Below are 72,089 nucleotides of genomic sequence, written 5' to 3'. Positions count from 1 at the left end.
GAGGTCTTTGAGAGGGAGCGGAGAGAGAGGCGGGTCCGGGAACAACAAGCCCAAATAAGGAGCGCGGAGCAGAAGAGCCGGACCAGGAGAAACCCCCGTGCAGCGCATGGTCCCCGTACCATCGGGACTGTGATAAAGTTCAATCTGCAGCATGGGTGGGGTTTCATCAGGGATCACCGCACCCCAGGCGACGTCTTCGTGACCAGGAGAGACGTTGAGTCCCACCTACCGGAGGGACACAGAGGTCGTGACCTGTATTTAGGGGACGAGGTCACCTTCACCCGGCACAAGTGTGCCAAAGGACCCTACGCCCTCCATGTGCATCGCCTGACGGAGGAGGAGCTGCGGTGTGAGGAGGAGCAAGAGGACCCGGACGGGTCTGAAACTGAAACTGTCCACAAAGAAAGAGCAGGAGGACGCCGTCGTTGAGTACGGTAGTGAAGAGACTGTATATAGTTACCCGTAAGGGTACCAAAAACTGTTGCTGCTATTATAGTCCCCGTTGGGACCAGCGAATTGAACTGTTAACCCGTGTGTCCCCTATCCATAACCTGGCCGAGGACTGAGAGCGGCCACCTTCCCTTTTGTATATAGTTGCGCTTCCTAAAGCGCCCCCTACTGGTTTTATAGGAAAACCATTTTCTTAAAGAAACTGTTGCACTATACCCGGTCACAAGTTGCACCGTGACCGGAGGTACCAGAAGACAAGAATGTTTATATGAAAAGTTTATTGCTGCTGATGATGTTTTATATGTTTTATATGTTTATGTTTTATGAAAAAAAAAATGTATGTTTGTGGATGTTTATATCTTGCAGCCCGAGGACGTGCTGTGATTTACCAGGGGGGAATGTAGCACCCTGAGGATTCGGCTGCTACAGGGGTATTGCACCTCAACCCAGAGGTGTGATATTCCACTCCCGGGTAAGGATGGAGTGTGGAACTGAGCTCAGTTAGCTGCATGCACTACACACATCCCATTTCCGAGGAACAGACCGATGGTACTCCCACTAGAGAAATGTGCAGGTACGACAGTGTCTGTTCCTGGCTGGAGTGGGAGGGGGGTGGAACATCCCAGTAGTGTAGGGGCAGATAGGGGGAGCAGTCTGGGTAGTGCTAGGAGCTCATTGGGTGCTGGTCACCTGAGCTCACACATAGAGGGAGTATATAAGGTGGGCACCATCTTAGATCAGGGTCTTTTGCAGAGTGAGGTCAGTCTGTCAGTCTTTTGTCAGAGCAGAGCAGAGGAAGAGAGCAGAGGAGAAGAGCAGCTCCAAGGCCCAGAGAGAGAGAGGAGAAAGAAAGACCCAGAGGGGGAGAAAGAAGGAACTCCAAGAGCCCAAATTAGACCAGAGGGTGAAGAGTTGGCAACAGGGTACCGGATCCCAAGCTGGCAGAGGCTACAGCACACCTTAGCCAGGAACCGGAGGTCGTGGGCAGGATCTGCCACGACCACCCACTAAATCCACCCGGAAGGCAGACCAGGAATAGGGTCAGGGAACCCAGAGACAAGGGTTTACCACCAAGAGGCCCGAGGGAGCCGGACATAGGTGGATCCCTGGTGGGGAAGGCCAGAGAAGAGGACAGGACAGAAAGGGAGCTCAGGACCACGCTCCAGAATCACCTGGGGGTTGGCCGAGTCCAGGACCTGGTGGACGCAGCACGGCTCGGGTGGTCACTTAAGGCCGGAGTGACCAGAACAACTGCAGTAAGTAAACAAACCCTGAACTGCACAGCCCGACTCTGAGTCTCATTTCCATCCCCGCTGCACCACCACAACCCCCATCCTCTGCAACTGACCCCCTGAGGCTATACCCCTCCCGTTGGGGGTTATACTACCTAAGCTGCACACACATCACCAGCCTCAGTGGACCCTGCTGCAGCGGCGGCCGTACTGACCGCAATTCAACGGGTGGCGTAGTCGACACAAAAGAACATCTAGTAACATCATAAGGACTGCCACACACTGAGCTTGACACCCTGGGCACGGACCGGGTCACAGCCACTCGGAGACTACAACCCCCATCTGATCCGGCTCCGGGTATCCCCAACAACACTGGCCCAGGGGGCGCGTCACAAGGGTTTTACCAACAAGAGGCCCGAGGGAGCCAGACATAAGTGGATCCCTGGTGGGGAAGGCCAGAGAAAAGGAACGTCAGAAAGGGAGCTCAGGATCACGCTCCAGAATTACCTGGGGGTTGGCCGAATCCAGGACCTGGTGGACGCAGCACGGCTCGGGCGGTCACTCAAGGCCGGAGTGACCAGCACAACAGCAGTAAGTAAAAACCCTGAACTGCACAGCCCGACTCTGAGTCTGATTACCATCCTCACTGCACCACCACAACCACCATCCTCTACAACTGACCCCCTGAGGCTATACCCCTCCCGTTGGGGGTTATACTACCAGAAGCTGCACACACCCCACCAGCCTCAGCGGACCCTGCTGCAGCGGCGGCCGTATTGACCGCAAATCAACGGGTGGCGTAGTCGACACTAAAGAACATCCAGCAACATCTGTAGGACTGCCACACACTGAGTTTGACACCCTGGGCACGGACCGGGTCACCGCCACTCGGAGACTACAACCCCCATCTGATCCGGCTCCGGGTATCCCCCAAACAACACTGGCCCAGGGGGCGCGTCATGTTGGTTGAAGAGTCTTTCTTGCCTTTCTCTCACCTGGGCCAGGCTCCTCTCCACACTCTCCTGTACCTTCTTGTACTGCAGTTGCCTTTCCGTATCCCAGTCTGCATCCAGGGAGGTGTCCTCAGCTGTTAGGACTCCCATCTCCAGGTCTACGGGCAGCTTACCTGGTCTGGCTCGCATCAGGTAGGCCGGGGTGCAGTTGGTAGCATTCACCGGGATATGATTGTATAAGTCTATCAGGTCCGGCAGTTTTTCTGGCCACAGGCTTCGTTCCTCCAGGGGCAACGTCTTCAGGAGATCAATAACTATATTGTTCATCTTCTCACATATCCCGTTGGTTTGTGGGTGGTAAGGCGTTGTCCGAATCTTCTTACAGCCATAGAGGTTGCAGAACTCCTGGAAGATTTCAGCCTCGAACGCTGGACCCTGGTCTGTCAGGACCTGTTCCGGATACCCGTGTGGATGGCAGAAGTATTGCTGGAAGGCTCTGGCTGCTGTTTGGGCTGTCAAGTCCTTTACCGGGACCACCACTAGAAAACGGGAATAGTGGTCCACGATTGTCAGGGCATAGATGTATCCTGACCGGCTGGGAGCCAATTTGACATGGTCCAGAGCTACCAGCTCAAGAGGCTGCGTGGTGACGATGGGCCTCAAGGGTGTCTTCTGGCTGGCACGGTCCTTCCTCCTTAGGTGACAAGGGCCACAGTCTCTGCACCATTTTTCTACAGCTCCTCTCATGCCGACCCAAAACAACCTTCCTCTTAGCAGGAACTCCAGTTTCTTCCAACCGAAGTATCCCGCTCTGTCATGGTAAGCCCCCAGGACCATAGCTGCATCCCGCCTTGGGACCACGACTTACCAGGTCAGCTCGTGCGTCCGGTGGTTGACAATCCTTCTGCACAACTTGCCTTCGTAGAGGAACAGCTTGCTCTTCTCTTTCCATAGCTGCTTGGCTTCCTCTGGGGCATCTGGATCCAAGCGGGCATCTTCCCGGGTCAGCAGATCTTTCACCAGGTGGATTGCAGGGTCACTATCTTGGGTCTCGGCCCAGCTGTGGTGAGGTAGGGGATTGATCATCACGGTTGTTAGATCCTCCTCCTTCACGCGGTGGGAGTATTGAGCGGCTCCATACCGGTGAAACGCGGGGAGTTCTACCTCCTCCAGCTCTTCTGGGTCTTCATCACCTTCAGGTAAGTGAGGCATTCTTGATAGGGCGTCCGCGTTGGCATTGGTTTTGCCTGCCCGGTACTTGATCACGAAGTCATAGTTGGAGAGACGGGCCATCCACCGCTGTTCCAGGGCACCCAGTCTTGCATTGTCCAGTTGTGTCAACGGGTTGTTGTCCGTGTACACGGTGAACTTTGCGGAGGCCAGGTAATGCTTGAAGCGTTCCGTCACGGCCCACACCACCGCCAAGAATTCTAGCTTGAAGGAGCTGTAATTCTCCGGGTTCCTCTCGGTGGGCCTCAGCTTCCGGCTGGCGTATGCGATCACCCGTTCTCTGCCCTGTTGGTTTTGGGACAGTACGGCTCCCAGTCCCACATTACTGGCGTCTGTGTGGAGAATGAAAGGCTGGCCATAATCAGGGTAGGCCAGGATCTCATCCCCCGTGAGGGCCATCTTTAGCTGGCGGAAGGACTCCTCTTCCGGTTTATCCCACTTGAAGGGTGGCTTTTGACTTCTGGACTTAGACTGTCCCATCAGGAGGTCCTGCATAGGAGCTGCCATCTTAGTGAACCCGGGGATGAACCTTCGGTAGTAGCCTACCAACCCGAGAAACTGTCTCACCTCTTTGATGTTCGAGGGACTTGGCCAGCTCTTGATTTCCGTGACCTTGTCAGGGTCGGGGGCTGCTCCTTCCGCACTTACCACGTGCCCTAGGTACTGGACCTTTGGTTTCAGCAGGTGACACTTCGATGGTTTCACCTTCAGGCCATAGCCTGCCAGGGCTTCGAACACCTTGGCCAGGTGCTTGAGATGGTCCTCGTAGGTCTTCGAATAGACGATCACGTCGTCCAGGTTAAGGAGGACCGTCTCGAAGTTTCGGTGCCCTAGACAGCATTCCATCAGCCGCTGGAAGGTCCCTGGTGTGTTGCAGAGCCCGAAAGGCATACAGTTGAATTCGCTCAGTCCCATCGGGGTGGTGAAGGAGGTCTTCTCCTTGTCAGCCTCTGCCACAGGAACCTGCCAGTACCCGCTAGTAAGGTCCAAAGTAGAAAAGAAGTTAGCTGATTTTAGTGCGGCTAAAGACTCCTCTATTCTAGGCAGCGGATATGCGTCTTTGTGGGTGATACGGTTGATTTGTCTATAGTCCACGCACATTCTCATGGTGCCGTCTTTCTTTTTCACCAGAACTAAGGGGGCTGCCCAGGGGCTACAGCTATCTCTAATGACCCCAGCTTCCTTCATCTCTCTTAGCATGCCCTTTGCGTTCTGATAATGTGCAGGGGGTACAGGTCGGTGTCTTTCTTTTATCGGTGGGTGGCTCCCTGTGAGGATGTGGTGTTCTATCCCTTTTACTCTGCCGAAGTCTAGTGGGTGCTTACTAAAGACTCTCTCGTACTCCTGTACCACCCGGTAGACTCCTTGTTTTTGGTGCAGGGGAGTGGAGTCAGCACCCACGTGGAGTTTCTGGCACCAGTCCTCCTTTTGTTTCTGGGAACCATTACCCTCCGCCTGAGGAGATGGAGGCAAGGGTTCCACGGCCCTGATAGCTTTGTGTTCGACAACAAACAGTTTGGCGAGTGTAGCGTACCTGGGTAAGTGTACTTCCCTCTCCCCAATGTTGAGGATGTGGACGGGCACCCTCCCATGACGGACATCAACCACCCCCCGGGCTGTCAAAATGGTGGGCCTGCTGTCTGAGTACACGGGTTCTACCATGGCTTGGTAGTCTCTACCTCTCAACCCGATTGCAGTCCGACACCAGATCATCATTTCACTTTTGGGAGGCATGGAAATGGGGAATGGGTCACTCAGTCTTACGCTACCGATCTCACCACCAGACAGTTCTACCTGCTGCCGTCTCATCAGGGCTTTTATCTCCTTGTTGAGGACTCTCTGTTGGCTGGAACTAGCATTCACCGCCACCTGTTGTAGAATTACAATTACCTCTGAAAGACAATTTTCAATTACGTTAGTACCCACAGTTATTTTAGGGTGACTTTCACGTCGGTCAATGTCCACAATAATCACTCCCTGTGCCGGTAGTTCAACTTTACCAATCTTAATGGTCATCTCCTTGAACCCCATCTGCGGCACGGGTAAGCCATTACTGGCGATGATGCTCAAGTTACTGTCTGGATACCGTGTGATATCAGCATCAGTCCAATACTGCTTAAAAAGTACATAAGGGATAGTGGTTACTTGTGACCCAGTATCCAGCAAGGCGCTCATGGGGATACCGTCCAGCACCACGGGTAAAACCGGGCGCCCCCCAACGTACTTATCACGCCAATTATAAGGGCCTGGTGATCTTATGCCTGGGGGTCGGCCCTCTGCCCCAGGTTGGACCCGTTTAAATTACAGTACCTGGAAATGTGTCCGGGTTGGTTGCATCGGCGGCAAATGGACTGTCCATCCTCTGCGTAGCGGTCTGTGGGCCTCCCTCGGAACGACGGGATCCTCCTCTGTCGACGCCACGGGACATCCTCCGGACTTGAAGCCAGCTCGATGGGTCTTGACGGGTCCCTTGCAACGCCTGGACGGTCCTGGTCAACACCGAGACGCTCTTGGTCAGCTCCTGGACTTGGTGGTGCAGGTCTTTCGACGGGGCTTGGTTCAGGGCCTGCGCATCAGCCCCCACGGGGTCCATAGAGGAGGGCGCCGCCTCCTGGTGGTAGGTGAGAGCAGGGCGCCGGGGGTTTATAGCGCCACTGGTTGCAGATTCACGGAGCACCCTTATGGCCCTGTCCTTAAATTGGGCAAAGGTCAGGTCGGGTTTCTGAAAGAACATGAGGCGCAGTTGGGCCCTGTGGGCGCTAGACAGCAGACCTTCTATGAATTGTTCTGTTAGCAGCTTATCCGTTTCCTGCACACTGCCAGGGTCAGTTTGTTGGATAGCCCTCAAGGCTTCCTGCAGATTTAGGGCATAGTCTCTGATGCTGTCCTGTGCCCGCTGCTTACATCCATAGAACCTCATTTTAATTTCAGCGGAGGTACGTGTGTCAAAGGTACCCCGCAGCCGGGCCAGAATACCCTTCACAGTCCTTTTCTCCTCAGTGGGCCATGATTTTACCTCCCGCTGGGCTGCGCCAGTTAACTGCCCTGTTAATATGCTGACCTTCTGTTCCTCTGTCAGGGGGTAAACCTGGAACAAACTGTATAGCCTTTCCTTAAAGTCAGTTAGGGCATGGGGCTCCCCTGAGTACTTGGGCAGCCAGGCCGCTCCAGGGATGTAGGGCAGGGAAAAGGGCATCACCGCTGCTGCAGCTGCATTGGTGGTAGTGGGCGCCTCTGTATCCGACATCTTCCTCCCCCCTAGTTAAGCGTGGCCTACCTTCCGACGATCCTCTTCTGTAGGCCGCGGCTCCGCTGCTGCTGCTCTGGACGAGGACCTGGCGTCGCGTCCTGATGACGTCAGCGTCGCTCTCTCTCCCTTCTAGGACCTTGCGCAGCGTCGGTGCGTGGGGCGGAGCTTCGAATCTCGCGCGGTTTTGACGTCCACGCCCCTCTTCTTCCCGCGCGGCGTCCTGAAGATGGCGTCCGATGGCGGGAAGCAGCTGCGAATGGCGGGAAGACGGCAGAAGACGGCGGGAAACGGTCCAAGATGGCGTCTGATGGCGGGAATCGGCTCCGGATGGCGGGAAACGACTCCGGACGGCGGGAAACTTCGCCACAGGTAAGTTACAAAAGTCTTTTTCAGGCACGCAGCTCCCGGTGGTTGCGGGCACGAAATCCTGCCGACTACGCCAAAGCTGACTCGCCCCCCTGGGCCGTGGGGCACTCGGATCCGGGCAGTGGGGGAACGATGGGAGTAGTAGTGGCAACCCGGTTCCGTGGCTCAGGGTGGTCAGGCCAGTGGTAGTCCGTTATGTGCTGATGTTTATGTCCGACTACGCCACCCGTGGATTGCAGTTATTAGGAACCGCCGCTGCATGCAGACCGCTGGGGCTGATGAGGTGTGCAGCTAGGGTAGTGTGACTCCCCACGGGAAGAGTGCGGCCCCAGGGCAGTGTAGTGGATGTTGGGAGTGATGGTAGTGAGAGTCCCAGTGCTGATAGTGCTGGAGGAGCAAGGAGCACGCAGACAACAGGTTGCAGTCCAGGGTCTTTACTAGAACAGGTAAATTGACCCACAAACAGTCCCAGCTAGGAGGGGACCTGGATGTCTGAGAGCAATGGGGAAATTGGCCCTGGTCAGGGTGAGGGTGTAGGCTTACCGTGCTTTCTGTGCTCCTTCTGGCTATCTCCTCGTTATAGGGTAACAGCCCACGTTTCCGAGCTTTCCGTGTATTCTCGCCTGTATGGCCTGCGACGTGGGTTCCTTTCTGCTCCCAGTCTGGTAAAGTAAGTCTTTTATCTGCCAAGACAGGCTCTCTTCGCCTCTTGTCTCTGGCTTGTGGCTCTCCTCCTGCCACTCTTCCTCTTAGGTGCAATACAAAACTGTCTGTCCCTGCTCTGCTCTGGGACAAGTCTCAGTCCTGAGACAGGCCTTCAAGTTCTCCCTAACCCTGCCCCCAGTACCAGCTTTTATAGGGGCAGCCAGCTCCCCCTACTGGCCTGAGACAGGAGGCATTGCATGCTAATGTTCCCCTGAGTAGAGAACCTCCCCCTTGCTCTCAGACACAGCTTTAATATATTTTGTGGCATCCAGGCCAGGGTGACACATATACAGTGCGTGTGGTGGTGCGTACGGCGTATACAGCGTGTGTGTGGTGCGTACGGCGTATGCAGAGTGTGTGTGTGATGCGTACGGCGTATACAGTGTGTGTGTGTGTGTGGTGCGTACAGCGTATACAGTGTGTGTGTGTGATGCGTACGGCGTATACAGTGTGTGTGTCGTGCGTACAGCGTATACAGTGTGAGTGTGTGTGGTGCGTACGGCGTATACAGTGTGTGTGTGTGTTGTGCGTATGGTGTATACAGTGTGTGTGTGTGTGGGGCGTACGGCGTATACAGTGTGTGTGTGTGTGGTGCGTACGGCGTATACAGTGTGTGTGTTGTACGTACGGTGTATACAGTGTGTGTGTGTGTGTGTGGTGCGTACGGCGTATACAGTGTGTGTGTATGTGGTGTGTACGGCGTATACAGTGTGTGTTTGTGTGTGGTGAATAAAGCGTATACAGTGTGTGTGTATGTGTGGTGTGACGGTGTTATGCTGGTGGTACCGCGCAAGAGGCTGGTACCACCAGCGGTTTCCATATTGAGACACCCATCACTTGGGTGTCCCAATATGGCGGTCAGCGAACTACCGCCACTTGGAATTCTGAGATCCGGACACACCTGGACGGAACAGGATGTGAAGACATTACAAGGTAAGTATATATTAGATGGTGGGTGCACATCTGTATTCAGCTGCGTAGTGTAGAAGTTGGGGAATGTGCTCTAGATAACTGTGTGTTATTTTATGCAGAGACGAGTCCTGGCTGGAAGAAGTGATGGCGGTCTGCGCTGGATGAAGAGGAAAAGCGAAGATGAAGGACTTCAACTAGTAACGTCACCAGTGAGTCAGTGTGTTATCTGTACACTTACACTATACATCGTATACTATGTAGACAGCTCCTGTGCATAACGGCACTTATGGTAACATTAGTATTCTGTTTTTTTTTATTAATGATCAGTATGGTAGTATTCGGTCACTATGTGGTGGTAATATGTGGTCTGGTCACGGTGTGGCACTATTTGTTCCTTGTATGTGGTATTATTCGGTCACTTTGTGCTGGTAATATGTAATCTGGTCACAGTGTGACGGTATTTATCTCTTGTATGTGACATTATTGGTCATTTTAAAACATTTATGTGACTCATTCCCTTAAAGAAAAATAAATAAAAAATATACCTAAAAAGAGTACTGGATATTTTAAGAAATGTTCAATAGGTTAGAGTAGAGTAGGGGCCGGCCAGAAGAGTTTACCTTGTCCTGGTGGCGGCTTAAAAAATCTTTTGGCCAAAATAAAAGCTGCCGGCTATATATGTGATATGGTGTTCAGTGGGAACTGTTAATGTGTGATTGGTGAGGATGTGGTGCAGAAGTGGAGTTTTTCCAAGAGTGGGCAGTGAGACTGTGGAAGGTTCGAGGGGTGGAGGCGGAGCTGGGGTGGAGGCGGAGTCTCATGGGGGCCCAAAAATTTTGCCAGTATGGGGCCCTGAAATTCTTGGTGGCAGCCCTGTGCAGTAGATAACACAGGATCCACCATTCACAATAGGTGATGTGCTTGTTTCCTCTCCATACTCTTTCTCTGATCCTTGGGCTAATTCCACACTCATTGTTTGCAAATTCATTTCAGTCTTTTCCATCAAGAAATTGGAACCAGAATTTTGCCTCCTGTTTCCAAAGGCTACATAGCAGCCCCAGGATCTACCTCTAGGGTAGGTACCCCATTAGTGTACCCAAGTTTTCAACATCACAGTCTTATGCAACAATAAGACTGTCATTAGTCAACAAGGAAAGACTGTAACATTTCCCAGCTCCAAGAATAAAGGCTGATTCATATTTTTTGGCAGATCAGCAATACTGGTCTTAACCCAACCCCTCCCGCACCATAATAAACCCCACAAATCTCATTACTTCAGCTCTTCAGAGGCCATTACCCATTCATTGATGACAGTGATGTCTCCAGGGTTGGATGAACACTTGTGGGTGCTACTTGTTAGCGCAATAACTGCTCTATAATAGGAGAGCTCTCAGTCTATTGCAGATTTGCTGGCAGATCGCCTCGTTTCAGCGGCTGGGAACTGTAATGTGAAACAGTTTATGAGGAAAATCACTTTGCATTAACGGGATCGTTTTTATAACCAGTAGTCTTGTGGATTAATCGATGCAAATCCTCCGCAGAGTACCCAACGCAGCATCTCTCCCAGTAACTAACCCATAATGTATCCACATGACGGTATTGATGTCCCGTACACGATGCTCTCCGATTGACGAGAGCAGTAAAGATGCTGCCGAGAAGGAGGGGGCAGTCATCACGGTCCTTTGCTATGAGCCCATGGATATGACATGGCTTTTGTATTCCTTCATATAAGATTCCAGAAGGGGTCAAACATGGATCAATGGATTCTCTTATTCTGTTAGTGTATGCTCAGACAAACATATTTTTTTGTCCATGTGGAAAAGGGACAGCACCAAGACCCAATTTTAGTCTATGTGCTAGTTCAGGTGGCTATTTTTCACAAGGACCTCGGATCCATGTGCAAAAAATTGCGTCAGGCACAAGTCAGGACCAGATTAGAGCAGGTAAATTGCAGGCTATGTGTTAGTTCAGGTAGCTATTTTTCACAAGGACCTTGAATCCATGTGCAAAAAATTTGCAGCATGCACAAGTCAGGACCAGATTAGAGCAGGTAAATTGCAGGCGGCTCCTGCACCTATCTGCTATGCGGATGGGCACATGGAGCTACATAGGGAGACAATTACATCAGCAATTTGTGGACCATGACAACATTTTGTTACAAAGATGGTAAAATTTTTGGTAACGTTACATCTGACTGATGCAACTTTATTATCCAGCAGTGCTATGCTGTTAAGATGGCTGTACTGTGACAGATGTGCAACTGATCAATTCTAAGTCTTATGGGAGTGAGTGATGACTTGATAATTGGAGTAAGCAGGGGAGATACGCGCACAGACCCCCAAAAAATAGAAAAGTATCGCTGGTTGGTGGATGGAAAATCTGAAGTGCTGCTAGTACTGGGCTAGGATTTTTTTTACTGTACTATGACCCCAAACATATGTCGAGATGCGTGCACAATCAGCAGGTATCATGTTCATTAGAATAGGACACATGCATGATCCCTAATGATTGTGCAGCCTTCTCAGCAGCTGTGAGGTGTCGCAACGTTATAGACACTGCTCATTTCCGATGTAGAAGTGAGGGGCATCATATGGCATCATTAAAGTTTACTATGCACTGGTTTGCCAGTGAGATGCTTTCGCTATTACGGTGCACCACCATAGGGCTTGGGCTGGTGGAGAAGCAAGAGAAAAATCTCTAGCCTGAGCTGTAGTCGTGTAAGCTTTATCCATGATGGAGGAGCCTAGCCAACAAGCACGAAAGATAGCTGCCATTAGAGGGGCAAGGACTGGAACAGCAGAGGTGGAGAAGTGAGAGTTAATCCAGTTTGTGAAGGGTGTATCTGCCTGTAAGGGGTGAAGAGGTAACCGGTTGCGAGGAGTAGTCACACCAAAGAAGTCTAAATGATGATAGCTTAATGTGAAGAGGTGTGCCATTCCAGATACAGCCAGGGACTGTGACTTAAAAACTGTAAGATTGTGCAAAGTGCCAGAGAAGTTACTGGAGGACATTATTGCAGGTGACTGGGAGAACAGTTGTGACATAAAATGTAGGTGTGTGCTAATGAGACACACAGACTACAGTCATGGCCAAAAGTATTGAGAATGAGACAAATAGTAATTTTTTCAAAGTTTACTGCTTCATTTTTTGTAATGGCAATTTGCATATACTCCTGAATGTCAAAGAGTGATCAGCTTAACAGCAATTACTGTACTTGCAAAGTCAATATTTGCCCAGAAAATGAACTTTAACCCCCAAAACACATTTCAACATCATTGCAGTCCTGCCTTAAAAGGAGCAGCTAACATCGTTTTAGTGATTGATCTATTAACACAGGTGTGGGTGTTGATGAGGACAGGGCTGGCGATCAATCAGTCATGATTAAGTAAGAATGACATCACTGGACACTTTAAAAGGAGGCTGGTTCTTGGTATCATTGTTTCTCTTCAGTTAACCATGGTTATCTCTAAAGAAACACGTGCAGCCATCATTGCACTGCACAAAAATGGCCTAACAGGGAAGAGTATCGCAGCTACAAAGATTGCACCTCAGTCAACAATCTATCGCATCATCAAGAACTTCAAGGAGAGAGCTTCCATTGTTGTCAAAAAGGGTCCAGGGCGCCCAAGAAAGACCAGCAAGCACCTGGACTGTATCTTAAAACTGTTTCAGCTGCGGGATCGGACTACCAGCAGTGCCGAGCTTGCTCAGGAATGGCAGCAGGCTGGTGTGAGTGCTTCTGCACACACTGTGAGGCGGAGACTCTTTGAGCAAGGGCTGGTTTCAAGGAGGGCAGCAAAGAAGCCACTTCTCTCCAGAAAAAACATCAGGGACCGACTGATATTCTGCAAAAGGTACAGGGAGTGGACTGCTGAGGACTGGGGCAAAGTCATTTTCTCTGATGAATCCCCTTTTCGATTGTTTGGGACATCTGGAAAACAGCTTATTCGGAGAAGAAGAGGTGAGCGCTACCACCAGTCTTGTCTCATGCCAACTGTAAAGCATCCTGAAACCATTCATGTGTGGGGTTGCTTCTCAGCCAAGGGAATTGGCTCACTCACAGTCTTGCCTAAAAACACAGCCATGAATAAAGAATTGTACCAGAATGTCCTCCAAGAGCAACTTCTCCCAACCGTCCAAGAGCAGTTTGGCGCCCAACAATGCCTTTTCCAGCATGATGGAGCACCTTGCCATAAAGCAAAGGTGATAACTAAATGGCTCATGGAACAAAACATAGAGATTTTGGGTCCATGGCCTGGAAACTCCCCAGATCTTAATCCCATTGAGAACTTGTGGTCAATCATCAAGAGACGGGTGGACAAACAAAAACCAACAAATTCTGGCAAAATGCAAGCATTGATTATGCAAGAATGGACTGCTATCAGTCGGGATTTGGTCCAAAAGTTGATTGAGAGCATGCCAGGGAGAATTACAGAGGTCTTGAAGAAGAAGGGGCAACACTGCAAATATTGACTTGCTGCATTAACTCATTCTAACTGTCAATATAACCTATTGGCACTCATAATATGATTACAATTATATTTCTGTATGTGATATAAACATCAGACAAACACTAATAAAAACCAGAGGCCAGCAGATCATGTGAAAATATAATTTTGGCGTCATTCTCAAAACTTTTGGCCATGACTGTACTGCAATGTGGAGGTGCTGCTGAAAAAAGTGCAAGCAGTTGTCAACGAATTGTGTCAGCGAAGTATCGCAAATGTAAACCGTCTACTAGGGATGAACGTACCCGTGGAAGTTTGAGTTCTGGTACCCAACCCAAACTTTAGTCCAAAGTTCGGTTTGGGTACCAGAACTGTACTAGAACTTTAACCAGAACCTGAAACCCTTTGAAAATAATGGGGACCCGAACTTTGGAACTGGAAAATGTTCTCTCTCTCTATCTCTCTCTCGACCGGTCTTCCCCCCTCTGCACATAAAACGGACTTCAGGGAGAAGTTCGTGTTCTGATTTTTGCACCAGATTTGTTTATCTCCACTGTCTACTTCTGTGCAAGTCTACCTACTGCCTCATGTGAGCCACAAAGCTTATTGAATCATTCTGTAAAATGTAGGATGGATTCCTGTCTGTAATCGAGCAGCAGGAGTTGAAGAAGTCTAGAAACAGCAGCTGTTGTAAATCCTGTTACAGCCTTCTGTGGCTGTCTGTCTGTGTACAGTAGGTAGAGAGAGAGAGAGACAGAGACTCAGCTTCACTCTTTACAGGAAGCAGATTCCTTCTTTGGCAGATCAAGCCTTTAGAAGCATTTATGTCCTCCTCCTGCAGAATAACCTTTTAGAAGCAGCTGTATCCTCTTCCTTTTGCTGGTTTGCATAATATACAGGGAGTTCTCTTTACATGTCTGATAAATAACAATATTGTGTATGTAGTAAAGTTCAGGCTCCCGGCGGGAAGTGAGTGAAATTTATATTTTATTTGCATACAAAGAGCATTTAGACGGATTGATGAATTAATTCACCATGTTTGTGATTTTCATTTGGTGCATTTATGAGAAAAAAAGATAAATCGATTCTCTCATTGCAATTTATGGACCAGCGAGTTGATAAAACCGCAAAACAGGCCAAATCCATTTATCTCTGTGCTGATTAATTTCAGAATATATCCTCCTAGCAGTCAGAGATGTGTGTTTTTTAATACAGAGCTCAAAATCCCCTAGCATAGATATAACATATATTATACTGGTTATCTGCAGCATTCACTAAGAGAGGAAGCCTGGAAACTAATGGTGCATTTAGAGGTGCCAATGAAATATCATCAATGCACCTTAACAAGCGCCAGTTGATTACACAACAATAATACAATTGTAATATCCTCATACTGTATCAGATTGTTGGCATCATATCGCCTCTTGTAAGTAATGATTTGACTATATGTGACTATATGAACTGTTACGCTCGTAGGTGGCGCACGTGGTTCAACAATCCATTGTGCCACAGACTGTACTTACCCTGGAGGGGAGTAATTAAGCAGCTACCTTGATGGTCGTTGGAGTCTCTAGTGGTGAGGTCAGGCTTGTGCGGCAAGTAGCTGCCAGGTGTCAATTCAGGGCGGCGTAGGGCAGTAGCAGCTGACCCCAAAGGTCAACAATATTTAGACAGGGCAGGACAGCCACTTGGGACAAGTTCAGACTGTGCAGACATGCTGGTCACTGGGACAGGTTCAGACTGAGCAGACTGGGCGGCCACTGGGACAGGTTCAGACTGTGCAGACAGGATGGCCACTGGGACAGGTTCAGACTGTGCAGACATGCTGGCCACTGGGACAGGTTCAGACTGTGCAGACATGCTGGCCACTGGGACAGGTTCAGACTGTGCAGACAGGACGACCACTGGGACAGGTTCAGACTGTGCAGACAGGATGGCCGCCAGGACAGGTTCAGAATGTGCAGACAGGATGGCCACCGGGACAGGTTCAGACTGTGCAGACAGGACGGGCACTGGGACAGGTTCAGACTGTGCAGACAGGACGGGCACTGGGACAGGTTCAGACAGGTACCGCCGATGCGGTTTCAGGGTTCGGACACCGCCGAAGCGGTCACAGGAACACAAACATACTATACTGGACTAACAGGACACGGGATACGGGAATGAGTTTAACAGACTAGGGACGGGGGACCTGGCAACATACAGTTGCACATCAAACCACTTAACTATAACTATAGGGTTGGCTCAGGCACATCCCTATTGGGGAGGGTGCCTTTTATACAAGATGTCAGCTGGGAGCATTTTGCCATTTGAACACGCAACCCCTTTAAGAGCAGGGGAGTGCGTGCACTAGGCATGCCACCAAGACACAGGGCAGTGCGCATAGAGGAAGAGAAGACCGCTTCTGAGGATGCTGCTGTGGCCGGTGCGGTGAGTAAGCCGGCGTCCCCGCATGGTGGGATAAGGGGAACCATGCAGAGGTGCCGGCAGACGCTACATGATCACACAACAAGCGAGTGTATTGAACGAATGATCGCCAGCATGTTTCCTTCAACGGATTATCTGGGACGAGCTCCTCAAACACTTATTATTTGCTTTTCTAACAGTGCCATTACTGGATACACTGTTATCATTGAGGTCAGTATACACCAGTCTGCAGTACATTCCACAGCTCTTTCCAGTGGCAGTTTGCAGAGATGTCCGCCTAATAGATTTTCCATTTAATCCACTGGTTGACCTTAAGGACCACAAGGAGTTAACTATAGGAATAAGGACAGGTGCACACAACCGTTTTCTCTCCATTCTAGAAAATCGGCCCGATTATGCTGATCTGAGTCAGATCGGAGTGGGATCCAATTTTCTCTCAGGTGCAGAGAAAATATTTTTTTTTCCACCTTCCCCATTCAGTCAGACCCATAGACTTGAATGGGCGAGTGCCATCTGATTCTCTGAGGCAAATTGTGCATGCCGAGATTTTTTTTTCCTTGGACCACTCAGTCCAAGGAAAAAAAATCAGACATGTGTAAGGCCCCATGCAATAACACGGATACGAGTGCTATCCGTGAGAATCTCGGCGAGCACTCGTCCGATTAAAATGGTCATCTGAACAAGACTTAAAGGGGTTGTCTGGGCATATGGACAGGATACGTCATCAATAGCAGATCTTGGGGGACTGACACCTGGTGCAACCATCGTAAACACTTTGAACAGAGCTGCTGAGCGCAACACCGATCGAAGTGTAGCAGCTGCTGCTGGCTACTCCGCTACAACTCTTATTCTTTTTCCATATAGGCTGTGCCGCAGTAGCTGGCAACTGCTGGCCGAGGCCACTACACTTTGCTCGGAGCTCTGCTCAGCGGCTCTGTGGAAAGTGTTTACATCCATCCGGCACCGGGGTTGTCAGTTGATCGGTGGGGACCGCAGATGTTGGTCCCCAACGATCTGCTATTGACGACCTATCATGTGGATAGGTCAGAGGTTCAAATTGTTTACATCCGTCCGGCATCGGGGTAAGCAGCTTATCAGTGGGCATGCCGGATGTTGGCCCCTCACCGGTCTGGTATTGACAACCTATCATGTGGATAGGTCATAGGTTCAAAGTGTTTACATCCGTCCGGCATTGGGATAAGCAGCTGATCAGTGGGCATGCTGGATGTTGGCCCCCCACATATCTGCTATTGATGACCTATCATGTGGATAGGTCAGAGGTTCAAAGTGTTTATCATCCGCCTGGCACCAGAGTAAAGAAGTGATAGATGCGCATGCCGGATTTTGGCCCCCACCAATCTGCTATTGACGACCTATCATAGGTCAGAGGTTCAAAGTGTTTATATCCATCCAAAACCAGAGCAAAGAAGTGATCGGTCGGCATGCCGGATGTTAGTCCCCCACTGATCTACTACTGACAACCTATCATAGGTCAGAGGTTCAAAGTGTTTATATCCGGCCAACACCAGAGCAAAGAAGTGATCGGTGGGCATGCCGGATGTTGGCCCCCACCTATCTGCTATTGATGATCTATCATGTGGATAGATCAGAGGTTCAAAGTGTTTACATCCAGCCGGCACCAGAGCAAAGAGGTGATCGGTGGGCATGCCGGATGTTGGCCCCCCACCAATCTGGTATTGACAACCTATCATAGGTCAGAGGTTCAAAGTGTTTACATCCGGCCGGCACCAGAGTAAAGAGGTGATCGGTCGGCATGCTGGATGTTGCCCCCCACCGATCTACTATTGATGAACTATCATGTGGATAGGTCAAAGGTTCAAAGTGTTTACATCCGGCCAGCACCAGAGCAAAGAGGTGATCGGTGGGCATACCATATGTTGGCCCCCGCCAATCTGCTATTGACGACCTATCATAGGTCAGAGGTTCAAAGTGTTTACATCCGGCCGGCACCAGAGTAAAGAGGTGATCGGTGGGCATGCAGGGTGTTGACCCCCCACTGATCTACTATTGATGACCTATCATCTGGATAGCTCATTATTACTGTACAACCGGATAACTCCTTTCTGTTACATTTGTCTACAAAGTCAAGTTTACTTCTCCAGCTGCATCACTGTTACGCAATACGATTTCCAAGAATTAGGTGCCATATCTGGACTCTACATCCTGAAAATAAACATCGGAAACAGACAATCCTGGTTTGTTGGAAACCAGCTGGGTTTTTTTTTTATGGGGGAATTCTCCTTAGCAATGATCCACTCAGGATGGAAGAGGACAAGTCGGAGCTGTGTGCTGTCACATCTGCTCAGCGCTCATCTGATACTGTCTGCCACAGCGCCACAGCCTTATACCAAAGGTAGGAAATGAGGCCATAGATGTAGGGATGAGTGCCAGCATTCATTCCATGGGCTGAGATAGGAGCAAAGGTTATGTCGTGTACATGGGAGAAGTCGTAGTTACTTATCTGTATATATTACCAGCGGTCAGTATAGGAGCTGCTACATAAACCTGAATAATTAAGTTATAAAACTTTCTTATATACTTTGCAAATGTGACAGCACTTAAGCCCTAACCCCCAGGATCCTTCAATAAACACCCTTAAAACGGACACTTTTGGGCATGGTTTTGCTGAAACCTGCTCCTTTTAGGATCCAAGTCATAGAATTTTCGGGATTGTTTTAAAGTACGACTTTATAAATCCATTTATCTGAATCTTCTGCTTTATATTTTGTCCTTTTTTCTGTTTAGTCTATTTTGTATATTAGTTTGTTTTGCATCTTTTTTGTTGCTCTTGCATGTAACATACCGGTTTATTTTTATTTTTGTTAGAATTATTATTTGCAACTTCTTTCTTGTAGAGCATTATACTTTAGTTTACTTTTATGATATATTTTTTGCAAAACAAAACTAATTTATGATATATTTCTATTTAATAAAATTGTATTCATATTCATTGGTAGTGGCTATACTTTATGGATAGGTACTATTGCTTTGTTATCCAATAACTACATATGCTTATATAGTGGATAACAAAGCAATAGAACCTATAAATAAAGTATAGCCACTACCAATGAATATGAATACATTTTATTACATAGAAATATATCAGCATTTTTCTTTTTACAAAAAATATAACATAAAAAAATGGGGAAATACATGTAAAGTCATTGAGTGTAATGTCAGATCTGGGGTCACAGCTATAAGCAGGTCAACAGCATATGATATTGTGATAAAAAGTGGTCAGCATGTAATAAAATGTAACCAATAAAATGTTTACTTAATGTGAATAGTGTATAAAAATACATCCCAAACGTAACAGGTAAATTAAACCAATGTTTACACCAAAAAAGGATAATATTAGTGAAGAAATAACACAAACATGGATGGACCGACCAAATAGATGAGCCCTCATTCCGCTGGGCGTTTCGCCTAAGCTTCCTCAAGCAGTTAGAATTATTATTTGCAACTTCTTTCTTTTAGAACTTTATACTTTGTTACATTTGTGACATGGAATTTTCCAGGGATGCCAGAAATGTTGCAATACTGAGAGCTTGCTGCATTTTGAAAAAAAAAACCCTCCAGATGCCCCCCAAAAAAGCTACAAAAATTACCAAAAGACACCGTGTATATAGTTTTTTTTGTAGGGAATTAAATGTATGGCCATTTATTGGAAAAATATGTCTTCAGAAAACAGTTCCACACTTGTCCACATTCAGTTCAATGAGGCTTAGCTGCAATACCAGACACGACCTCTGGAAAGGTGTGGCGCTATTTTTCCAATTCAGGAAAACTCTTAAAGCTGTAACATATCAACGTCTTACAGTGTAGCTCTAATTTCTGGTGGCTTTTCAGAATAATCTGTCACATCTTCGTACAAGAAGAATAACATTTCTGGTCATTACATGACCTGCATCAAGAATTTTCCATCAATTTTCCCCTCCGTAGCCTCTGTCTCTAAAGTTCAGTTCTCTCTGAGCTGGTAGGTAGAGACCAGCTGCTAAGATGTCTCCTAGAAACAGGACACAGAAATGAGGGATTCCAGCTCTCCTGTCTTTATGTAGCACATGTTAGCATGTTTAGAAGCAGCAGCCACATGGAGAACATTATGCAGCAGTATTAAAGTGGTGTAGTGATGCATCGAGCACTGGGGTGGGATAAAACACTGACTAGAAAGCAGCAGCATCAACTGTCTTTATGCCTGTTTTCTCACGTAGCTCCTCCTCCTCTCTCCCCTCTCCATAGACTTCAATAGGCAGCTGTAATCTGATCCCTCAGTGAGATGGCAGTTCCTCTTATTTTCAGCCAGGCAGATTTTAGCATTTTTTCAGAGTGAATGATGAGGAGTTATGGAGGCAGAGGGGTGGGGGGTGGGGAGTGGCTCATAAGTGGAGAAAGAACCATATTTCTTTGATAAGATATATTACAAAGTTTCTAAAAGTCACTTGTGCTATTGATTTATGCAAAGTTTGTTGGAACAACATTGTCCATGTAGCAAAAATGTTCACTTCTTATATTTCAGATTTTGATGATGTTACAGTTTGCAGTCAGACCTGTTATATGGGGGTTGATGGTGGCGGTGATGGTTGGGGGTAACTCTCCAACTACCCCAATGAATGAGAAGAATGGTGGAATTAATTCTGACACAGGGAATATAATTTCCGCTGACAGTAAGTGACAAGTGGCACTTTGTTAGATTCTTGCTAACCATAAGCTACCAATATTAAAGGGGTTGTCCACTACTCGGACAACCCCTTCTCAATCTGCATGTTACCCCCAGTAAAATAATAACACATACTCACCTTCGATGCGGGTACCATTCCAGTGGGGTTGGCACTTCTCTCTGGGGCACTCTTCCACCCAGGTCATCTTGATGTCTGATTCATTCGAAGGTGGGAAGAGTGAACCAGCCTCTGATTGGCTGCAGGGATCACATGACATAACAATGTTATGCAAGTCCCAGGAGAGCCAGTGCCAAAACCGCTGGAACGGTGCCTGCACAGGAGGAGAGTATAAGTGTTATTATTTAACATGGGGGAAACCTGCTGATTGATAGGGGTTGTCCTGATGGGAGACATACAGTATATGTATAATATGTGAAATGTTGGGTGCAGATGTATGAAGCGGGCTAATGTTGTGATATGTATCCTGTGTGTTTTTTAGCTCGCCTTTGTGTGGACTGTCACAGCTTTGAATTTTTGGAACAAGCCGTGCAAGATATGTACAAAGCTGCTGATAATCTGGACTCTCAGGTAACTGCGTCGATTACAGTCCTGTGTGCACACAAGCATGACGTTTTCAGTAGAACAGATGATTAGCAGTTTCAGAGCAGCAACTTGGGACAGTGTGACGGTTGGCAGAAAAAAGTTTTTTGCCATCACGGTTGGCAGAAACAAAAATGTCGCCAGATTTCCTTTGGTGATTTCCGCCGTCCAGTAACTGAGCCCACCCTTTACAGCATAAATGCAGATTACCAAGATGGCACCCAAGTCTAACTGTGGCATTTAACAAATAAAGTAGCACACTGCAACGCTAAGTATGTAAGCATGAAATATGATTAGCATTACTGTTGTAGAAAATATAAATAAATGAGAAATCTTAGTGCATAAATTGACCAATTCATGTGTACCTGGCAGCCGCGGTAAGGCGTTTCTCAGTGCCAGGACCCTATCAATGTGAATACCCCTCTAAGGGACATCCGTCTGCTTATGTGTGAGAAAGTAAGATCCTACTGCAATTAAAACCATCTGCGGCATAGAGGTGGAGTGCTCAGTCAAAGCTTAAACAGAGACAGAAAAAACTGACGGCACTTCCAATACAAGAAATAGGTGTGAACAGGTGCTTGCTAGGAGAAGCTTCATATTTCATGTTTACATACTTAGCATTGCAGTGTGCTACTTTATTTGTTAATTGTATATGGAGGTAGCTTCTCCCAGTAAGCACCTGTTCACACCTATTTCTTGTATTGGAAGTGCCGTCAGTTTTTTTTGTCTAATTGTGGCATTTGGTGCTAGCTCCAATTGTAGTTTAATCCCTTAGAGGCCACTGTCAATCAAGACCGCTGCATTTAAGAGGTTGCAAATAGGTTGTTTCCCTTCCAACTCCCATCATCCTTCCCCCCACAATGTGATTGTGGGGTGCAGATGGTATTGTCATGGAAGCCTTGGGTCTACTGAACCTCCCCGTATTTGCCGTGTCTGTATATCCATAAAGGCTCTGTAATTTTACAATGCACTGCAATATTACAGTATTCAAGCAATGTGAACTGAGGTCTAAGATGGTACACATGCAAGAAATAGGAGCATGTTCACACTAGCAAAAAGAAGCAAAACCTACAAAAGACAAAAAATATATCTCATACCCTACCATCATTATATATAAATGTAAAGCAAAGTTGCATATTAAATATAGGGTACTTAGTGAACTATTTTTGATCAAAAAAAGTATACAAGCCGTCCGACCAGCGACAAGGTGACCCTAAATTGGTACGGTACCTACACTGTCTATATTAAAAACCTTACTGTATATAAAAGTTGAAGTAATGCATATAAAAGGGTAGACAAATAGGACCGGGTCCCAACTCCAGACCACCTAGGCCCGTGGTAAGCTACATATATACTAATCAGCTCAACAAAGGGGATGTCACACCCTTAATTTGCACAGAATGCAAACAAGACAAAAAACCAAGCAATGTGAACTGAGGTCTAAGATGGTACACATGCAAGAAATAGGAGCATGTTCACACTAGCAAAAAGAAGCAAAACCTACAAAAGACAAAAAATATATCTCATACCCTACCATCATTATATATAAATGTAAAGCAAAGTTGCACATTAAATATAGGGTACTTAGTGAACTATTTTTGATCAAAAAAAGAGTATAGAAGCCGTCCCACCAGCGACAAGGTGACCCTAAATTGGGACGGTACCTACACTGTCTATATTAAAAACCTTACTGTATATCAAAGTTGAAGTAATGCATATAAAAGGGTAGACAAATAGGACCGGGTCCCAACTCCAGACCACCTAGGCCCATGGTAAGCTACATATATACTAATCAGCTCAACAAAGGGGATGCCACACCCTTAATTTGCACAGAATGCAAACAAGACAAAAAACCAAGCAATGTGAACTGAGGTCTAAGATGGTACACATGCAAGAAATAGGAGCATGTTCACACTAGCAAAAAGAAGCAAAACCTACAAAAGACAAAAAATATATCTCATACCCTACCATCATTATATATAAATGTAAAGCAAAGTTGCATATTAAATAAAGGGTGCTTAGTTGAAGTAATGCATATAAAAGGGAAGACAAATAGGTCCTATTTGTCTACCCTTTTATATGCATTACTTCAACTTTGATATACAGTAAGGTTTTTAATATAGACAGTGTAGGTACCGTCCCAATTTAGGGTCACCTTGTCGCTGGTGGGACGGCTTGTATACTTTTTTTTGATCAAAAATAGTTCACTAAGTACCCTATATTTAATATACAACTTTGCTTTACATTTATATATAATGATGGTAGGGTATGAGAAATATTTTTTGTCTTTTGTAGGTTTTAACATTACAGTATTGCAGTGTATTGAGCAAGTGACTGCAGGTTCAAGCCCCTCAAGGGGACTAATAACGAAATGTAAGAAAAAAAATATATTGTTGTAAAGCGACTTGCTTAGCTCTCCAGAGGCAGACACAGGACACACGGTTAGTTTGGGTTAACTTACTGCTGGTTTATTCAATGGCATAAACTTCAGCAGTGTCCCATAAAAATAAATAGACCCTCTCAGGGTTAACGGGAGAAACAAAAAGATAAGGTATGACAGAGTCCAATATTAAGCGAGGCTCTGCCCACTGCAGGTAGCACAGTGAAGTCTTCAGCAACACCAGTCCTCCGGTGTTGCTCTCTGGTTTCACCCAAACACAGCCTGGAGACATTCCCATAAAACCACACCCTTTAAAAGAGTTAACCCCCAGCATATAACATGCTGGCAGAAAGTTTATTGGTTTTAGTTCACACAGGCTAGCAACCTGCATGACACATACCTCCCCTCATATATTATACCAGTGACCCTGTCACATATTCCCCCCCTCTGCCCAAAGCCGGGGGTTTGGGCACCTTCCGATACCAGACAGAGAATTCTAGATAGGGCATCAGCGTTCCCGTGTAACCTCCCGGACCTATGCTCTATGTGAAAGTTGAAGTCCTGAAGAGCAAGGAACCATCTAGTTACTCTGGCATTTTTACCACTCTTTTCCCTCAACCATCTCAACGGGGCATGGTCTGATACCAACTTAAACTTCTGACCCAGTAGGTAGTATCTTAGTGTATCTACGGCCAACTTTATGGCTAGACACTCCTTCTCTACTATTGAGTAGTTCTTCTCGCATGACAAAAGTTTCCGGCTCAGATAGAGAATGGGATTTTCTTCCCAATTTTTCTCTTGAGAGAGTACGGCTTCTAGACCAACTTCTGAAGCGTCCGTCTGGACCACAAACTCTTTCTTAAAGTCTGGTGCGATCAGGACCGGCTGCTTACACAGTGCTAGCTTCATCTGTTGGAACGCGGTCTCAGTTTCCTCCTTTCACGGCCTTATTTCGCCTCTTCCGACGACATAGCCCAAGTACCTGGCCTCCTATTTTCCGACGTCACATTTTCTCCGATTTATGGTAAATTCCACCTTCCTTAGAGCATCCAGAACGGCCTGTAGTTTATATAGGTGACTAGCCCAGTCTGGGCTAACGACTACGATGTTGTCAAGGTAGGCTGCAGTATACATCTTATGTGGGTCTAGGATCCGATCCATACCCCTCTCAAAGGTGGCTGGGGCCCCCTGTAGTCCGAACGGCATCCGAGTGTATTGGAAGCACCCATCAGGTGTCGAGAAAACCGTCTTCTTGACCATCTGGGACATGGGAAGGTCTAATATCCTCTTCACCTCGGCCGAGGTCACCTCCTGGCGTGCTTCCGGAATCCGGTACGGCTTCAGATTCACTCCTACGTGTGGCTCTGTTAGCATGTCATGCTCTACCACCTGTGAATGTCCCGGCAACCCTGAGAACAGCTCCCGATTCTGCTGCAGCAGTTCTCGACACTGTTGCTTCTGGGCCGGCGATAGAGTCTCTGCAATAGTGACCTCCTCCACCTTGCCTTCAGGAACGGCTCACAGGCAAGAAGTTTCCACCGCTTCCAGGTCCCGCCACTGCTTGACCAAGTTCACATGGTATATTTCATGTGGCTTTCTTCAGCCAGGCTGGTGGACTTTATAATTAACCTCGCTGACTTTCTCCACCACCTCGTACGGACCTTGCCATTTGGTGTGGCGTAACCTTGACTTCCCAGGCAGGTTTCCTTAGCGATGTCCAGGAGCCCTAACGGATGTCGTCCATATAGAAGCTCAAACGGAGAAAAGCCGGTAGAAGCTTGCGGAACCTCCCTTACCGAGAAGAGCAGGAATGGCAGCAGGTAGTCTCAGTCATGTCCATCCTTCTCTACGACTTTCTTGAGCATCGCTTTCAGGGTCTTATTAAAGCGCTCTACTAAGCCGTCTGTCTGCAGGTCGTAAACAGATGTTCGCAGCTGGGTAATCTGGAGGACCTTGCACAGTGTAACATCCCTGGCGGCGTGCTTGCATAGTGCACCACCTCCCACTATGCAAGACCGCAATCTTACCTGTTAGTCCAGCCTGCAAACCGTGCTCCAGTTCATGCTGTGTGCATGTCTCTTGACTGACTGCTTAGGGCGGCGGCCCGGTTACTTCCTGATTCTTATAGCTGCTGTGGGCACACCCCTAATGCGTCTCCAGCCTATTGCTGTGAGTCACTGGATATTTAAACCCCCTCCACCCAGTAGGAGGTGCCTGAGCAACACTAACATTCAGTGTGCTCCTTGACTCTGAAGTTGCCAGGTCCAGTTCTGCTTCTTGTCTGTTTCCGCCATCTCTGGGGGCTGCATACCCAGGCCTGTTATCTGTGACTTCTTGTCCGTTTCCGCCATCTCTGGTGCCTGTATTCAAAGGCTCGTTCTTGTATCTCTTTGCAGTAGCAGTTCCTGTCTGAACTGTATCCTAGCCTGTTACCTGTTTGTCTCTATATCCATACCTTCCCTTTTCCTGCAGTATCTGAACCTGCACTTAACTCCAACTCGTTGTCTCTGTACTTCTGTGTGTGAGTTTTGTGTCCACTTGCTACTTCATAGGAAGTACCTTGTGTGTATCTGGTTCTGCTTGCCCCTTTTCCCTTCCTCCGTATCTTCCTGTATTTTCAAGTCTGTTCCATGTGAACAGAGCCCTGTCCTCTCTGCCTTGTCCACCGCACCTGCGGTTTCGCTCTGCTCTGTCTTGCCCACCGCTCTGGCGGTTTCTCTCTGCTCTGACTTGCCCACCGCTCCAGCAGTTTCCCTCTGCTCTGCCTTACCCACCGCTCCGGCGGTTTCTCTCTGCTCTGACTTCCCACCGCTCCGGCAGCTTCTCTCTGCTCTGACTTACCCACCGCTCTGGCGGCTTCTCTCTGCTCTGACTTGCCCACTGCTCCGGCGGCTTCTCTCTGCTCTGCCTTGCTCACCGCACCAGTGGTTTCTCTCTGCTCTGACTTGCCCACCGCTCCGGCGGCTTCTCTCTGCTCTGCCTTGCCCAATGCTCTGGTGGCTTCTCTCTGCTCTGCCTTGCTCACTGCACCAGCGGTTTCTCTCTGCTCTGACTTGCCCACCGCTCCGGCGGCTTCTCTCTGCTCTGCCTTGCCCACCGCTCCGGCGGCTTCTCTCTGCTCTGCCTTGCCCACCGCTCCGGCGGTTCCGCTCTGCTCTGCCTTGTCCACCGCACCTGCGGTTTCTCTCTGCTCTGCATTGTCCACCGCTCCGGCGGTTCTGCTCTGCTCTGCCTTGCCCACCGCACCTGCGGTTTTCGCTCCGCTCTGCTTGCTCACCGCACCAGCAGTTCCTCTCTGCTCTACCTTGTCCTCCGCTCCGGCGGTTTCGCTTTACTCTGCTTGTCTACCGCATCTGCATCTTCCAGTCTGTACTGGACCCTATCCAGCCTGCGCTCCAACCTGCTAGTACCTCCTGGTCTGCACTCCAGCCGTGCTTGCCAGTATCTCCCTGTCTGCATACCAGCCGTGCTTGCCAGTGCCAACCTGTCTGCATACCAGCCGTGCTTGCCAGTGCCCGCCTGTCTGCATGCCAGCCGTGCTTGCCAGTGCCCACCTGTCTGCATACCAGCCGTGCTTGCCAGTACCCACCTGTCTGCATACCAGCCGTACTTGCCAATACCCACCTGCCTGTATGCCAGTCTAACCTGCCTGTTCCTGCATTCCCCGGTGTGGGTCAACAACTGTGACTGGGGTCTGACCTGGAGTCGCACCTGGTCCCTCTGCTCGGTTCCTCCTTTGTCCACGTTGTCGACTAAGCCGCCGTGCGACCTTGGTCGGATCGGGTTGATACTTAGTTACGCCCCTCCAGGCACTCCTCGGTTCATGGTACAGTGGGATCACTAATCACGCTCACGCCAGTCAGTCCGGGCGCGAGCGTAACACACAGCTCCTTCATTACCTTGCTCATGAACGGGGTTCCTTGATCTGTTAGGATTTCCTTCAGCAGCCCAGTCCTGGCAAATATATGAACCAGTTCCCTGGCTATGCATTTGCTCGAAGAGTTCCTTAGCGGTGCCGCTTCTGGATACCGGGTCGCATAGTCCATGATTACTAGAATGTATTGGTGGCCTCGGGCTGATTTGACTAAGGGCTCTATTAGGTCCATAGCAATCCTCTAAAAGGGGATTCTATCACTGGTAGTGGAACTAGCGGACTACGGAAGTGGGAGGAGGGAGCGGTTATTTGGCAGGTGGGACAGGACCTACAATAGTTCAGAACTTCTCGGTAACATCCTGGCTGTAACGGGTCTGGGAGGCGGAACCTCTGAGCAACTTATACAAGGGGGCAGTCCTTGTAAGGAAGCGGGTGGCGACCAGGGAAGACAGGCAGGCGGTCACAGCAGGTGACCGAGACAGTCTCTGGGTAAACGGGCAGGAGGTCACAGCAAGTGACCGGGACAGTCTCTGGGTAAACGGGCAGGAGGTCACAGCAAGTGACCGGGGCAGTCTCTGGGTAAACGGGCAGGAGGTCGCGGCAAGTGACCGGGGCAGTCTCTGGGTAAACGGGCAGGAGGTCACGGCAAGTGACCAGAGCAGTCTCTGGGTAAACGGGCAGGAGGTCACGGCAAGTGACCGGGGCAGTCTCTGGGTAAACGGGCAGGTACGACCTGTGACGGCTGAGCCTCCAGGTAGGCTAGCAGGCAGATGGCAGATGAGTGCTCCCAGGTGAGCAGGCGAGAGTCTCAGGATAAGCAGGTGGTCACAGCATGTGACGGCGGAGCCTCCAGGTAGGCTAACAGGCAGGTAGCAGATGAGCGCTCCCAGGTGAGCGGGCAAGAGTCTCTGGACTGGCAGGTGGTCACAGCACGTGACGGCGGAGCCTCTAGGTAGGCTAACAGGCAGGTAGCAGATGAGCGCTCCCAGGTGAGCGGGCAAGAGTCTCTGGACTGGCAGGAGGTCACAGCACGTGACGGCGGAGCCTCTAGGTAGGCTAACAGGCAGGTAGCAGATGAGCGCTCCCAGGTGAGCGGGCAAGAGTCTCTGGACTGGCAGGTGGTCACAGCACATGACGGCGGAGCCTCTAGGTAGGCTAACAGGCAGGTAGCAGATGAGCGCTCCCAGGTGAGCGGGCAAGAGTCTCTGGACTGGCAGGTGGTCACAGCACGTGACGGCGGAGCCTCCAGGTAGGCTATCAGGCAGGTAGCAGGTGAGCGCTCCCAGGTGAGCGGGCAAGAGTCTCTGGACTGGCAGGTGGTCACAGCACGTGACGGCGGAGCCTCCAGGTAGGCTATCAGGCAGGTAGCAGCTGAGCGCTCCCAGGTGAGCGGGCAAGAGTCTCTGGACTGGCAGGTGGTCACAGCACGTGATGGCGGAGCCTCCAGGTAGGCTATCAGGCAGGTAGCAGATGAGCGCTCCCAGGTGAGCGGGCAAGCTGGTCCATAGACAGACTGACAGGTGTCGGAAGGCAGACCGTCGGACCTCAGGCTAGCAAGCGGGAAAGCGGATGACAGGCAGGAATCAGGCAGCAAACTGGCAGGAGACTGGCAGGTAACTGGCAGGTAACTGGCAGGAAACTGGCAGGAAACTGGCAACGGGACCTGAGGGCTGAAGCAGAGTAGTGAACAGTGCAACAACATTGCTCGGGCACCTCCATTTTGGAGGAGGTGCCTTATATATGGAGGGATCCTCCGGCCATTGGCCGGGGACTCCTTAGGGCGACGCGCGCGGCCCCTTTAAGAGAGGGGGAGCGCGCGCGCGCCCTAAGCACAGTGACCGGGGGAGAGCGGGCGCTGCAAGCAGATCGGGAGGAAGCCGTCGGGCACGGAGCAGAGAGGTGAGGGGAACAGCGTCCCTGCCTAGCAGGAGGCAGGGACGCCGACGCTACACTGGCCAATAAAACCTTCTTAATATCCTCTCCTGAGTTTTCTCGACCCCTAGGTGTCCCCCCCAGAACATGTGAATGGGCCATATCTAGCACCCTCCGTCTATATGGCCACGGGACAAGCAGCTGTTCCACTATCTCACCGCCCCTTCGTTTGGCCACCCGATATAACAACACCCCCTGAACTGCAAAGTGAGGGAACCTGGTGTCGACCCCCAGCTCTTGGACAACCCCATTACATACAGTAACCTGGTCAAACGCTCCCTTTAAGGTCAGGTCCCGAAATTGAGCAGTCCTAAAGTTCTCTCCAGACACATCTAACTCAGGTAGGTCAGCCTCCTCGGTCACCATCTCGCCTTCATCGCCGGCAAGGACACACAATTGGAACTCATCCACTTGAGACTTCGTTGGGGGTTCTTCTCCAGGGACCTGGCTTTTGCTCACGCTATTTAGTCTGGTTCCCTTCCCCCACAAGTCCAAAACAAAGAAAAATCACGGCCCAGTATGACGAGATGTATCAGGTCCTTAACCAGCCCGACCTCGTGGAATTGGGCACCACAGTCTGTTCCAACTGTCACTGTGGCCACGGGGTAGTCCTTGGCATCCCCATGGATGCACCGAATGTGCACAGTTTTCGAAGGGACCAACTAGTAGGGAAGGGTAGCTCTGATTAAAGTCACCAGACTTCCAGAGTATAACAGCTCAAGCACCTTTTCTCCATTTATGGACACGGCACGCGCCTGTGGCCCCTTGTCGGGTCGACAGTCCACACTGCAAGCTGGATACGCATAATAGGAACCTTGTCTGCCTAGGCTGCAGTCCGTGGGTTTGAGGAGACATATGCCCCCGGGCGGCTACATGTCCAGGGTTGGGACACCGCCAACAGACTATATCCTTAACAACAGTCCTTGCGGCACCTTCAGTGGAAGTGGGACGCCCCCCAGTGGTGGCTCTAAACCCCTTCCGTGGTGAACCCGCCTCCTTTTTGGTATCCCAGTACGGAGCAGTGATTATATCTGGTTTCCCAAGGGATTTCTCAACCACTTGGTACCTTTCCATCAGGCCAATGAAGTCATCTGCATTCTGGGGATCGCCCTGTGCAACCCAAGTCTGTACCAATTTGGGAAGGGAGTGCATGAATCTATCAATCATCACCCGCTCGACCATCTGAGCCGGAATGGAGGACTCTGGCTGCAATCACTTCTGAACGAGATGCAGTACGTCAAACATTTGCGAGCGAGGGGGTTTGTTGCTGGCGTATGCCCAGTGGTGGACTCATTGGTCTCTCACCGCCATATGCGCTCCCAGGCGTGCTAAGATCTCTGTCTTTAGCTTGGCATATTCCTTAGCCAAGTGCCAAGTGCCAAGTCATAATATGCCTTTTGGGGTCCGACAAATATGATGCCAGAACCTCTGCCCATTGTTCTGGTAGAAGTCTCTACCGATCAGCCACCCTCTCAAAGACTGTCAGAAAGGCCTCCACATCATCCCCAGGGGTCATCCTCTGCATGTGACTCGCCCCCTGGGCTGTGGGGCACTCGGATCCGGGCAGTAGGGGAACGATGGGAGTAGTAGTGGCAACCCGATTCCGTGGCTCAGGGTGGTCAGGCCAGTGGTAGTCCGTTATGTGCTGTTGATTATGTCTGACTACGCCACCCGTGGATTTGCGGTCATTAGGAACCGCCGCTGCAAGGCAGACCGCTGGGGCTGATGATGTATGCAGCTGGGATGGTGTGACTCCCCACGGGAAGAGTGCGGCCCCAGGGCAGTATAATGGATGGTGGGAGTGATGGTGGTGAGAGTCCCAGTGCCGTTAGTGCTGGAGGAGCAAGGAGCACACAGACAACAGGTTGCAGTCCAGGGTCTTTACTAGAACAGGTAAACTGACCCACAAACAGTCCCGGCTAGGAGGGGACCTGGATGTCTGAGAGCAATGGGGAAATTGGCCCTGGTCAGGGTGAGGGTGTAGGCCTACCGTGCTTTCTGCGCTCCTTCTGGCTATCTCCTCCTGATAGGGTAACAGCCCACGTTTCCGAGCTCTCCGTGTATTCCCGCCTGTATGGCCTGCGACGTGGGTTCCTTTCTGCTCCCAGCCTGGTACGGCTTTGCTGGTCCCTTCTGTTGTGGCAGGGCCTCCAGGCTTCTTAGGCCAAGGAATATACAGTCCCCTGCGGACTGGTTATCTGCTGTAGGATGTGGAATCCTCCCAGCCTCAGACACCAAAGTCTGGTAAATTAAGTCCGTTATCTGCCAAGACAGGCTCTCTTCGCCTCTTGTCTCTGGCTTGTGGCTCTCCTCCTGCCACACTTCCTCTTAGGTGCAATACAACTTTCTGTCCCTGCTCTGCTCCGGGACACGTCTCAGTGCTGAGACAGGTCATCCAGTTCTCTCTAACCCTGCCCCCAGCACCAGCTTTTATAGGGGCAGCCTGCTCCCCCTACTGGCCTGAGACAGGAGATACTGCATGCTAATGTTCCCCTGACTAGAGAACCTCCCCCTTGCTCTCAGACACAGCTTTATTACATTTTGTGGCATCCAGGCCAGGGTGACACACATGGTTCGTCTTACCGCCTTCCTGACGTGTGAGTCATCAGTCAGCCCTGGGGGTAGGGCGGTTGCTCTGCCCTGGATGGCGTCCGCCAGAAGCTGTATCTGATGTTGCTGCTCCTGCTGGTGCTGCTGCTGTGCCTTATGCTGCAACTAGATCTGTTGTAGTAACAGTTTGGTCATATCTTGTTGAGCTTGCTGCTGCTGCAGTAGCTCCCGGTGTTTCTGTAATTGTTGTAGGTGCTGCTGATGTTACTGCTGCTGGCTCTGGAATAAATACTTAATAAGCTCCTCCATGTTGCCGGACATCTCTGGCTGGCTGACGGACTTCACCCAGGACATCCACCATTCTCTGTGGCAGGTACAGGTGTTCTTGGATCTTTGCCCACATTCTCCCCTAACTGTGGTAAAGTAGCTTGCTCGGCTCTCCAGATTGCAGACACAGGACACACGGTTTGGGTTAACTTCCTGCTGGTTTATTCAGTGGCATAAACTCCAGCAGTGTCCCATAAAAATAAACAGACCCTCTCAGGGTTAATGGGAGAAACAAAAAGATAAGGTATGACAGAGTCCAATATTAAGCAAGGCTCAGCCCGCTGCAGGTAGCACAGTGAAGTCTTCAGCAACACCAGTCCTCCGGTGTTGCTCTCTGGTTTCACCCAAACACAGCCTAGAGCTTCACTCTCCAGACCATGCACTCCAGAGAAACAAAGCTGACTGACCATTTAACCCTGCTCAGCCACATCCTGAGGAGAGGTAGGGGAATGACATCCCTCCCATCTCTACGTCATTCCCATAAAACCACACTCTTTAAAAGAGTTAACCCCCAGCATATAACATGCTGGCAGAAAGTTCATTGGTTTTAGTTCACACAGGCTAGCAACCTGCGTGACACATACACCTCCCCTCATATATTATACCAGTGACTCTGTCACAATATATACATACATACAAAAAAAAACACACAGTATATACAGTTAGGTCCAGTGGACAATGACACAGGTTTTGGCATTTTAACTGTTTACCAAAACATATTCAAGATACAGTCATATAATCAAAATGGGCTTATAGTGCAGACTCTCAGCTTTAATTTGAGGATGTTCACCTAATTGGAGTAAGGGTTTAGGAATTGCAGCTCTTTAATATGTTGCTGCCGCTTTTTCAAGGGACCAAAAAGTAATTGGACAATTATCTCAAAAGCTCTTTAATGTGCAACATGGGCTTTTCCCTCATTAATCCACCATCAATTAAGCAGGTAAAAGGTCTGGAGCTGATTCCAGGTGTGGCATCTGCATTTATGCATTTGCTGTGAACCCACAACATGTGGTAAAAGGAGCTTTCAATAGAAGTGAAACAGACCATCATTAAGCTAAAAAAAAAAGAAACCCATCAGACAAATAGTAGAAATGTTAGGAGTGACCAAATCAGCCATTAAAACATTCTTCAAAGAAAAAAAGAACGCACTGGTGAGCTTGGGAATAGTGTTGAGCCACCCCCGTAGTGTTCGAGTTCGGTTTGGTTCGTCGAACACCCGTGTGTTCGCCGAACTGTTCGTCGAACTGTTCGTCGAACTGTTCGTCGAACACCGTTAAAACCAATGGCAGGCAAACAAAAACACATAGAAACACATAGAAAACACCTTCAAAGGTGTCCAAAAGCTGACAAACTGCTCAGAAGACACAACTAACACATGGAAAAGTGACAAGTACATATAGTCATGCGAAAAGAAAAGAGGTGGAGGAGTAAAAGGAGGGGGAGACACAGATATAGGCATGTCATGCCCTTCTAAAATCCAAAAAGTGAGAAGCCGACACGTTCAGTCCGCTCCTGCCCGTGCCACCTCCGTGTCGCCGGGTTTGTGCCAGAGCCGCGGTGAACCCTGACGGCCAGCCCCCCTCTCCCAATACTGGTGCCTGTCCGCTGGTGGGTCGAGCGAGCCCCCCTGTGGTGGAGGCAGCTCTAAGCTTTTTAATTTAAATTGTCTCTCTAATTTGAATGAATACACTTTAAATCCATTTACAAGGATCTATTGGAGGGCAAGTCTCATGCCAGCAGCCGCGTAATTCCAGCTCCAGTAGCGTCCACTAAAGCTGCTGCAGTTAAAAAGCTTTTATAAGGATCGAGCTCGGCTGTCCACCGCAAGGCATCCTACTGCCAGTCCCAGCCCCTATGCCTTGGGGTGCCTCCTGATGCTCTTCACTGAGTATCCCGTGGTCCCGAAGCATTTCCTTTGAAAAAATTAAGTGTCCAAACTACAGGTGGTGTAGCTTGCTTAACAACCAGGATAATCCGCTGACTAGCAGACACTGCTACTAGGCACAAAGTATTTCCTGGGCTAGATGCAGTTAAAAATTTGTAATTAGATACTCTCGTTGGATGCTGAGAAAGCATTCCATAGAGTCTCCTGGCACGCCATATATGATTCTCTTAAAAAGCTTGGGGTAGGGGTCTAGGGGACCCTTTTATAGCCAAAATCACGGCCCTGTATCACAATACGTCACCTAGGCTGAAGATAAATGGAACTGTAGCACCCTGAGGGCTCGGTTGCTACAGAGGTATTGCACCTCACCCAGAGGTGTGATATCTCACTCTCAGGTAAGGATGGAGTGTGGATCAGGACCCGACACCTGCATGCATTACACCACATTGCCGTGGGGCAGGGCGACCAATATGCCTCTGAGATGGGCACGACAGTCCCTGTCCCTGGCTGGAGTGGGGGGAGGGAACACTGAGGAAGGGGAACCCTGTAGTGCAGGAGCAGGGAGGAAGCAGTTCCTGGGTGCATTGAGAAGCGAGTATAAAAGGTGGGCACCATCTTAGTTCAGTGCAGAGAAGTCTGAGCAGAAGAGGCAGGGAGCAGGGGCTCTGCATGAGCTCTGCTCCGGAGGCGAGCCTAGTAACAGAGGCCCAGGCCTGGAAGAGGGAGAAGGAAGGAAGAGGAGCGGAGAAGGCTCCAGGAACGAGGAATGAAGGGATCCCAGGGGTGCGGACGGGCGAGTCGCCACCGCACGCCCGAATCCACCTGCGTGGAGGGGTCAGGCCAAAGGGGGAGACCGGTCCCCGAAACTAGTGGAGGCAGGAAACGACCCTCAGCTAGAAACCGGAGGCTGTGACATTTTATGTGGCGCAGCCCCTCGCTACACCCGCTAGGAAGGCACCACATAGGGTCAGGGAAACTGGCGCCAAGTTTACCAAGAGGAGGCCCGAGGCAGCCGGACAGAAGGGTTGGTAAGAAAGGCCAGACAAAGGACACACAAAGGGGGTCCTGTGAAGCGCTCCAAAGTTATCTGGGAGTTGTCTGAGCCCCTCACCTGGTGAGCACAGTACGACGTGGGCAGCCATAACCTGCAGACGTGGTCTGGATAATAAGAACTGTGAGTAAAGGCCCTTGACTGCATCACTAACTCCGTGTCGTTACTGCTGCTGCCCTGCACCATCACCCCCATCCTCCGCATACACTGCCCTGAGGCTATACTCCTCCCGTGGGGAGTTATGCTACGCTCTGCTGCACCCACAATACCAGCCTCAGCGGTCTACCCTGCAGCGGCGGTTCACTCTGACCGCAATCCACGGGTGGCGTAGTCGGACATTTAAACATCAAAACCACATAAATAGTTCCGCCACTGGTTTGACCACCCTGAGCCACGGAACCGGGTCGCCGCCACGAAGACTACAACCACCAGCATCCACCAAAAAGGGTCCGGCTCCGGGTGTCCCAAGGCCCAGGGGGTGCATCAGAACATTTTCATCACCTTTCACAATCACCAATGGGACAAGGCAGGGATGTCCTCTGTCCCCTCTCTTATACATCCTAGTGACGGAACACCTGCTCTCATCAATTCGCCATAACCCCAATATTAGGTGGATTGAGGTGGGAGGCACCGAGTACAAGTGCTCTCTATTTGCTGATGATGTCCTAGTATATATCACTCAATCACATATATCCATCCATGCTGTTATGGCTGAAATAGATCACTTTGTTATGACGCGCCCCTGGGCCTGTGTCGCGCTGCGTTGCGCACGCGGGAGCTTACCCGGAGCCGGATCTCTTGAGGGTTGTAGTCTCGTGGCGGCGACCCGGTCCGTGCCCAGGGAGTCAAACTGAGCGGCGATGTACTAGCAGTAGATGGTTGATGACTACGCCACCCGTTGAATGCAGCTATGGAGCTGCCGCTGCAGGGCAGACCGCTGAGGCCGGTGGAAGGATGGTGCAGCGTGGATGGTATAACCCCCAACGGGAGGGGTATGGCCTCAGGGCAGCCGACGTGGATGGGGGTAGCAGGAACCACTCAGAGACGGTGCGGTGTAGTTCAGGGTCTTTACTGGTGACAAAGATAGACCCTCCCGGAGTACTTGCTAGTGATAGGGGCCTGGTCAGTCCTTGAGCAGATGGGATCTCCCCTGGCCAGGCGGAGTTGTAGGCCTTCCCAACTAACTGTACTCTTCTGGCTACCTTGCTAGAGGCGGGAATAAGTAGCCCACGTCCCTGAGTGTACCGTGTGGTGCTCACCCGTATGGCCGGTGACTCGGGGCCTTCTAATGGCTTCCGCTCCACGATGGCGGTGCTGGTCCCACGCGTGTGACCGTGCCTTCGGGCTTCTGGGCCAGAGGACCTGAAATCCTCTGCCGGACGGTTTCTGCTGCTGGGTAGGAGTTAGTCCCCACAGCCTCGGACTCCGGGTCCGGTAAGAAATCTTCTCAGTCAGGGCGAGCTCTGCAGCTGCCAGCCCCTGACTTGTTGTAACACTGCTCCCCACAGAGCTCCTGATGTTTCTTGCTATGCTGCTTCTCTTCTCTACTTTTGTTCTGTCTTCTTTCTCCCTAACCCTGCCTCAGCCCCGGGTTTATATAGGGGAAGTCCTTCCCCTCCCAAGACTGGGCAGGAGGTGTGGCATGCACAGGATCCCTGACCAAAGGACCTCCCACCTGCTCTCAGACGTAATATCTCTATCACTGTGGCAACCAGACCCCTGGGGTGTCACAGTTACATGGTCAAATTTTAAAATCAATGCAGCGAAGTCTGAGGCCCTCGATGTCTCCCTCCCCAAATCCATATAGGATTCCATCCAGTCCAACTTTCCCTTTGCCTGGCCCTCACAGGGTATCAAATACTTAGGAATTCCTATTCATAGAGACCTCTCCCATCTATGTTATCTTAATTTTGGGCCCTTTATTGAACAACTCCATACAGACCACGGTTGGCAAGTTAGAACTGTAAGATTCACTACGTGAACCACTGGTGTTTTGTGGAAAAGCATATGTACACTGAGTTCCAAATTATTATGCAAAAAGTGTTTAGGAGTGATAAGGGAAGAATTTGTTTGTTTGTCAGTTAAACTCATTGATGGTGATGTGTGTCAGGGCTCTTTATATCACTGTAAGCAATTGCAGACACCTGTGCTAATTAGTTTGGCAGGTGTGTCCAATGAAAGGCAAGACTACTTAAGAAGGCTGTCTCACATTATTAAGCAGCCTACATTTTCTGCCAAAATGGGAAAGAAAAAGGATGTGTCGGCTGCTGAGAAGCAACAAATTGTGGAGTGTTTAGGTCAAGGCATGACTACAATCAACATTGTGCGATGATCAGGATGAAGTGTCTTGGCAATCAAGAAGTATGTAGCTGATTCACAGTACACACGTGTGCGTGCTGATAAGGGCAAATTGAGGACTCTTTCCTACAGGCAATTACGTCAGGTTAAAAGAGCAGCGGCAAAAAAGCCTTGTCATAGCAGCAGACAAGTTTTTGAAGCTGCTGGTGCCTCCAACGTCCCCCGAACAACAAGATGCAGGGTCCTTCAGAGGTTTGCAGCTGTGCATACGCCATCCTGTCGACCTCCTGTATCCACTTCACACAAGCAGAAACGGCTCCAGTGGGCCAAACATTACATGAAGACTGATTTCAAAACTGTTTTGTTCACGGATGAGTGCCGTGCAGCGCTCGATGGTCCAGATGGATGGAGTGGAGGATGGCTGGTTGATGGACACCCCACGCAAACACGGCTACAGCGCCAACAAGGAGGAGGTGGAGTAATGTTTTGGGCTGGAATCATGGGGAGAGAGATTGTCGGCCCCTTTAGGATCCCTGAAGGCGCTAAAGATGAACTCCATAATGTATGTGGATTTTCTCAAACAGCACTTCCTGCCATGGTTCAAGAAGAAGAACCGTGTATTTCACAGCAAGATCATTTTTTTGCATGATAATGCACCATCTTATGCTGCACATAAAACATCTGCATCTCTGGCTGATATGGGCATAAAAGGGGACAAACTTATGGTGTGACCCCCATGCTCCCCTGACCTCTACCCCATTCAGAACCTCTGGAACATCATCAAAAGGAGTGTCTATGATGGCGGGAGGCAGTTCACATCTAAGCAACAGCTCTGGGAGGGTATTCTGTCCTCATGCAAAACAATTGAAGCAGAAACCATCCAAAACCTGACAAATTCAATGGACGAGAGAGTTCAGAAGCTCCTTTCGAACAAGGGGTCCTATGTGAAAATGTAACATCACCTAGAATAAAGTTTTGAGTTGAAAACTGTTTGATTTCAGTTTCTAATAACCTGCTAATGCTTATAATTTCAAAAATGACCATTTTTTTGGTCTTTATTAAAATGAAAAGGTTGATCGAAAAGTTTGGGGGATCTAAGAGTGTGGCAACCCAGTAGTCATGATTACTTCGAATTCTGACAATATGAGGGTCATGTTGCAGGTAGTGCAGCAAGAAGGCACTTATGTGTCTTGCGCATCTCGGAGCCCCAAAATTATTTTCCGGGCTAGATGCAGCTAAAAATTATTATTAATTTTAAATCTGGTGGAGCTTAGTATAGATGGCCTAATAGGATCAGTGCTGCACACTGCTACAAAGCCCAAATTATTTTCCAGTCAAGATACAGATAAACATGATTAGTAATTTTAAATCTGGTGGAGCTTATTATAGATGGCCTAATAGAATCAGTGCTGCACACTGCTACAAAGCCCAAATTATTTTCCAGCCAAGCTACAGATAAACATGATTAGTAATTTGAAAGCTTAAAACGGTTGGTAGAGTGATTTTAACCAATCATCAAGCTTTTACTCTCCCCAGGATGACACAGGGGTAGAAAAGTCGTTTCGGATCCATGATTTGTTCATCTTTATGAACGTGAGTCTGTCTACATTATCAGTGGAGAGCCGCGTGCGCTTATCTGTCAGCACACCACCAGCAGCGCTGAACACACGTTCAGACAGAACGCTGGCTGCGGGGCATGACAAGATCTCCAAGGCGTAAGTGGCTTGCTCCGGCCATTTATCCAGATTGGAAGCCCAAAAAGAGCAAGGGTCCAGTGACATAGTCATGGCTTCAATGTTTACTTGGAGATACTCCTGTACCATCGTCTCTAGGCGTTGACTATGTGTCAGACTTCTTGTCTCCTGTGGCCTTGCAAAGGATGGGCTAAAAAAGTGGTGAAATGATTCCGCAAAATTGATGTTACCAGCAGATACTGTGGTTCTGTTACGGTTTGAGTGCTGAACACTTGACGGTCCCACGGTTGGCAAGTTGGAACTGTGAGATTCACTACGTGCACCACTGGTATTTTGTGGAAAAGCACATGTAAGATTCTGCAACAGTCTCTGCTGATACTCCTGCATGCGTGCATCCCTTTCTATGGCAGGAATAATTTCTGCAAATTTACTTTTGTACCGGGGATCTAACAGTGTGGCAACCCAGTAGTCAGGATTATTTCTAATTCTCACAATTCGAGGGTCATGTTGCAGGTAGTGCAGCAAGAAGGCACTCATGTGTGTTGCGCATCCAGGAGCACCAAGTCCCTGTTGTGTTGGTGGCGAGGTAACAATCATGCTTCCTTCCTCTGTCCTCTCCCCCCAACCTCGCACAACAGAAATGTGATCAAGGTCTCCCTCATCTGATGAGTCTTCCATCAGTTCGTCCTCCACTTCTTCCTGGGCTCCTGCACCTTCCTCACTAATTTGGCTGCTACCATGCGCCCTGGTAAAACCATCTCCCCCACCCTCACATGCCTGCCGCCTTGGTGCTGCCGACCGTCTGGACCTTGCAGATGTTAGCCCTTCCGCATACAACTCCTCCTCCTCTACTTCCTCCACCTCCTCTTGTGCCACCACCTGACTCCGAATTCTGTTTAACATGTGCTCCAGCATGTAAATCACCGGAATAGTCATGCTGATAATGGCATCGTCAGCACTAAACATCTTCGTCGCCATTTCAAAACTGTGCAGAAGGGTGCATAGGTCCCTGATCTGAGACCACTCCTCCAGCGTGATTTGCCCCACCTCTGGATCTCGTTGGCCCAGGCTATACGTCAGAACGTATTGCACCAGGGCTTGTCGGTGCTGCCACAGTCGCTGCAACATGTGCAGAGTTGAATTCCACCGGGTAGGCACATCGCATTTTAGCCGGTGAAGTGGCAGGCCCAACGACTTCTGTAGAGATGTAAGTCGCTGAGCTGCGGGATGCGAACGGTGGAAGTGAGCACACAGCGATCGTGCCCTCTGCAGAAGGCCATCTAGTCTGGGATAGTGGGCTAAAAATTGCTGGACAACCAGGTTCAACACGTGAGCCATACAAGGCACGTGTGTGACATTGCCCCGGCGAAGGGCCGCACCCAGGTTTGCAGCATTGTCGCACACGGCCTTCCCTGGTTTCAGGTCCAGTGGAGACAACCATTCATGAAATTGGTTCTCCAGAGCTGACCACAACTCCTCAGCTGTGTGACTCACATTTCCCAGACATTTCAAAGTAAAAACCGCCTGATGACGTTGAGCCCTACTGCCAGCATAGTAAGGAGGTGTGCAGGATCCCTTCTGCGCAGTTAGAAAGCTTGTGGCATGACCAGACAGGCTTTGGGTGCAGGTGGAAGACCGAGAGGAGGTTGAGGAGGCAGAAGCAGTGGAGGAACTTTGACATAAAGAGGATTGACGCACAACTCGTGGGGACGGCAACACTTGGACAGCAGCCCCTTGTCCTGCTGTCACCATAGTTACCCAGTGCCCAGTCAGCGACATGTAACGCCCCTGTCCATGCCTACTCGTCCAAGTGTCTGTGGTGAAATGCACCCTGTCACACACAGAGTTTCTCAAAGAAGCGGTGATGTTGTGTGCGACATGCTGGTGGAGCGCAGGCACACCTTTCTTTGAGAAGTAGTGCCGACTGGGCATCTGGTACTGGGGCACTGCGACGGACATAAGGTCTCGAAAATCCTCTGTGTCCACCAGGCGGAAAGGCAGCATTTCTGTAGCCAAGAGCTTGCAGATGGTGAAATTCAACCTCTTAGCTTTCTCATGGCTAGGAGGAAATGGTCTTTTACTTGTCCACATTTGAGGGACCGAGGGCTGGCTATTGTGCTTAGACGGGGTTGATAAGGGTGTCCCCGGCAAACTGCCGGTCTGTGAGGAAGATGCAGGCGGACATGTTAGGTTGCCTTGATCCAAAGGTGGTGCTATCGATGTCGGACAGCGCTCAACACCAGCTGGTGTTACCACCTCCAAAGAAAATGATGACCTGCCAATCACGCTGGCTGTTGCGGGTAAAGAGGTGGCAGGTCTGCGCCCCAAAACAGGTGTGACTGCTGTCCCCCCAGTCACAGAGGATGAAGAGGCCGCGAATGCACAAGATATGGCAGACGGTGGTTGGCCCGGCCGGCTAGGCCGCATTGTAGCACACTGAGCTTCCCACTGCAACTTATGCTGCATGTCCATGTGCCGGTTCATGCATGAAGTACTCAAACTATGTATTTTTTGGCCTCTACTTAGCTTTTGCTGACAAATGTTACAGATAACACGATTTGGGTCATCTTTATCGATCTGAAAAAATGCCCAGGCTATGCAAGACTTAGCACCCATGCGACCTGAAGAGCCACCACGACTTGTGGTGAGAGGCAGAGTTGTGTTTGAGGATGCAGTTGTTGATGTGCTTCCAGTACTACGTCTCTGTCCAGGAAGGCGTAACCTGACCTCGTCGTCACTAGCATCTTCCTCCACCTCCTCTGCTGACCTCATCTCTTGGCTGACTGTGGGTTGACAGTAAGTGGGATCTCCAACCTCATCATCATCACCCTGTGCATTATCACACCCGTCGTCCTCAGAGCCAACCTGTTCCTGCCCTGACAAAAAACTAAAGTTGTCGCTCCAATCAGGTATTTGAGTCTCATCATCGTCTTCCTCATTGTCTCCACCAACAGGAGTTACAGTTTGGGAACGAGGGTCTACATTATAGTCAGAACCTTCTGCGTCTGGTCCTGGATCCGACTCATAAAGATTCTGAGCATCAGTGCAGATCATTTGCTCGTCTGGATTCACAGAAGCGCTGGAGTCGACCTCTGATTCCCAGGCTATAGTATGAGTAAATGTAGCACCCTGAGGATTCGGCTGCTACAGGGGTATTGCACCTCGACCCAGAGGTGTGATATTCCACTCCCGGGTAAGGATGGAGTGTGGACCTGAGCTCGGTAGGCTGCATGCACTACACACATCCCATTTCCGAGGAACAGACCAACGGTACTCCCACTTAGAAATGTGCAGGTACGACCGAGTCTGTTCCTGGCTGGAGTGGGAGGGGGGTGGTACATCCCAAGTAGTGTAGGGGCAGATAGGGGGAGCAGCCTGGGTAAAGTTAGGAGCTCATTGGGTGCTGGTCACCTGAGCTCACACATAGAGGGAGTATATAAGGTGGGCACCATCTTAGATCAGGGTCAGTCTGTCAGAGTCAGTAAGAAGCAGAGGTCCAGATGAGCCTGCAGAGAGAGAGTGGAGCAGAGAAGGAAAGACCCAGAGGGGGAAAAAGAAAGGACTCTGAGAACCCAAATTCAATCCCCGGGTGAAGAGTCGGCAATAGGGTACCGGATCCCAAACTGGTGGGGGCAAAAGCACACCCTAGCCAGAGACCGGAGGCCGTGGGCAGCGTCTGCCACGGCCACCCACCACATCCACCCCGAAGGCAAACTACGTGGAGGGTCAGGGAACCCAAGGCCAAGGGTCTCCCAACAGAAGGCCCGAGGGAGCTGGACCTAGGTGGATCACTAGTGGGGACGGCCAGAGGAAAGGACAGAAGGAGAGCTCAGGGTCACGCTCCGGACTTGCTTGGGGGTTGGCTGAATCCAGGACCTGGTGGACGCAGCACGGCTCGGGTGGTCACTTGAAGCTGGAGTGACCGGAACATCAGCAGTGAGTAAATACCCTAAACTGCACAACCCGACTCTGTCTTCACTTAACATCTACGCTGCACCACCACAACCCCCATCCTCTGCACCTGACCCCCTGAGGCTATACCCCACCCGTTGGGGGTTATACTACCAAAAGCTGCACCAACACCATCAGCCTCAGCGGACCCTGCTGCAGCGGCGGCCATAGTGACCGCAATACAACGGGTGGCGTAGTCGACAATAAAGAACTTTATAACATCTGTAGGACTGCCACATACAACTGAGCTTGACACCCTGGGCACGGACCGGGTCACAGCCACTCGGCGACTACAACTCCCATCTGATCCGGCTCCGGGTATTTCCCCTAAAGAATATGGCCCAGGGGGTGCGTCATAAACAGCTCTGCAGACTCAACCATCTGTTCTACCTCATACTCAGACGGGCAGCTGGAGATGTGGGAGCTGTGAGGAAGTAAGTGCGATTGGGGTGACACCTTTGAGGACTGGAGTATTTGTGATGTTGAAGTTGATGTGGAGGAGAGCCCACTTAAAGGAGCACTTGATATCCGTTGAAGCACCTGCGGTTTTTGTGCCTCATCTGGAATTTGTAGCGATTGGCGTGGCCGTAAGAAAGGGATCTTATCACATTGTACGCTAAAAGAAGTAGACATTTTAGTTTGGCTGGAAGATGGTCTTTCTTCTGCAGATGTTACTGTTGCTTTAACACCTACCCCACGGACACAACCTTTTTTCCCCTTCCCAACACGCCTATTCCCCTTTCCACCAGCAGCAGGCCTTTTTCCACTCATTTTGGTGGTTAACTAATTCACAACTCTGGAGTTGTTTGCACAAAAAAACAATGGATGGGAACCGAGCAGAGCTGAGTGGCCAAACTGTGGTATTAGGCCAAAACTATTGGCTGGGTTAGATGCAGAAAAAAATTATATTCAATTTGCAACCTGATGGAGGTCAGTATAGATGGACTAATAGAACAAGTCCCACACACAGCTAGAAGCCCAAATATTTTTTCAGAGGTAGATGCAGAAAAAAATTGTATTCAGTTTGCAACCTGATGGAGGTCAGTATAGATGGACTAATAGAACAAGTCCTACACACAGCTAGAAGCCCAAATATTTTTTCAGAGGTAGATGCAGAAAAAATATATATTCAGTTTGCAACCTGATGGAGGTCAGTATAGATGGACTGATAGAGAAAGTCCCACACACTGCTAGAAGGCCAAATATTTTTTCAGAGCTAGATGCAGACAAAAAATTATTTTTAATTTGCAACCTGATGGAGGTCAGTATAGATGGACTAATAGAGAAAGTCCCACACACTGCTAGAAGGCCAAATATTTTTTCAGAGCTAGATGCAGAAAAAAATTATATTCAGTTTGCAACCTGATGGAGGTCAGTATAGATGGACTAATAGAACAAGTCCCACACACAGCTAGAAGCCCAAATATTTTTTCAGAGGTAGATGCAGAAAAAAATTATATTCAGTTTGCAACCTGATGGAGGTCTGTATAGATGGATTAATAGAACAAGTCCCACACACAGCTAGAAGCCCAATATTTTTTCAGAGGTAGATGCAGAAAAAAAATATATTCAGTTTGCAACCTGATGGAGGTCAGTATAGATGGACTAATAGAGAAAGTACCACACACTGCTAGAAGGCCAAATATTTTTTCAGAGCTAGATGCAGACAAAAAATTATTTTTAATTTGCAACCTGATGGAGGTCAGTATAGATGGACTAATAGAGAAAGTCCCACACACTGCTAGAAGGCCAAATATTTTTTCAGAGCTAGATGCAGACAAAAAATTATTTTGAATTTGCAGCGTGATGGAGGTCAGTATAGATGGACTAATAGAACAAGTCCCACACACTGCTAGAAGGCCAAATATTTTTTCAGAGCTAGATGCAGAAAAAAATTATATTCAGTTTGCAACCTGATGGAGGTCAGTATAGATGGACTAATAGAACAAGTCCCACACAATGCTAGAAGCCCAAATATTTTTTCAGAGCTAGATGCAGAAAAAAATTATATTTAATTTGCAACCTGATGGAGGTCAGTATAGATGGACTAATAGAATGATGCTATGCCCAAAAGATTTTACTTCACTAGGTGCAGTAAAAAAATTGGTATTCTATACACAGGTGGTATATCTTGCAACACAGATAGGCTACTCCACTGACTAACACACTCTGCAATAGGCCAAAAAGGATTAGCTTTGCTAGATTCAGCCAAATGCTGTGAAAAAAACTTGCACAGCACTGGCACAGACCTGCCTGGCAAAAACTGATAGGAACTGATGTAACCTAGTCCTGAAAAGGACTGCAATTACAATTAGTCTTTACTCCCACAATCTATCTATTTAAGAGCACAGACCTGCCTGATAAAAGTCGTAGGAAATGCTGTAACCTAGTCCTTAAAAGGACTGCAATCACAACTATTCCCTACTCCCAAGCTATCTGTAGATTTGTGCGAAAATTGGCTTGAAATTAACAAGGTATAGCGCACACAGCAACAGCGGTGCCGTCTAACACGCAGCTGCAGCAGTGAGAAAATGGTGGCGACGGGGAAAATGGCTTGGTCTTATAGGGCAAGGACATGTGACATACACTGCCAATGACACATGCCCATGCTTGTGTGAAAAAAAGCACTTCGCTCCGTGTGTGCGCTGTTGATAGGCTGACAGATTGCACCTCCCCACTGTAAATGCGGGAAAGAGAAAAAAAATTGGAGATCTTCATTATTCCTGCAGAGATCCATCCCCTGCCCCTCCCCCCACCCCGCTGTACACTCAAACTGCGTATTAACATTAATTTTCATCATTACTGAGAAAAAATCCAGTTATGATTTTGGTGTACGAACAGTTATCGAACATAACCTCGAACAGCCGAATTTTTCTCAAATCGTTCGTGTTCGCCGAACGGCTCGAACACCGCCCAAAACAGCTCGAATTTGAGATTGGCGAACAGTTCGAGTCGAACAACGCTCATCTCTACTTGGGAACTTAAAAAGGCTTGGATGTCCACTGAAGACAACAGTGGTGGATGATCACAGAATCCTTTCCATGGTGATAAAAAAACCTCTTCGCAGCATCCACCCAAGTGAAGAACACTCTCCAGGAAGTAAGTGTTCAGTATCTATTTTTACCATAAAGAGAAAACTTCATGAGAGCAAACACAGAGGGTTCACCACAAGGTGCAAACCATTAATCAACCTTAAAGGGAATCTGTCAGCAGGTTTTTGCTATTTAATCTGAAGACAGCATGATGTACAGTTAAAACACAGAATTCAACTATGTGTCACATGTCAAACCTGCTTACAGATTCCCTTTTAAAATAGAAAGGCCAGATTAGACTTTGCCAAAAAAACATCTAATGAATCCAGCCCAGTTCTGAAAAAGCAAAACTAAGATCAACCTGTACCTGAATGATGGGAAGAAGAAAGTATGGAGAAGGCTTGGAACAGTTCATGATCCACAGCACAGCACACCCTCTGTAAAGCATGGTGGAAGCAAGGTGATGTAACGGGCATGCATGGCTTCCAATGGCACAGAGTCACTAGTGTTTACTGATGAGGTGACAAAAGACAGAAGCAGCAGGATGAATCCTGTGTGTTCATCAAGGAGGGTTACCACTGAAGGCACAAGCCCCTAAATAACCTGCCAACCACAGCACAAATTACATAAAATCGCCTTTATTAGTACAAATGGCAATAGACATGTCAAAAACATACATGATTAAAAAACAGAACCTCTCACTGTAAGGGATGTCAGATCACATAGAAGCATTTAAGGCAAACAGGCTTTAATATAATAATAATAATAATAATTTTTATTTTTAGAGCGCCAACATATTCCGCAGCACTTTACAATTTTAGGGGGGACTTGTACAGACAACACAGAATAAGCATATCTCATATCAAAAGCAGTGAGGACCCTGCTCGCAAGCTTACAGTCTATGAGGAAATGGGGGAGACACAAAAGGTAGAATGAACATATATTGTATAATGCAGCCTTGATATACTAAATAGGATAAATAATAATACATGGACTGGTCGCCTGCCAGTATGTGTATAGTCCTGACAGAGGCTATTATGTGCATGGTTGGTATGCACCTGAAATTGAAGAAGATTTTAATATGGGGGAAAACTGGGACGGACAGATAGTGTGTGGAGGCGATACGCCAGTCTAAAGAAATGGGTTTTTAGGGTCCGCTTGAAACTGTGGGTATTGGGAAGTAATCAAAGTGTCCTGGGTAGTGCATGCCAAAGAATTGGCGCAGCACGCGAGAAATCTTGGAGACGGGAGTGGAAGGTTCGGATTATGGAGGATTTTAGTTTTAAGTCATTTGCAGAACGGAGGGCACATGTAGGGTGGTAGACTGAGACAAGTGAGGAGATGTAGGGGGGTACTGAAGCATGGAGCGCTTTGTGGGTAAGCGTGATAAGTTTAAATTGAACTCTATATTGGATGGGTAACCAATGCAATGACTGGCACGGGGAAGAGGCATCGGTGTAGCGGTTGGCGAGGAATATGATCCTGGCTGCTGCGTTAAGGACGGATTGGAGAGGGGAGAGTTTAGTAAGAGGGAGCCCGATAAGTAGAGAGTTGCAGTAGTCCAGACGAGAATGAATAAGAGCTACAGTAAGAGTTTTTGCCGAGTCAAAGGTGAGAAAAGTCTTGATTCTTGAGATGTTTTTGAGGTGTAGATGACATGAACGAGCAAGTGATTTGATGTGAGGAGTGAAGGAAAGATCTGAATCAAAAATGACCCTAAGACAGCAGGCTTGTTGCTGGGGAGTAATGGTTGAGCCACAAACGGAAATGGCAATATCAGGCACAGGTAGGTTAGTGGAGGGAGGAAATACGAATAGTTCAGTTTTTGACAGATTCTGTTTTAGACAGAGGGAGGACATAATGTTAGACACAGCAGAGAGACAATCACTGGTCTTTTGTAGTAATGCAGGGGTGATGTCCGGAGCAGAGGTGTATAATTGGGTGTCATCAGCATAGAGATGGTACTGAAAACCGAATCTGCTGATTGTTTGTCCAATAGGAGTGGTGTATAAGGAGAAAAGAAGGGGGCCTAGGACTGATCCTTGAGGAACACCGACAGTAAGGGGAAGGAGAGAGGAGGAGGAGCCGGCGAAAGACACAGAGAAGGAGCGGTCAGAGAGATAAGAGGAGAACCAGGAGAGAACCGTGTCCTTGAGGCCAATAGTGCGGAGCATAGTGAGGAGGAGCTGGTGATCCACAGTGTCGAATGCTGCAGAGAGATCCAGGAGAATCAGCAAGGAGTAGTGACCATTAGATTTAGCTGTTAGTAGATCATTAGAGACTTTAGTGAGGGCAGTTTCAGTAGAATGTAAAGAGCGGAAACCAGATTGTAAAGGGTCAAGAAGAGAGTTGTCTGAGAAATAGCGGATTAGACGGGAATGGACCAGGCGTTCCAGGAGTTTAGAGATAAAGGGAAGATTGGAAACAGGTCTATAGTTGGCCGTGCAGTTCTGGTCAAGGGATGCTTTTTTAAGTAATGGATGTATGCTGGCGTGTTTAAAAGAAGAGGGAAAGATACCAGATGAGAGGGAAAGGTTGAAAATTTTAGTTAGGTGAGTGGTGACAGCTGGAGCAAGGGACTGAAGGAGATGTAAGGGAATAAGGACAATGGTGCAGGTGGTAGGGCGAGAAGATGCAAGGAGCCTGATCACTTCATCTTCCGTGACTGGTTCGAAGTCAGAAAGTGAGCAAGATACAATGTGGCGGGGGAGAGCATGCATAACGTTTGGGGATTGGGAGAAAATTTCCAGTCGGATATGGTCAATTTTTTCTTTGAAATAATTGGCCAGATCGTCAGCGCTGAGGTCGGTGGTCGGGGCCTGTGCTGTTTGATTGAGGAGAGAATGAAACGTGTCAAAGAGTCGTTTAGGATTATTGGAAAGTGAGATTATGAGGTTGTTAAAGTAGGTTTGTTTGGAGAGGTGAAGGGCAGAGTTATATGTTTTCTGCATAAATTTATAATGGAGGAAATCTTCGGGCAGATTTGATTTTCTCCACAGCTGTTCAGCGCACCTGAGCACCGCTGGAGAAGACGTGTTTGAGGCGTGCGCCAGGGTTGTCGCCGTCTATGCCGAATTGTTCTTTGTGTAGGAGGTGCGGCTTCATCCAGGGCGCATAGCAATATTTCGTTATAATGCTTCAATGCAGAGTCGGGACATGAGAGGGAGGAGATTGGGGCCAATGATGATTGCAACTTTTTCATAAATTTCTGGATGTTAATGGCGTGTATATTTCTAGAAGTGTGGAAAGTGGGGGTTTATTGAGTAGAGTCACAGTTCTTGACAGAGAATGAAAGAAGATTATGGCCAGAGAGTGGAAGGGGAGAGTTAGTAAAGTCATGTACTGAGCAAAGCCGGGAGAAGATCAGGTCCAATGTGCTCCCATCTTCATGTGTAGGAGAATTAGCCAATTGTGAAAGGCCGAAGGACTAGGTTAGTGATAAAAGATGAGCGGCAGATGGGGAAAGAGAATCGCCAATTGGGATCTTAAAATCTCCCATGATTAATATATATTTTTTTGGAAGCAATTTCCATACAGCCTGATGTAAAATAAATACAAACGCGTGCACAATGGCACATAGTCCCTTTAGGAACCACCCATCATTTAAAAATTCTGTAAACCATGTTACTGGCTGGGATATAACCCCTAGCCCTGGACATAATAGAAAATAAACCTACAAATAGTTTATATAAAGGTAATTACCTTAATAGGGGATTGTGGCCAGTGCAGCACGTATGGTGTCTGACGTCCCTTAGCCCCAACGCACGTTTCATATTCAGTACTTCCTCAGGGGGCGACTTTCTGCTCAGATTCAACCAAATGCAGCAAGGTTTATTGGACAGCGCAGAACAGATGTACAATGACCCAAAACATATTGAGAAAGCAAAGAAGTGGAATATTGTGCAATGGCCTAGTCATCACCAGTTCTCAGCCCCACTGAGCAGCATTTCACAGGCTTAAGACAAAACTTAAGGGAAAAAGACCCACAAACAAGAAACAACTGAAGTCATCTGCAGTAAAGGCCGGCAAAGCATCACAAAGGAGGAAACCCAGCGTTTGGTGACGTCCATGGCTTCCAGACTTCAGGCAATCGTTGTCTGCAAAGGATTCTCCACAAAATATTAAAAATGAACATTTTATTTATGATAAAGTTAATTTGTCCAATTACTTTTGATCCCCTGAAATAAGGAGGCTTTGTAGAAAAATGGTTATTTGGCAGTTTAACTACATCAGACATACGGGGGTAATTAAAAAACAGTGATGTAAAAGAAAATTCACACGTTATGGTACATGCCATTTATACGCCAACTTTCTTTGCCACTAACTATAATTTACTCTAGAAAGTGGTGTAAACTATACTGTAAATTTGTATTTCTGAAGGATGCACAGAATGTGATAAACCTCAATAAATCAGGCGCATCTCACGCTGGAGAATTCCCCCCCAACTATGTGATCATTGCCCAGCAGGCATTCTTTAGGGCTCAAAAGCCAAATTTTTGACATTGTTTGTTGATCAAGTAAGCCAGTGAAACTTAAGCTATGGTGGAGACGTGTTTTTTCTGCTATATTGCTGATTGCTTATGATTGGGCAACTCATACAGGGAGTAGAAGTGCACACCCCCAGTGATAGCAATTCATACAGGGAGTAGAAGTGCACGCCCCCAGTGATAGTAACTCATACAGGGAGTAGAAGTACATGTCCCTAGTGATAGCAACTCATACAAAGAGTAGAAGTACACGCCTCCAGTGATAGCAACTCATACAGGGAGAAGTACACCCCCCCAGTGATAGAAACTCATACAGGGAGAAGAAGTACATATTGCTGTATTGCTGATTGCTTATGATTGGGCAACTCATACAGGGAGTAGAAGTGCACACCCCCAGTGATAGCAATTCATACAGGGAGTAGAAGTGCACGCCCCCAGTGATAGTAACTCATACAGGGAGTAGAAGTACATGTCCCTAGTGATAGCAACTCATACAAAGAGTAGAAGTACACGCCTCCAGTGATAGCAACTCATACAGGGAGAAGTACACCCCCCCAGTGATAGAAACTCATACAGGGAGAAGAAGTACATGCCCACAGTGATGGCAACTCATACAGTGATGGGGTGCTACGCCAGATGACCTGGCCTCCACAGTCACCAGACCTGAACCCAATCGAGATGATTTGGGGTGAGCTTAACTGCAGAGTGACGGCAAAAGGGCCAACAAGTGCTAAGCATCTCTGGGAACTCCTTCAAGATTGTTGGAAGACCATTTCTGGTGACTACCTCTTGAAGCTCATCAAGAAAATGCCAAGAGTGTGCAAAGCAGTCATCAAAGCAAAAGGTGGCTACTTTGAAGAACCTAGAATATAAGATATATTTTCAGTTGTTTCACACTTTTTTGTTAAGTATATAATTCCACATGTGTTAATTCATAGTTTTGATGCCTTCAGTGTGAATGTACAATTTTCAAAGTCATGAAAATACAGAAAAATCTTTAAATGAGAAGGTGTGTCCAAACTTTTGGTCTGTACTGTACATATCCCCAGTGATAGCAACTCATACAGGGAGTAAAAGTTCACTACCCCAGTGATAGCAACTCATACAGGGAGTAAAAGTTCACTACCCCAGTGATAGCAAACACATAAAGGGAAAATAAGCACGCCCCCAGTGAAAATTATCTGATAACACCCACTTGGAGTTAAGAAAAGTTAACTCATTAGGTGCAAAATATTTTGATTGCTAATATCTCTGCAATGGAAAGGCATAATTTAAAAAAAAAACAACGACATTTTATTCTACTCTTCAGCCACTATTACACAATGTATCCAGTTCAATATGCAAAATTTGGTGAAAGGTTTTGTTTTAACAGAGAGAAACAGGCTTTGTGGCAATGGAAGCAATGGGAAAAGATTCTCTAGTGTAAGAAACTCTGTAAAACAAAGATTTTACACACACAATTCTATTTGCCACAGCAGGGGCCGGCGTCACTATAGCAACTCATACAGGGAGAAGAAGTACATGCCCACAGTGATAGCAACTCATTCAGAGAGTAGAAGTACCCGCTCCCAGTGACAGCAACTCATACAGGGAGGAGAAGTACATGCCCCCAGTGATAGAAACTCATACAGGGAGAAGAAGTACATGCCCACAGTGATAGAAACTCATACAGGGAGAAGAAGTACATGCCCACAGTGATAGCAACTCATGCAGGGAGTAGAAGTACATGCCACAGTGATAGCAACTAATACAGAGAGTAGAAGTGCACGCCTCTAGTGATAGCAACTCATACAGGAATTAGAAGTGCACACCCTCAGTGATGGCAACTCATACAGGAAGTAAAAGTGCACGCCCCCAGTGATAGCAACTCATACAGAGAGTAGAAGTACACGCCCCCAGTGATAGCAATTCATACAGAGAGTAGAAGTACAAGCCCCCAGTGATAGCAACTCATACAGAGAGTAGAAGTACATGCCCCCAGTGATAGCAACTCATACAGGGAGGAGAAGTACACACCTCCAGTGATAGCAACTCATACAGGGAGAAGTACACGCCCCCAGTGATAGAAACTCATACAGGGAGAAGAAGTACATGACCACAGTGATAGCAACTCATACAGGGAGAAGAAGTACATGTCCCCAGTGATAGCAACTCATACGGGGAGTAGAAGTACACGTCCCCAGCGATAGCAACTCATACTGGGAGTAGAAGTACATGCCCTGAGTGATAGCAACTCATACTGGAAGTAGAAGTACAGTACAGACCAAAAGTTTGGACACACCTTCTCATTTAAAGATTTTTCTGTATTTTCATGACTATGAAAATTGTACATTCACTCTGAAGGCATCAAAACTATGAATTAACACATGTGGAATTATATACTTATCAAAAAAGTGTGAAACAACTGAAAATATGTCTTATATTCTAGGTTCTTCAAAGTAGCCACCTTTTGCTTTGATGATTGCTTTGCACACTCTTGGCATTCTCTTGATGAGCTTCAAGAGGTAGTCACTGGAAATGGTTTTCACTTCACAGGTGTGCCCTGTCAGGTTTAATAAGTGGGATTTCTTGCCTTATAAATGGGGTTGGGACCATCAGTTGTGTTGTGCAGAAGTCAGGTGGATACACAGCTAATAGTCCTATTGAATAGAGTGTTAGAATTTGTATTATGGCAAGAAAAAAGCAGCTAAGTAAAGAAAAACGAGTGGCCATCATTGCTTTAAGAAATGAAGGTCAGTCAGTCCGAAAAATTGGGAAAACTTTGAAAGTGTCCCCAAGTGCAGTTGCAAAAACCATCAAGCGCTACAAAGAAACTGGCTCACATGAGGACCGCCCCAGGAAAGGAAGACCAAGAGTCACCTCTGCTTCTGAGGATAAGTTTATCCGATTCACCAGCCTCAGAAATCCCATGTTAACAGCAGCTCAGATTAGAGACCAGGTCAATGCCACACAGAGTTCTAGCAGCAGACACATCTCTTCAACAACTGTTAAGAGGAGACTTTGTGCAGCAGGCCTTCATGGTAAAATAGCTGCTAGGAAACCACTGCTAAGGACAGGCAACAAGCAGAAGAGACTTGTTTGGGCTAAAGAACACAAGGAATGGACATTAGACCAGTGGAAATCTGTGCTTTGGTCTGATGAGTCCAAATTTGAGATCTTTGGTTCCAACCACCGTGTCTTTGTGCGACGCAGAACAGGTGAACGGATGGACTCTACATGCCTGGTTCCCACCGTGAAGCATGGAGGAGGAGGTGTGATGGTGTGGGGGTGCTTTGCTGGTCAAACTGTTGGGGATTTATTTAAAGTTGAAGGCATTTTGAACCAGCATGGCTACCACAGCATCTTGAAGCGGCATGCTATTCCATCCGGTTTCGTTTAGTTGGACCATCATTTATTTTTCAACAGGAGAATGACCCCAAACACACCTCCAGGCTGTGTAAGAGCTATTTGACAAAGAAGGAGAGTGATGGGGTGCTACGCCAGATGACCTGGCCTCCACAGTCACCAGACCTGAACCCAATCGAGATGATTTGGGGTGAGCTGGACCGCAGAGTGACGGCAAAAGGGCCAACAAGTGCTAAGCATCTCTGGGAACTCCTTCAAGATTGTTGGAAGACCATTTCTGGTGACTACCTCTTGAAGCTCATCAAGAAAATGCCAAGAGTGTGCAAAGCAGTCATCAAAGCAAAAGGTGGCTACTTTGAAGAACCTAGAATATAAGATATATTTTCAGTTGTTTCACACTTTTTTGTTAAGTATATAATTCCACATGTGTTAATTCATAGTTTTGATGCCTTCAGTGTGAATGTACAATTTTCAAAGTCATGAAAATACAGAAAAATCTTTAAATGAGAAGGTGTGTCCAAACTTTTGGTCTGTACTGTACATATCCCCAGTGATAGCAACTCATACAGGGAGTAAAAGTTCACTACCCCAGTGATAGCAACTCATACAGGGAGTAAAAGTTCACTACCCCAGTGATAGCAAACACATAAAGGGAAAATAAGCACACCCCCAGTGAAAATTATCTGATAACACCCACTTGGAGTTAAGAAAAGTTAACTCATTAGGTGCAAAATATTTTGATTGCTAATATCTCTGCAATGGAAAGGCATAATTTAAAAAAAAAACAACGACATTTTATTCTACTCTTCAGCCACTATTACACAATGTATCCAGTTCAATATGCAAAATTTGGTGAAAGGTTTTGTTTTAACAGAGAGAAACAGGCTTTGTGGCAATGGAAGCAATGGGAAAAGATTCTCTAGTGTAAGAAACTCTGTAAAACAAAGATTTTACACACACAATTCTATTTGCCACAGCAGGGGCCGGCGTCACTATCAGGCTCCCACTGGGTCCATTCTAATTAATTGGCAAACCAAAGATATATTTAGAGATCTAGAGAAGAATTAGGCCATAAAGAGCAGTGGGAGACACAAAACAGTAGTCGTTATGCCAGAGACATTCATTAAATCCAGTATTTGTAATGACTTTGATAAATTAGTCAGTTTATTCTAAGCTAGCACCTCGCACAATCAGCAATGCCTCTGGGGGAGTTACGGTTGGGTTACTATTGCTGCTATGGCTTAACGTTAGTTATTATTGTGCAAATGAATGACTGCTACGAAATATGTGGTGGGGTGACTCTATATCATTGTAGCTCATGGGATCATGGATATTTGCCTACTGCAAGCAAAGCAGAGCAGTATATACACTTGTGTTAGAATATAGTCTATGAGATATCATTGTCTGGTCTGCACTGAGGAGGTCAATCAAAGTTTAATAGGTTAACTATGATGCATGTCTCATATGTATCAGTAATATTTGACGCCCTGATCTACAGCTGATATAATGGGGTCAGGGAGCTGCACATTGTGGTAGATCAGCTCACCACTTGACTGCACATAGAGGTAGACACAGGAACACTGTCTCTTTAAATCTCCTGTGGTTTATTAAGAGTTCAACATAAACCAAGTCAATGTTAGCAAAACAAAACACGGCCTTCCCTAACGTATGGCACAGTCCTTGTTGCTACGGGTAACCGCCCGCTTCACAAACAAATAACCCAAGGTTTAGCTTTCCTTCACATGACAATACAGCTCCAGAGCTTGTGCCTCCAGGCCCTCTCCATACCAAATGCTCTAAAAGGCTGGGGATTTATCCTCTGACCTCCTCCCTCTCTGCAGGTGTTTAATCACCCTAGTACTAAACATGGCTGATTAACCCCTCATCACTTCGTGTGCTGGAACATTTTTCCTGTGTTTATATTACTGGGGCTAACAATCTCAGTACTACATATCTACCCTTCAGTACTTTGCCAGTGACTTTGTCACAACATATACACATTACTAATGTTTACATACTGTCATATGGCCAAAATGACCAAGTGGTTCATTTTATGCTCCGTCCTAGTGATACAGTGGATCATACTGTCATACCCTTGATTTTCCTGGAATATATAATGTTACTAGCTGTACTACCCGACTTCGCCCGGGTTAATAACTGTGTTAGCAAAATAGAACGTGTTAACAAAAATTTATTCTCCACACAAAAACCACAAAACAAATAGATAGAAAGTTCATTGGCTCTTGAGGAAGCAGTTCTTGTTCTTTTGTCTGCAACCCTCGCTTCCCTCTCCTCAGAAAGTTCATTGGCCCTTGAGGAAGCTGCTCTTGTTTTCATGTCTGCAAGCCTCGCTTCCCTCTCCTCAGAAAGTTCATTGGCTCTTGAGGAAGCAGCTCTTGTTTTCATGTCTGCAAGCCTCGCTTCCCTCTCCTCAGAAAGTTCATTGGCCCTTGAGGAAGCAGCTCTTGTTCTCTTGTCTGCAAGCCTCGCTTCCCTCTGCTCAGAAAGCTCATTGGCTCTTGAGGAAGCATTTGCTGTTTTCATGTCTGCAAGCCTCCCTTCCCTCTCCTCAGAAAGTTCATTGGCCCTTGAGGAAGCAGCTTTTGTTCTCTTGTCTGCAAGCCTCGCTTCCCTCTGCTCAGAAAGCTCATTGGCTCTTGAGGAAGCAGCTGCTGTTCTCATGTGTGTCAGCTTTGTTTCTCGATCTTCACATTTTTCATTGGCCCGTAATGCAGCTTTTCTTTTCGTATCAGCTGACATTCATGCCATGAAATTCCTTTTCTTATGAGGCATTATTGTGGTAAAAATAGTCTGTAACTGGCAGTTTCTATATCCTCTCACATAGAAGTAATGTGACTGACATCAGCCTTTCCACCAACACACCCTAACTGACATCTTATTACCTTACACAAGCTTTGTTATACTGAGAATGTCCTTTGTTGCCTATATTAACCAATCACAGCTCAGATTAATTAACTGTGGCAAAATAGAAGCTGAGCTGTGATTGGTTGCTATTGGCAGCCTGATAAATCTTTGTGAGATGCGTTTTGTGTGTGCTGAGGGTGGTATATGTGTTCAAGCACGTGGTAGTGTGTGGCGCATTTTGTGTGTGTTCATATCCCCGTGTGTGGTGAGTATGAGTATCCCATGTCAGGGCCCCACCTTAGCAACTGTACGGTATATACTCTTTGGCGCCATCGCTCTCATTCTTTAATTCTCCCTTGTTCACATGTGGCAGCTGTCAATTTGCCTCCAACACTTTTCCTTTCACTTTTTCCCCATTATGTAGATAGGGGCAAAATTGTTTGGTGAATTGGAACGCGCAGGGTTAAAAATTTGCCTCACAACATACTATATGACGCTCTGGGGGTCCAGACGTGTGACTGTGCAAAATTTTGTGGCTGTAGCTGCGACGGTGCAGATGCCAATCCCGGACATACATACATACATACATACATACATACATACACATTCAGCTTTATATATTAGATATGCAGGGCTGGCGTCAGCACCCGGCGTACCCGGGCAAGTGCCGGGGCCCTGTAAAATCAGAGGGGCCCACCGCCCACTCACTGTCGGGGCCCACCGCCCACTCACTGTAGGGGCCCACCGCCCACTCACTGTCGGGGCCCACCACCCACTCACTGTCGGGGCCCACACCGCTTCCTCGGCACCTGTTCAGTGACGCAGGCGCTGCTTGATTGCCGGCACTGCCCCAGACATGGCCGCGCGTTGTGCGGCTGTGTCTGCTAGTAATGACACGGCAGGATCGACGGCACCTTTAACTGTGCTTGTGTGTCGCCCCTGCCGCGTCATTACTAGCAGACACAGCCGCACAACGCGTGGCCATGTCTGGGGCAGTGCCGGCAATCAAACACCGTCGGAGGTCCTGCACAGATGGAGGGGGAGCGGCCCGGACCCGACCGCAAGTGGGCCCCTCTGATGGTCCAGGGCCATGATGTCTGTGACACGCCGGGGGCCCTGCACTGCCCCATGCCTGAGGAGCTGCTGGACAGGACACTGGACCTGGGACAGGTGAGTGAGGCTTCCCCAATCCCCATATTAAAAATATTTGTAATGGGTCTGTGTGAGTGCATGTATGTGAATGTCAGTGTGTATGACTGTGTATATATATTTGTCTGTTTTATATATGTTTTTAAGAATTTGTGTAAAAATGTGTGTATGTCTGTATGTGTACGTGTCTGCGTACCGTGTGTGCGTGCGCATCTCTGCGTACCATGTGTGCGTGCACGTGTCTGCGTACCGTGTGTGTGCGCATGTCTGCATATGTGAAGGATGAGGTGGCAGGCTGGGCCCTGTGTACTATATATATATTTCTCCGCCATATCTGTGCATCATGAATCGTGTACATGTTAAAGGGGCCCACTTAGACTCCTTCGCCCGGGGCCCAGAAAAACCTGGAGCCGGCCCTGTAGATATGTGATATCTCAGATATTCAAGAGGGACATATTATGTTCAACTCTTATAAAACAGTGGTTCACACTGTCATATATTCCTGGTAACCTGGTGGTATATACTGTCATATGTCCCTGATAACCTAGTGGCAGATACTGTCATATGTCCCTGGTAACCTAGTGGCAGATACTGTCATATGTCCCGGGCAACCTAATGATAGATACTGTCATATATCCCTGGTAACCTGGTGGTATATACTGTCATATGTCACTGATAACCTAGTGGCAGATAGTGTTATAGGTCACTGGTAACCTATGGTATATACTGTCATATGTCCCTGGTAACCTAGTGATATATACTGTTATATGTCCCTGGTAACCTAGTGATATATACTGTCATATGTCCCTGGTAACCTAGTGATATATACTGTCATATGTCCCTGGTAACCTAGTGGTATATACTGTCATATGTCCCTGGTAACCTAGTGATAGATACTGTCATATGTCCCTGGTAACCTAGTGGTATATACTGTCATATGTTCCTGGTAACCTAGTGATAGATACTGTCATATGTCCCTGGTAACCTAGTGGTATATACTGTCATATGTCCCTGGTAACCTAGTGATAGATACTGTCATATGTCCCTGGTAACCTAGTGGTATATACTTTCTTATATTCCTGGTAACCTAGTGATAGATACTGTCATATGTCTCTGGTAACCTAGTGATAGATACTGTCATATGTCCCTGGTAACCTAGTGATAGATACTGTCATATGTCCCTGGTAACCTAGTGGTATATACTTTCATATGTTCCTGGTAACCTAGTGATAGATACTGTCATACGTCACTGGTAACCTAGTGGTATATACTGTCATATGTCCCTGGTAACCTAGTGGTATATACTGTCATATGTCCTTGGTAACCTAGTGGTATATACTGTCATATGTCCTTGCTAACCTAGTGGTATATACTGTCATATGTCCCTGGTAACCTAGTGGTATATACTGTCATATGTCCCTGGTAACTTAGTGGTATGTATTGTCATATGTCCCTGGTAACCTAGTGGTATATACTGTCATATGTCCCTGGTAACCTAGTGGTATATACTGTCATATGTCCCTGGTAACCTAGTGATATATAATGTCATATTTCCCTGGTAACCTAGTGGTAGATACTATCATTTTTCCCAACTAAAGCCATAGGTAGGTGAGTAGAAAGAAGCTAAAGAAAGCAGCACTATTCAGATCGCATATCTGCAGGCAGTTTAGTGAGCGTCAGTCTACACTCCAGCAAGTGATATATCATGAAGAATCTTTATTCCTTATGCACACTTTAAAACATGGAGCCAGGGAAGCGGGGGTCCTTCAGGACAACATCTGTTTCGCACCCAGCTGGTGCTTCAATGGGTCCAAAAGGTCCCTTTTGTCTACTTGCAAGGCTTTAAAAGCCATAGGTAGTTATTGTTATATTTCCCTGGTAACCTAGTGGTAGATACTGTAATTTTTCCCAAATAACCCATAGGTAGATACTGTCATATAAACCTGGTAACCTCGTGTTAAATACTGTTGTATATTCCAAGTAAACCATAGGTTGATACTGTCGTATGTAATAAACAGCCAAGTAGTATACAGTAAGTATTTGATACACTGCTGATTTTGCAAGCTTTCCCACCTACAAAGAACGGAGAGGTCTGTAATTTTTATCATAGGTACACTTCACCTGTGAGAGAGACAATCTAAAATCTTGTTATATGTCCTAAATGACCAAATGGTACATATTATACTTAGTGGAATATACAGTAATATCATATGTCCCTAATAACCCATAGATAGATAATGTCATATGTCCCTGGTGTCCTAGTGATACTGTTATATGTCCTAAATGACCAAATGGTACATATTATGCTTGGCTCTGACTATATAGTGGTATACACTGTTATATGTCCCTGGTAGAGAAAATGAAGTTACTGTAATATGTTCCTGGTATCCCAGTTGTAGATACTTTTATATGTCCTAAATTACCAAGTGATACATATCTTTAGCCCAGGTGATATAGTGTTACATAGTGTCATATGTCTATAGAAAACCATAGGTAGATACTGTCAGATGTTTCTTGTATCCCATTATTAGATATGGTTGCAGGGAATTTTTATCGTATTTGCACAACTAGTTCATTGAGTGCTGAGCGTGTACCACTATGTCACCAGGGCTTAGCATATGTGTCACCCCAGGCCTGAATGCCACAAATAATAAAGGCTGTGTCTGAGAGCAGGAGGGAGGTTCCCTGGTTAGGGACAATTAGCATGCAACACCTCCTGTCCCAGGCCAGTAGGGGGAGCAGGCTGCCCTATAAAAGCTGGAACTGGGGGCAGGGTTAGAGAGACCAGAGAGACCAGAGAGACCTGGGAGACCTGAGACTGTGACGGAGTCTAGGCCCAGAGAGTAAGGGTCAGCAGCAGGCTGAGGAGGTTGTGAGGCAGTGGAGGAACTGCTAGCCAGGGACGTACGGCGCTGAGAGCCTGTCCTGGAAGAAAGGGAGAACTACCTACCGGACATTGGGGTCCGAGGCTGTAAAGACTCTAAGTCCAGCAGCAGAGAACCAATCTGTGAGGGATTTCATGTCCTTTGGCCTAAAAAGCCCGGAGGCTCCGCCACAACAGAAGGGACCAGCAAAGCCAAGAGAGGCCAGAGGTAAAAGGAGCCCAAGTTGCAAGCCATACGGGTGAGAATACACGGCACGCTCAGGGACGTGGGCTATTTTACCACTAAGAGGGGAATAGTCAGAAAGAGCATAGAGAGCACGGTAGGCCTACGCCATCACCCTGACCAGAGGGGCTTCCCGAGTGTTCTCAGACATCCAGGCCCCCTCCTAGCCGCTACTGTTGTTGGGTCATTACCATCTGTTACAATAAAGACCCTGAACTGTTTAAGCGGACTCTGCATTCTGACTATCACGGCCGGAACTATCACCCCTAACATCCACCTATACTGCCCTGGGGCTACACTCTTCCCGTGGGGAGTTATACCATTCCTGTGCTGCTCACCAACACCAGCCCCAGCGGTCTGTCCTGCAGCGGCGGTCATCCCTGACCGCAATCCACGTGTGGCGTAGTCGGACTTTCACATGTATATATATAAAGAGACTGCCACCATTTTAGCTTGACACCCTGAGCACGGGACCGGGTTGCCACTACTACCCCCATCAGCACCGCGCAACCTAGAGACCCGGTCTTGAGTACCCCACGGCCCAGGGGACGAGTCACATATTCTAATAATTAGTGTATATATTCACCTGTGATATCTGGCAATATGTACCATTCATCTGGGACATATGATATTGAGCACTGGCTTACCAGGGGTGTACAGCCAGTCCAGCTTATTCACCAGGACTATGAAGATCCATCACTAAAAGACAGAGATATTCACAATACTGATCAGAGTAAACAGATGTGATTTTTTGGATATTTTATAAAATCACCAGAGATCAGTTACTATGATGTTTTTTATTTCTTTTTCAGACTGAGACGCTTTTCTTGAGGACGGAGGATTGTGGTTTGTGCTCCTGTCGCGTATAAAACTACAAGAACCCTATACCCGCAATGAATAATAAGATCGCAGGCCTCCTACTATAACCAAAGTCATATTCGAGAAGTAGACATTTTTTAAGTTTTTTTTAATCTGCTGAATACACTCAAAAACAAGTCGAATTTTTTTCAAAGGCACGGCTTTGTTATTGCCCTGGGGCCGCATTCTTCCTACCACAGTCTATTCATCATTGCTGTTTCTATACTTTCTATTTGCTCCTTTTTTAGTGGCTTTTATATTTACGCTTTATTCTCGAAAAATTTTGCGTCGCTTTTTAATTAATTTTTTTTTCGACACCTTTGCTTATCTAGATTCTTCAGACAGAATGATGAAATAAAACTTTTACTAAATGTCGAATTTCTTTGGCGCCTCTCATTCCAGTCTTTTCCTCCCTTGAGTAATTTGCTAAACTAAAAAGTTGCAAAATAAAAAAGAGATATTTTTGGATTTTGCATTTTGAAGAATGTGCTGCAAAAAAAGTTAGCGAATACCAAGAGACAATAAGAGAAAACTGACTCACAAATGATGAATCAGGCGCTATATGCCTACCGATAGTGTGAATACATCTCTGCCTTTACATATTCACCCCGCAGCTGCTCGCTTCCAGTCATCAGGGCTCTGCAGGGGAGTGATTAGAGTCACTGCTTATTGCACAGTGATTGCTTTGTAATCACTCCCCATCATTTTGATTGACAGCTTGCTCTGCAAACCCATGCTGCACACACGCGCTTCACACACCCTGCAGAGTAAGCTGTCAATCAAAGTGCGGGGAAGTGATTACAGCCATGTTCACAGTATAGTGAGTGGTGACTGATTGTTCCCTATGACTGGAAGTGAGCAGGCGCAGGGAGAATAAAACTTCATTTTCTTCCTGTAGCCGCTGCTCCAGTAAGTCAGATAAGCAAGATTTAAACACTATTTGCCTGCAGATTACACCTATAAATATAGATACAGTAAATAGTATTTTTGGACTTCATAGGTTCCCTTTAATACTGTATGCGGTTTGTGTTAAAACTGGTGACAGCTCTACTTTAATAGCTTGCAGCCCCATCAACTGCCGAGCATAGTGCCTCATTCCCTGTGTGCAAATTATAAGAGGCAATGTTCCTGAACAGAGGTAGGTGTTGAACAATTTAGGTGTTAACAACAACAGTGTGATAATTGGTACACCTTTCACAACCTGCTGGCAACTACTTCAGCAGCTCTTCCTTTACTCCTGTACATTCTTCCTTTCAATGTAGCAAACTTTCATAGTCCTCGTCACAACCCCTCTCTCGGCCGACTTTATTGACTGAAATGCACTACTAAAGTTGGTTTGGCAATCCTATGCTTTCCTGCAGGCTACTCACATAGTTACTAAGTACCTGTCCTTACACTCAAGCTTCAGTCTCCTCAGCATCTTTACTCACAGACATCAGTACACAAACTCCATCTGGTGTGACTATCACCTCGACCCTTGTGGGTAGCAAATCCTCCCACTGTCAGTACTTACACTCTTCACTCACAGAAATAATCCTTTTTGTGGTGGATATCTTCATCCTTCCGCAGTAATGGTATGCACTACACTGACAGTTGTACATGCTGGACCTTCCTAATTGACCCCCTGTGGACCCTTCTATAGCACTGGGGCAGCGCACTGAGTGCTGATACAGATAAGTGTATTTTACAGATGCCCTGATGAGCCGCCCTTGTGTATTGTGCCCATTGGCCATTGATTTTGCAGTAAATGCTGGCTCATGTATATTGCATGAATTAAATAGCAGGACTAATAGACACAGTAATCCAGTCCGGGTGGTTGACTTTCTTCGGAGAGCCTCCTTTATAGCTCGAGAGAAGTATCAGGATGCTCCTGGGAATATCTGCAGTGCTTGTCGGTGGTTCTGCTCCTTAAAATGTAATAATGAGCCAGGCTAGTGCTATTGTGTGTCAGGACAACATGGAGTGTACAGAGTCTGTCATTAACTCCTTCTACACAGCGGGAGAATGATGGAAATGTCTTCGCCATTATCTTCATATAAGTAAAGACGCTTTTAGCTTAAAAAATATATATTTTAAAATCATTTTTATAAGAAAAGTCAATTCTAGGATGAAGATAGGGATCAAAATAATGTAAGAAGAAGAACAGGCTCAGATATTAGAGAGGAAGAAAAGCAAGAAAAAGAGAGAATAAAGCATCAAATGACATTTACACTTACTGTGGGTGAATGCAAGTGACATAATCACACAGTCCTATTCGGCCCTATGTATATAATATTATTATTATTATTTTTTACTAATTAAAACCAGATACTAATACATTTTCTTATTCTTATAATTAAATATTTTTGACATCTGCTTTTATTTTCTGATTGTAGGTTTTTGACATTTAATTTTCTGTACATGATGATGGGGGCAACATCTTGTCTGAGCTGCTGTTAACAGCATTTTGAGATAGGCTTCGCAACATTTTTTGGTCCAAGTGCCACATTGCCATACTGAACCAATCCCAATTGCCGGAAGAAAAAATGTAAAGGGCTACTTACATGAATACATCACCAGAACCACTCTCAGTACATTAATACATCACCAGAATCAAGTATGAGTATTTGAGGAGGATTTGGAGAATTTATTCTCAGCTTCTGCTCCAAAAAAATCAGTATGAAACCAAACAAATCCTCCTCATAATCTCAAATCTCTAAGTTTCAAGGATTTTTAAGTTTTAACATAGCTATGAAGCACCTTATGGATTCCTACATGTGTACAAGATTAGAACCATCATCAGCACATTAGTGTGGCTCCAGAACCACTGTCAGTACATGAATACAGCACCAAAAACACTGTCAGTACAAGAATCCAGCTCCAGAACCACAGTCTGTACATGAATGCAGCACCAGAACCACCGTCAGTGCATGAATGTAGTGCCAAAACACCATCAGTATTTGTATACAGCACCAAGTTAGTACAACGATCAGTTGTAACGTCAAGTCAGCCTATATATAATTGTATTGCTTTAACCTACTATTGTCTGGTCTAAACGGGACATAATTGGGATGTAGAATTAAATATCTAAATGGTATTAGGACTGTTTATGAGCATTAGGAGAGCTGACAGGATTTCTTTAAGAAAATATGATATAGTAGCCCTCGGAGGTAGTGTGGTTCTTCTCTTAGGGATGACTGAAAAATTGCAATGAAACAATTCAGAAACAACTTAACTTAAGAAGAAGCAACAAGCTTGTTGGTTAAAGAGTCATACAAGAGACAATGTGTTATGAACTAAGGGAGAACTAAGGAGAACCGAGATAAAAGGAACAAGTAACTTCCCAGAAACCTAACAATGGTATAAGGAGAAGGTGCTGGAAGGAAAGAAAATAGACTCTCTGCAGGAATACAAATGGAGTTTACCAAACAAGGTAAACCCCTTCGCTGAAAGACTGGAACTCCTGAACACACATCCACAAAGGGGTATAGCCAGCAAGGAAGTGCAGTGAAGGGTGAACATTAGTATTGAGCATTCCGATACTGTAATATCGGGTATTGGCCGATATTCGCGGTATCGGAGTTCCGATACTGAGTTCCGATACTTTTACAATATCGAATACCGGAATCGGAAGTTCCCATAATGCCTGCGCTCTGCAGTGTCTCTGAAGGATGACAAGCTGGATGGCAGCGCTCAGCTGCGATCCAGCCTGTCATCAGAATGCCATCCCAGCGTGGGAGAATTCTCCTGATTGTTTAAAAGCCGGCGGGTGGTAAAAAGCCGCCGGCTTTTAAACAATCACACAGCCCCATACTGCTTCCCCGCAGCCTCCCACCCCGATCCTCCACTCCCCTCGCCACCTCACATCCTGATCATAAGTTAGGACCGGGCGGGGAGCACAGCACCAAGGAGCGGGGAGCGAAGGACCCGGGCGGGGAAGCCGGCAGTGAAAAGACTTCACCGCGGCTTTCCCGTTCTGTGCTGCGCTCTCCCGCCGGTTATTTCAAATGAACAGCTGAGGTATCAGGTGATGCTGATCAGCTGTTCATTTGAAGTAGCCGCGGTGCCCTCAGAGGGTTCATGTGAGTTCATGCTTGACTGCATGAACTCACATGAACTTTCCCACGGCCGCACAGGTCAGCCTCACCTCCCAGACGATCAGACCGGTCATGATTGGTGTGTGCGCGGTGTCTGTGCAATGTCTGCGGATGTGTGCGGGTGTGCGCGTGCAGGCAGACATAGGCCGATGTGACACTACTACTCCCATCGGCCTATGTCTGTCCCCCGTCCACTCGTGCCAGCAGGATCAGCTCGATGGGAGCAGTAGTTCCCATCAGCCTGATCCTACTATTTAAATTGCCCTACTGTGTTCCCAATAAATTTTAAATACATGTCATTGGTGGCCAGTGGTTACCTAAAATAAATTAGTTTATACATTACCTGTCCCCGCCGATCGCCACCACTGCGCTCTGCAGTGTCTGGCTGTGACGGCATCCAGATGAGCCGAGTCTCTCACGCTCACCGCATGTGCAGGAGAATTCTCCCACGCTGTCAGTGACGTGCATGAGGTGAGCTGAGTTCATTGTCGGCTCATCTGGATGCCGTCACAGCCTGACACTGAGGAGCGCAAGCATGCCTGCGCTTCTCAGTGTCTGCGGGATGACAGGCTGGATGGCAGCTTTCTGCTGCGGTCCAGCCTGTCATCTCGATGTAGCAGAGCTGAAGCTGTCCTGGGAACCATGGAAAGGTAAGGATGATGTTGGTTTATTATTTTTCTTTTATTGCAGGAGATCGTTGGCTTCAGCTGGAATGGGTGTGACGGTAAGTATGGTTTAATTTAGAACAATAAAGAATTGTGTGTTTATTTAAATTAAAGGACTTTATTCTGGGTGTTTGTGTTTTTTTTTAACTTTGACTATGGGGTTAGTAATAGGGGTGTCTTATAGACGCCTCTCCATTACTAACCTGGGCTTGATGTCATCTGGCATTATAAGCTGACATCAACCCCAGCCCTATTACCCCACTGCCACTGCTACAGGGCAGTGGGAAGAGCGAGGCTAAGTGCCAGAATTGGCGCATCCTACGGATGCGCCATTTCTGGGGCGGCTGACGGCTGGTGTTTCTAGCCTGGGAGGGAGCCAATATTCATGGCACCCTTCCTGGGCTATTAATATCAGCCCCCAGCTGTCTGCCTCGCCTTTGCTAGCTATTAAAATAGGGGGGACCCCACGTCATTTTTTGGGGGGGTCCCCCATTTTAATAGCTAGTAAAGGCTAGGTATTCAGCTGGGGGCTGATATTAGTAGCCTAGGAAGCTCCGTGGGTATTACCCCCTTCCCAGGCTTCAAACATCTGCCCCAGCCGTCTGCTTAACCTCCGCTAGAGACTAAAATTACGGGGAACCCCACGCCAATTTTTTTTTTAATAAATCCTTTATTTTAACATTAAATGACAAGTACAGTAACCAACACTATCACTGTACTTATTATATATGTGACTGACATGTTTCTATCTATCTAATCTATGTGTGATGCTCTATTCTTTCTGTTGTAAATTGTCGGGTACCGATGCTGAATTGCCGGCCGGCTTTTTTAAAGAGACGGTGCATGAAAACACTATTATATTTTTTTAAATAAATCCTTTACACTAAATGACAAGTACAGTAAGCAACACTGTCACTGTACTTATTATATATGTGACTGACATGTTTCTATCTATCTAATCAATGTGTGAAGCTCTATTCTTTCTGTTCTAAATTGTCAGGTACCGGTATATGCCGCTGATGAATTGCCGGCTTTTCATGTTTCACTGTGAGCACTGTTCCCATCGATTTGGGCAACCACCTCCCCCAATACATTCTACATTATTGTTAGTTGCTTTCCTTCATGTAGAATTAACCTACAAGGAAAGAAATGGTTTATTTTCATTCCGATATTTGTGTCCCATTGACTTGCTTTGGTTTCCGGTATCGGAATCGGCGATATCCGATAGTTTTTAGGTATCGGCCCGATCCATTCCGATCCGATATTTCCTGATATCGGAAGGTATCGCTCAACACTAGTGAACATATAAAACTCTACCCGGATTGTGATGGGGCAAACCAAAAACAGGAAAATGAGGAACAACTGGATAGGAGAAAACCAAGAAGGGAAAACAAAGACAATTGAAACCATCAAGATTTGGACAAAGAAGAAAGAGCAATAGCTCAGCAGACAGAGGAACCGACCCCGAACCAAACAGGTTACCGGATCAAATCCCCAAACCGAGGCATGACACAATGTACTTGAACAGAGATGGTTGTTGAATAATGTACAGCGGGCGAAATAAGTATTGAACACGTCACCAATTTTCTAAGTAAATATATTTCTGAAGTTGCTTATGAGATTACATTTTCAACAGATGCTGGTAACAACCCATCCAATTCAAACAGAAAAAGAAATCAAACCATAGATGTCCATAAACTAAGTTATGTGTAATAATGAGAAATGACACAGGGAAAAAGAGAGGTGCAAAAAGCCATGGAAAGTCATGACACCAGCTGAAATCTATCAATAATTAGAAAGCAATCCTCCAAACATAGTGAAAAATAATATCAACTAGTTCGAGTGATGGCCTATAAAAAGGGATCTCATTACTAGGTTGCTACATAAGAAATATCTCATGATGGTTAAAACCAGTGAGCAGTCTCAACACCTTTGCAATCTTGGTGTTGCAAAACATACTGATAGCATTGGTTACAGAGGAATTTCTAAACTACTGAAGGCTCCAGTGAGAACTGTTGGGGCCATAATCCGGAAGTGGAAAGAACATAATTTCACCATAAACCGGCCATAACCAGGTGTTCCTCGCAAGATTTCAGACAGAGGTGTGAAAAGAATTATCAGAAAAGTTGTCCAAGACCCAAGGACCACCTGTGCTTAGGTAGAGAAAGACCTGAAATCACCAGGTACAATCGTTTCAAAGAAAACAGTAAGTAATGCACTCAACCTCCATGGCCTGTATGCACACTCACCACGCAAGACTACGTTGCTGAGCAAAAAGCATGTTCAAGCGCATTTAAAGTTTGCTCAAAAACATTTAGACAAGCCTGTGAAATACTGGGAGAAAATAGTCTCGTCAGATGAGACCAAAATAGAACTGTTTGGATGCCATAATACACACCATGTTTGGAAGTCAAAAGGCACAGGATATCACCCCCAAAACACAATACCTACAGTGAAGTTTGGAGGTGGGAATATCATGATGTTGGTCTGTTTTTTAGCATACGACACTGGTAAACTTTATGCAATTGAAGGAAGGATGAATGGATAAATATACCGAGACATAGTTGATAAAAATCTGCTGCCATCTACCAGAATGATGAAGATGGAATGAGGGTGGACATTCCAAACACACAGCCAAAGAAACTCTCAATTGGTTTCAGAGAAAGAACATAAAGCTGCTAGAATGGCCGAGCCAATCACCGGACCTGAATCCAATAGAAAATTTATGGAAGGCACTAAAGCTAAGACTTCATTGGAAGGAGACTAGACCACAGAACCTTCAGAATTTGAAGAGTGTTTGTGTGGAAGAATGGGCAAAAATCACACCTGAGCAATGCATGCGACTAGTTTCTCCATAGAGGAGATGTCATGAACCTGTCATCACCAACAAAGGCTTTTGTATGAAGTATTAATTACATTTCAGTAAGCGTGTTCAATACTTTTTCCCTGTGTCATTTCTCATTATTTCACATAACTTAATTTATGGACATCTATGGTGATTTCTTTGCCTATGTAGATTGGATGGGTTGTTACCGACATCTGGTGAGAATTTTATGTCAATAGCACCTTTAGAAATATATTTAGTTAGAAAATTGGTGACGTGTTCACTACTTATTTCACCCGCTGTATGTGTTAAAGGGAATCTTTCACCCATTTGAGCTTGACGTCATGAGCGCGGCTGGAAATGCTGCACCTGAGCATACTGCCTGCCATCTCTCCTCTGCACCGTTCCGCCCTTCTGAGGTCACTGTCTTCGATTTGGTGTGCAGGTGCCTAAGGGTCACTGCAACTTGCAGTGATCTCCGGCGCACAGTAAAAGTGAATTCCCCACAGTGCAGAGGAGTGACGGCAGGCAGAATAAAATAAAATAGTAGGCTGATACAGGGATTTATTCTGACTGCTGGTTTCAGAGTCGGGAGGGAATTTTTCCTCAGGTGAAGATTGGCTAAATCATTTGGGGCTTTTGCCCTCCTCTGGATCAACTTTAGCAATTACAGAACTAACAGGTCGAACTTGATGGACGCAAGTCTTTATTCGGCTTTGCAAACTATGTTACTATGTTAGAATGTGCAGGCGCATGATTTTCGGAAGTGCACATGACGTCAAAGAGAAACTGAAGAGAAGGGGAGGAGAAATCTTGTTTAATGAAGACCAGAGACAGTCTTATCTTCCGGGCAGCGTATGCCCCTTAGCCTGGAAGATCGAAGCTATAAAAGATGATTTTTACTGAACAAGGCATCATCAAGGAGGCATACATGTATGCAGGCTCGGTCTGGCCTGGCGGGGCGCCGGGAAATTTCCTGGTGGGCCCCGGGCCCCATGCAGAGGGAACTGAAGAATTAAAAAAAAAAAAGTGGTCGTGGGCCCTTTAAGGGCGCGCGCACGCACTTTCACCGACGCGATGTGACGCGCCCCCTGGGCCAGTGTTGTTGGGGATACCCGGAACCGGATCAGATGGGGGGTTGTAGTCTCCGAGTGGCTGTGACCCGGTCCGTGCCCAGGGTGTCAAGCTCAGTGTGTGGCAGTCCTTATGATGTTACTAAAGTTCTTTATGTCGACTACGCCACCCGTTGAATTGCGGTCACTACGGCCGCCGCTGCAGCAGGGTCCGCTGAGGCTGATGGTGTTTGTGCAGCTTGGGTAGTATAACCCCTAACGGGAGGGGTATAGCCTCAGGGGGTCAGGTGCGGAGGATGGTGGTTGTGGAAGTGCAGGGAAGATGGTAATGAGAGTCAGAGTCGGGTTGTGCAGTTCAGGGTTCTTTACTTACTGCTGTTCTTGTACCGGCCTTGAGTGACCACCCGAGCCGCGCTGCGTCCACCAGGTCCTGGACTCGGCCAACCCCCAAGTAGTTCTGGAGCGTGGTTCTGAGCTCCCTTTCTGTCCTGTCCTCGTCTCTGGCCTTCCCCACCAGGGATCCACCTATGTCCGGCTCCCTCGGGCCTCTTGTTGGCGAACCCTTGTCTCTGGGTTCCCTGACCCTATGCGTGGTCTGCCTTCCGGGTGGATATAGTGGGTGGCCGTGGCAGATTCTGCCCACGGCCTCCGGTTCCTGGCTAAGGTGTGCTGTAGCCTCTGCCGGCTTGGGATCCGGTACCCTGTTGCCAACTCTTCACCCTTTGATTTAATTTGGGCTCTTGGAGTTCCTTCTTTCTCCCCCTCTGGGTCTTTCTTTCTCCTCTCTCTCTTGGCCTGGGGCTGCTCTGCTCTTCTGCTCTCTTCCACTCCTCTGCAAAGACTTACTGACTGACTGACTTCTCACAGACTGACCCTGATCTTAGATGGTGCCCACCTTATATACTCCCTCTATGTGTGAGCTCAGGTGACCAGCACCCAATGAGCTCCTAACTTTACCCAGGCTGCTCCCCCTATCTGCCCCTACACTACTGGGATGTACCACCCCCCTCCCACTCCAGCCAGGAACAGACTCTGTTGTACCTGCACATTTCTCTAGTGGGAGTACCATCGGTCTGTTCCCCGGAAATGGGATGTGTGTAGTGCATGCAGCTAACTGAGCTCAGTTCCACACTCCATCCTTACCCGGGAGTGGAATACCACACCTCTGGGTTGAGGTGCAATACCCCTGTAGCAGCCGAATCCTCAGGGTGCTACATTCCCCCCTGGTAAATCACAGCACGTCCTCGGGCTGTAAGATATAAACAACATCCAAAACATACATTTTTTTTTCATAAACATAAACATCTAAAACATATAAACATTATCAGCAGCATAAACTTTTCATATAAACTTTTCATAAAAACATTCTTGTCTTCTGGTACCTCCGGTCATGGTGCAACTTGTGACCGGGTAA

At 47.4% G+C, this 72,089-nt stretch overlaps 1 protein-coding gene across 1 annotated transcript; it reads left to right on the top strand.

Moving 5' to 3' along the window:
* Positions 1 to 18,217: 18,217 nt before the first annotated feature.
* LOC141172902 (NELL2-interacting cell ontogeny regulator 1-like) lies at positions 18,218 to 62,415 on the top strand. Its single transcript, XM_073657524.1, has 4 exons — positions 18,218 to 18,347; positions 20,511 to 20,658; positions 21,152 to 21,240; positions 61,992 to 62,415. Exons 2-4 carry the CDS (start codon positions 20,517 to 20,519, stop codon positions 62,046 to 62,048), a joined length of 288 nt encoding a protein of 95 aa, XP_073513625.1. The 5' UTR covers positions 18,218 to 18,347; positions 20,511 to 20,516; the 3' UTR covers positions 62,049 to 62,415.
* The last annotated feature ends 9,674 nt before the right edge of the window (positions 62,416 to 72,089 follow it).

Source organism: Phyllobates terribilis, unplaced genomic scaffold (assembly GCF_046119375.1).
Source record: "Phyllobates terribilis strain yellow unplaced genomic scaffold, ASM4611937v1 Scaffold_1__5_contigs__length_1240528914, whole genome shotgun sequence".
In the NCBI taxonomy this organism is placed as follows: Eukaryota; Metazoa; Chordata; class Amphibia; order Anura; family Dendrobatidae; genus Phyllobates; species Phyllobates terribilis.
Note: the sequence above shows the minus strand (reverse complement) of the source record. Positions and strands in the feature narration are given on the sequence as shown.

What these genes read in the sequence shown, in the direction of transcription:
- LOC141172902 (XM_073657524.1), top strand. Translation starts at nt 20,517, where the DNA reads ATGATGTTACAGTTTGCAGTCAGACCTGTTATATGGGGGTTGATGGTG. An exon ending in GAATATAATTTCCGCTGACA is followed by an intron (nt 20,659 to 21,151) that starts GTAAGTGACAAG and finishes TGTGTTTTTTAG; the next exon opens with CTCGCCTTTGTGTGGACTGT. An exon ending in CTGATAATCTGGACTCTCAG is followed by an intron (nt 21,241 to 61,991) that starts GTAACTGCGTCG and finishes TTTCTTTTTCAG; the next exon opens with ACTGAGACGCTTTTCTTGAG.